Here is a 72,089-nt window from a genome sequence, read left to right as displayed (position 1 = left end):
TAAGCGAGTTTAATGGCAATCGGTTCTCCTTCATTGCCTTCTCGTTTTCCTCTCATTAGAGCGACGCATATATGTCACACCCGAAAAGGAGGTCAATGTTTTCCCTTATATGAAATGTGGGTTCAGCAAGGTCAAGTCCGTGTACATGACTCCAGCTCCCGGTGTTTTGAATAGTCACATGTGGCAGCGGTGACATAATCTCTTTCACCACCAACGCAGAAGTTGTATAGGAATGTTCACCGTCTGGGGACTCAATCGTGATATCAACAGCTAAATGTGACTTACCAACGTTAACAGAAGAAATACCTGTTACTGACACAAACACACACTTTCTTTTCAACCCTAACATTTGAACTGCATTGGAACTAATAAAAGTAACCTCACTACAACTATCCAATAATGCACGAAAAGGCTGACACTGGTTATCTTTTTTCTTTATGTTTGTAATTGCTGTTCGAAGCAACACTTCAGTGCTTCATTTCCAGTGATCGGACGCAAAATGTGACGTCACAATCTGCTGCGAAGCTGCCAAATTTCTTTGGGGGGAAGGAATCACTTCACGATGAAGGGATGTATGGTGTTTCTTATTGTAAGTACGGCACAAACTAGCGCTGCATTTCTTTACTCTATGAAAAGAACTAAGGCAATTGTAGCACACACACTACGTTTCACAAATTCCTCTCTCTCAGGCTCGGATAGACTATTATATTGATTACACTTATACAGCGTGTGGGACTCCTGGTTACATTTAGGGCAAAACACTGACACATGAAAAGAACTCTCAATTCTTTTGGCACTGGAATCACTAAAGGAGTATCCTTGTTGTTTGGAGGGTCTGGAAGACGCTGACAATGCTCTCGTATCGAGGAAGGCTCGTAGCTGCTCAAATGTCGGAAGTTGATCGGCTGACACACTAAGCTCCCACTGCTGCTGCGAAACACTGTCGAGCTTCTCATGGTAAAGAAAACCAAAATTGCATCCCAACGTTGAACTGGGGTGTAAGGGTACCTTCCACGTAGGCACCCAAAAGTCAACCTCACTTCCACATAGTGCACCCTGGACTAAAGACTAATGAGCAGGGCTAGGATTTTGATGAAATTGCATCTTTTTTTCTGGTGAATAAGAAACCCAAATCTTTTAATATTTATATGTTTCATGTCGTGCTGAAACTTTTAAGCACTATTTGTTGGGGCATTTTTTTAAATTTTTTGCCATTATGGGTTGTATAAGTCATTTTTTGGTCATTTTTTTTTATTTTCTTAGTTTTCCAGAGCACTTGTACGTTGCGAGTGCATGGGCAGCATTAACGTGAATAAATATCCTATTTTTTCATATCTTCCCTAGACAATTTAAAATATATGAAACCGCAGCTACCTTCCATCCGTCTCAGAAGAAAATAAACAACACGAATATAACGATTTCCTTACAATGAAATTCAATTGTTAGAAGTTCAAAACAGCTCGCAATTTTGCCCCAGGAGAAGAAAGTCGTTGCCCTGCCTAATCTTATCTTCTAATCTGCTCAGACCAATTGTTGTGTTCCTTGAAAGTGAATGGATGGAACGTGTGATCTGGCCATTGTCGAAGTTCCTGTTTATTGCGAGAATTTACTTTGGTGCAGTGTTCAGTAGAGCAGGTTTTCAAAGCATTGGACAAGATGCCAAAAACCAAGCAAAGTACACAGTACAAATTAAAACAGTTTGTGTCCCAGTATGGTGAAAATACGTTCAGTACGGACGGATCAGTATTATTCTGTCAGCTTTGTGGTGTAAGAGTTGCTGCGGAAAAGAAATTCACGGTGGAGCAACATGTCAACAGCGAGAAACACAAGGCAGCTCTGAAGCAAATTCAAGATCAGAAGAGGACAGTGCAATTGTTAATGGGTGAGTGTTCCTCCAAATCCTCTGTTATTTCTGAAGAACTGTGCGACGCCTTTATTTCTGCTGACATTCCTCTAAGTAAACTAAATAATCCTAAACTTCGGGCATTTTTGGAAAAACATACTGGGAAATCGATACCAGATTCTTCTACGCTAAGGAAAAATTATGTCAAGAAATGCTACAACCAAACAATGGATCAAATTCGGCAGAAAATTCATGGTAAAAAAAATATGGGTGTCAATTGACAAAAGTACCGACTCACTCGGACGGTACATTGCAAATGTAGTGATTGGTATGATGCAGGAATCCGAGTCTACTCAAGTGTTTCTAATAAATTGTGAATGTCTAGAAAAAGTGAATTATTCAACGATCAGCAAAGTTTTCAATAACGCGATGCAGTTATTGTGGCCTGACAGCATTCAATATGACAAGGTGTTGCTTTTCGTAACAGATGCGGCACCGTACATGGTTAAAGCAGGGAATTCTCTGAAAGGTCTGTACTCGAAAATGGTACATGTAACATGTCTTGCACATGCGTGTCACCGTATTGCTGAAGAACTGCGAAGTCACTTTCCTGATGTAGACCAACTGATTGCAAACATTAAGAAGATTTTCCTCAAGTCCCCATCATGCACCTGATGTGCCTTTGCCACCAGCTCCTATTCTTACTAGATGGAGTACATGGTTCGAGGCTTGTGGTTACTATTGTGAAAATTATAAAGTTGTGAAAGAAGTTGTAACCTCGTTCGACAGCAGTGAAGCATTGTGTATAAGACAAGCACAGGAACTCTTGGCTGATCCCGAAATGGAGGGAAAATTATGCTATATAAAGTCCAACTTCTTCTTCATACCTTCTGCCATAACTTCACTCGAGACATCTGGAGCTACATTGGTTGATCAAGTTAATGTCCTTAACAAAGTTCAGGATAATTTGGAAGCAGTTCCAGGTACTGTTGGAATACAAGTGAGAGAAAAGATGCAGAAAGCGCTAGAGAAAAATGCAGGATACACAATAATATGTTCTATTCGTGACGTATTGTGTGGGAAAACGTTTTCATTGCCAGACTCTGAAACCGAATTAGAACCAAGTGACATTGTATGTTTTAAATATACCCCTATTACCACTGTTGATGTTGAAAGGAGCTTTTCTATGTATAAAAGTGTGCTAGCTGACAATTGTCATTCATTTCTTTTTGAAAATTTACAGAAAATATTCGTTACACACTGCAACTCAAAACTGAACAGTAACCTCTCATAATTTGTCAAAAGTTGCATACTAGAGTTGCTTTAATTTGAAGTGCAAATAAAATTTTACTTTGGAATTTTTAACGGTTTTTAGGTCATTTTTAAAGTCATTTTTTGGCAATTTTTAGGTCATAAATGCATCTTTTTAAGGGCATTTTTTACGAATTTTTAGGTCATCAAAATCCTAGCCCTACTAATGAGGCTCTGGCGACTGGCACTATGGCCAGTATAATTTTGTGTGTGTTATCCTGTTTTTTGTCTTTGTGTGTGCTGAGTGCCCGTTTACAGCCTCAGCTTTTAACAGAAGTCAGAACATTTTAAGATTTTTAATGCAACGTTAGTTGTTATATGTAATGGTAAGGGGCTGGAGTTGTTATATGTAATGGTAAGGGGCTGGCCCCCGTATAATGTGACGGGAGCAAAATAGCCTAAGTGCTGATGCTCCCACAATTTTAAATTCAAATTCAATGTTGAACTGGAACTTCTAGAACTCTGAGTACACGAATACACTCGGTTGTTACATCCGCAAGTTTCTGTAAGGCTACAGCCGATTCTGTCTGGATGCAAGCTTGCGACACGAGTCGCTTGATCGTGTCATTCACAAGAACATGCCTTTGCTAATATCTATTGTTCAAACTTTCCCACGCCTTTTTGTAATCGTAATAGATTGCAGCAACAATGCAGGTTCAACACATATTGAAGCTTCTGTGCAGGGGACAAAGAGCCATTATTGTGCACAGATGCCACAAACAAATCACGAAACGACAGCGACTGCTGTAAGTTTTCCGCGAACTAAGGCACGTCCAATTTGGGTAGCCTTACGTCACTACAAACAAATACAGTTTCTGAGTGTCCTCTATTAATTGCACGGTTTTCTTGATGTACACGATGACGCAATCTTGTTTTCAACATGCGTAAATTCGCGTTTCAGAACACGTTTGCACAAAAGTATCTGCTCCATAGTTCACAACACTAATTCTAGTCCAGACACAAACGTCAGAACACACCCGGCATGCGAGAGAATGCACAAAAAGCTGCTGGTTAAGTCAATCAGTGCACGTTGCACTTACTGCGCAAATCCGGGTTTTGAGGACCATGAAGCGGTGTTACACCATTAAGACACTTGGCGTAACGTTTCCAAGTCCAGGAGTGTGTTGATCTTCTGTTGGGTGAAAGAATGAAGTCTCTCATACCTCATGAACACAAACATGTATTATAATAACGGATATTATACACAAATACACAGGTTATACGACGACGAAGTACCACCACTTGTGGTACTCACACACACACGAAGACACTTGATTTCAGTCACTCCTATTGGGGTGTAAGGGGTGACCTTCCACGTAGCACACCCAAATGTCAACCTCACTTCCACGTTAGTACACCCTGGACTGAAGACTAACGAGGCTCTGGCGACTGGCCCCGTGACCAGTATAATTTTGTTTGTATTGCCCTGTTCTTTGTCCTTATGTGTGCTGAGTGCCCCTTTGCAGCCTCAGCTTTTAACGAAAGTCTGAAGATTTTAATGTTTTATGATTTTAGTTCTGCAACGTTAGAGTTGTGATTTGTAACGATAAGGGGCTGGACCCCGTATACTGTGGCGTGTGCAAAATAGCCTTAGTGCTGACGCACCCAAAAATTTTAAATTCAAATTCAAACTGTGAGGCTGTTCCCAAGTTCATCCAGTGAAAAGTGCAAAATAGCAGTTACAGAATGAAGAACGTCATTCATAATTCACAAAAACGTGCGCTATCTGCAGTCATTTCCGACAAACATGCTGAAATTTGCCGACTGTCTCACGCGTGCGAACAACAAAGAAATAGACTGGAAACCACGCTACCACCCGCTAGGTGGGAACATGCAAAGGATAACATCAAATACATGCTGCAAATCTTGGGAAACCAAAAAACGATGTCTGTCTCCAACAAACTTCACCACCTGGGAGGAACATGGCCGAGTGAGAATACGATCAACCCGGATGGCGGACATGGAAAAAAGATCATAAATCTGTCGAATCTCTCGATCCCAAACAAATTTAAAGAACTCCTTGCCTACGGTGATAAGTTTAACGTACAAAACAGTAAGCCCCCACCCTCGACCTCACATGTGCGGCAGAAAAAGCACTTTGTTTTGCCCCCAAAGCCCAAGATTCAGAAAACATCAGAACGTCAGCAGCCGGAAACCTAATCTAGTGCACCAAGAAATCTCTTCTGTCCTCTCAGAGCTTGGCAAATGGCTGAACACCAATGGTTGCGTTTGGTGGAGTGATTCGGTGCTCCAAACGGCACCCTCAGTACTGAAGGCTCAGCGATCGGGCGCCATTGTTTTGATCGCCTGAGAAATATGCTCACTGTAGTGAACATGGCAGATCAGAGGGATGCTGAATTCATGATTACTTACAAACATGGAGATAAATCGTATACGATCAGAGCTAATGCTGAAATTGACAGCAGTATACTGCTTATTTAAAAATAAAAGGTTTGCACTTTTTTTTTTTATCAAAAGTTGCCGTAACTCGCTTGCTGCTGAACACGTGTTCTGTACGAGGGTGCAGAATTTCCGGGAAATGATTAAAAAAAAATTAAAAGAAACATGAAGCAAAAAGGGCTAATATAAGTAATTTTGTAACTAATGTATATGTGGGAGAGGCATAGTGACAGTATGCATCCACTAAAATCATTATTAGTGGTTTAAATTTGGTCAAAATCATACCACATAAAATCAGTAATTATTCGCTTATAATGCAGCTCCACATGCTAAAAACAACTAGAAATGGACAACCCACAAAAAAATTTCATGTTACTCACAGGTTTACAGAGGGTCACCATCACCCCCCTCCCAAAAAAAGTTTACATTTGGTTGCTGAGGTACATTACTAGGTTTGCTTGTATCAATTTCTAATATGCATTCCTGTTATGTCAAGTATGCAAAAATATGATGTCAGAATAATGTTTTTAATACACTTGGTGTTTTTCTAGACATAAGAAATGGCCAGTGGTCAAAAGTAGCGAGCTACTTGTAGCGTCGCTACTGTAGCTAGCTACAAAATTTGTAGCTGTAGCTGTAGCGACGCTACATTTTTAAAATTGTAGTTGTAGCTGTAGCGAAGCTACAAAATTCCTGTAGTTGTAGCGAGAATTTCGCTACAGCTACATTTTTTCTCAGCATTTTCAGGTGAATTTTGAATGTGGCAACAGCATCAGAAAAAATCGACAATAACCCTTCATTTTGCAGGAGGTTCATAGAGACAGTCTATTACATGGACATACAGATTATCTAGATTGTAGATTATAGATATCTGCGTAATTTATTTAATTAGTATCTGAATAATTCAGATATCCAGATAACTGACATATATGAATATATTCTTGCTAACAGCTACGTGTTTTTAGCTGCATCGCTATTTTGGGGAGAAACATGCCTCGTTTGCTGCACCACTGGAAAAAAGTGCCTCGAATGTTATTAATTGCTGTGTAACACACAACTTGCAGTGCAAAAACAAGCGATGGATTTTCCAGAGCACTGACAAGGGAATAGTGCCAGCAATAAATGGCTCAGCACGTTAACAGCATTGATCATCGTCAGTATATAGGATCTCACCAGCAAGAAATTATTGTTACAAGAATGATAGAATTTCTGGAATTACAATTATTTTCGCGATAGTATTTGTCCACAAATTTTGAAATTACAATACGTTTAGAACACCCAGGTTTACACGACAGTTTCCTCTATAATTATCATATTGCAAAAAGTATGTACGAGTTATTGACTTTCCTGCAGAAAGGACAATTTTCTTTAGTTAATATACATAGTTTTCAAATTGATGTATTTCTCCTATTTTTGCGTCACTTTTCTGTAACTTTTGCTAATCATGACATCATCATCATCCTTCGCTGTTTCCTGCCTCTGGCTGGGTCGGCATAGAAGTCAAGCCTCTCCATCTTTTCCTGGTCTTCCACCACTCCTCTTTTTCCACGTGTTCCAATCTTGTCCTCTTCTCCTAACACTCTCCACTATCTGCTCTTTCCACCGACATCTTGGTCTCGCCCTTGGCCTTATTCGCACTCCTTGTTCATTGTAAGCTCTTACTGGCAGTCTTTATGCACCCATCCTCTTTCAAACCATCTCATCTGTGCCTGATCTATCATGTCCTGAAGCTTCACCACACCCACTGTCTGTCGGATCTCCTCATTCCTTATTCTATCCCTTCTAGTCTTCCCCAATATACTCCTTAAAAAAATCATCTCCACTGCCTGCATCTTTCTTTGTCTCTCTGTGTCATTGTCCAAGTCTCTGCTCCGTGCGTAATTATTGGCATATAGTATGTGTTATATATTACCTTCTTGCATTTCATAGGTACATCCCTGTTCCATATTAATCTTCGAACGCATTGATATAGTCCACCACCCATTTGTCCTCTTCTGTTTACCTCCTCATCTATTCTTCCACTTCTCTCAATCATGACAATGAGGATGAATGGTTTATTTAATTATTCTCTTCTCTATAGTCGCTTTCTGCCACTTTCGGCTAATTGTGAGAACGAGGAAGAATGATGAATGATCAGCAGTGTGGGGGATTGAGGAGCAGGAGGATCTCATCCTCCCAACTTGGCGTCTTTCCTAGTTTTTGTTTTGAGTCCATTTTATGCATAGATAAGCTGATTGAGACTGGATCCTAACCACTATGTGCCTCCACTGGGTATTGAACCTGGGGCCCTTTTGTAGTAAAGGGTTCCAGGTACTTTTCATTCAAAATGCTGACTTGATATTAGTCTATAAAAAATGAAATATTTATTCTCAAGAAAAATATGTTGATGTGAACATAAATACGTAATCCTATCAAATTTCATTTGTGTATAGTTGTAATAATTAATTTGGGTAACACCCTAATTGCAATATTCATATATCAAATTTGAATTGATATGCCACTTGCATAGGTATGGTATTCTCAAAAACTATAGTAAAAATAAGTAACTGAAGTAACACTGCTATCAAAATTATCGAATGACTGGAATCATGATAATAAATAACAGAATCTATTTACCAGTAGTAGGGGATTTTTTTAATACCCATATGGTTGTTTTCATTTTTTTATGCAGAAGTAGCGCAAAAAGTAGCGAAGTAGCGAGTAGCAAACGGGAGTAGCGTAGCGAGCTACTTTTTGGAAAATGTAGCTGTAGCTGTAGCGAAGCTACATTTTGGAAGAGTAGCTGTAGTTGTAGCGAAGCTACTTTTAAAATGTAGCGTTCTGATCACTGGAAATGGCTGCAGTGGCATGTTTAACAAGGTAGCACTTTTAAGAGTTTCGGTATTTAATTTTGTGTATGTAGTAAATCATATTCTACATTATGTAAAAATGTCAACATAATTATGTACGTACTTCTCTTTATAGATACTAATTTTGCAAAGGAGCAGCACAAATTCAGGGACTGGGACAATTCCAGTAGAAGAAGAGAGTGAGTTGTTTTCTTTCATATTAGCTTTTTTTAATTTTTTTTATGTAGGTCCGTACATTAGCATACATTTTATGATGAAATATACTCTACACATCAGATGTAACATTTTGCAAGAAATACTGTCTTCACATTCATTGACTTTTTACTGTGCTAATCTGTTAAAGTTACCACTCATTGGCTGCTAAAAATATATGTTTTGTTGATTTGCTTTCAGCGGCTGTTTCTAGTTTTAATTTTTCATGTTTTTACGAGGGGAAAGCTCTTTCATATATACATATAAAAAATATTGGTAATGCAATGGAAATATACGTTTGTTGAAGCTGATTCACAAGTATATATTCAGTTTTATCTAGTTGGAATTGTTCCTGTAAATCCGTATCAGGAAACAGGCTATTATAATATTTATCGTGTTGCAAATTAGTCAATAAAGAAATTAAATGTGTCACGTGGACTATTAGGTAGGGATAAACAGAAGCTCACTGAACTTAAAAATTGCATTCAAGATGTAAATATTGGGTTGAAGAATATTAGTCCACCTTGAATTATGCACCTCTTCATAACTTGCGTTTCATCTTCTTATGTTATTGCTATGATATATTGTTTTGAATACTCAATTGATCAAGATACCTTACAGTGATTCTAGAAAGGGATGGGGGAAGGTAACTTGAAAGGTAAAATTTTTCATTTACTAAACTTTCAGATAGATTTGATTTTGATTTGAATTTAAAATTTTAGGTGCGTCAGCACTAAGGCTATTTTGCACCCGTCACATTACACGGGGTCCAGCCCCTTATCGTTACAAATAACAACTCTATCGTTGCAGAACTAAAATCATAAAATATTAAAATCTTCTGACTTTCGTTAAAAGCTGAGGCTGTAAAGGAGCACTCAGCACAAATAAGGACAAAACACAGGACAACACAAACAAAATTATACTGGCCATGGGGCCAGTCGCCAGAGCCTCGTTAGTCTGCAGTTCAGGGTGTACTATGTGGAAGTTAGGTTGACTATTGGGTGCATTGCATGGAAGGAGCACCCCTTACACCCCACTTTCAGATAGAGTACTGAAAGACCATTTTGTACTGAAACTGGAAAATAACAAAACAACACAATACATGGTGGCACAGAAAACACAAGTCACATCCATTGTTCATAATTTTCAGAAACTTCAACTGGCAGGAAAATGTCAATATTGGAGGCAGGTTATTAGCAGGGAAGCCTGCAGAAAAGAGATTGCTGTAGAATGGAAAGTAGGGGGATTGTGATGGCCATGTGATTAAAAATTTGGTTTTAATTTTATCGATTGTAATTAAAAATTATGCAATTTCATGTCTTCTAATTTGCGATAAGTGTGTGGTGGCTGGAGGTGTTAGAAGGTATTGTTTAATGAGGAAACAGCTGTGAACAGAATCAATGCTGGGAATACAGTTTTCGGAATAAAGATCCAGATAGGGAAGAAAGAAGATGGGGGGGGGGAAATGCTAATGAATTATTGGTTTTGTATGCCAATGAACCTGTGCAGAAGAATATGGAGATGCATGGCTCTTTTTGTAGCATCTGTACTAACGTGCTCATTAAAGATGAAGAGGTTTTCTCAGGGTATCGACCAGGTGATTTCTCAGATAGGCTTCCGAGCTTATTAGTGCTCATTAAAGTTTACTTTCTCTTTGATGATGAGATTGCTTTCAAGAGATTAAAAATAATGCACTTTGTTCCTCTCTTGGGGAATAGTGAGGGAGTAGCATTTCGGGTGATTTAAGTCTTTGATTCCACTGACGACACCACACAAGCAGTTAACGTTTTACTTTTCATGGTCTATAATTGTTACTTTTTCTTCCAGGTTCACAAAAAGGAAAATCTGGAGAGTTGGACTCAAGTCAGTGTAAGTCCATTATGTATAACTAGTGCATGGAATTTGCCATAATTCTCCTGTTAGCACAATTGAGTGTTGCGTGATTAAAAGACTGTTGTCGATGTACTTATGTCTTCTGCCACGCAGCTTGCCACTTGATGTCTCTTACATATCCTATGTCTAAATGCATGCCTAGGTTACTGACCCTATAAAGAGTGGTTTGGGCAGCCTTCCATAGTGTCGTCTGTAGTAGTGACACAAACAGCACACAGTGAGGCTTGACATACTCTGATATTCAAATCATGACTTTTTGTTTTTTTTAGTAATTATATGTTGTTTTATTTGATTTTTAGATTTGACAATTTGCAAAGCAAGGAGTGGATGACTGTCTGGGGCCTCATGCCCCATGGTGTTGGGGACAAAAAAATAACATATATAATGATGTTTCATGTGTGTCTTGGTTCCTGAAGAATATCTTTAAAAATGTACTATTACCACTACTTTGGTTACAGAAAATTCTAGCTGTGTATTACAAGAATATACCTCTGCCAAGTGTAAATTTCTCCGTTGCATATTATTAAATATAATTTTCATCCGTAATTTATAATTATTATTATTTGCAAGTAATTTGCTGACGTATCCTTGGATTCACATTAAGATTTCAAATTTAAAGAAAGGATGGGGCCTTGCACTCTAATCTCACCCAGCACCTTGCAATATGTTCCTACACCTTTGGCTTTGCATACATTAAAACAAGAATATATTTACTTTTGTACATTTATAATACAATGCTTATTCAATGGATAAAGATAATTGTCCAATGCAGAGAAACAGGTAGTTGTAATTGATTTTTCTGTAGATTTAGATTATTTGCTTTTGCAGCACCAGAAAACTTTGTGTGGACGAGAAATTGCATTCTGCTGCTCCTGGACGAGTATGGGAAGCGATCGGAGCTGTTTAGGGATCCAAAACAGAAGAAGAAGTTATTGTGGCGTGGTGTGGCCCAGGCTATGGTGGGTCATGGCTACACCATAACATGGGAGGCAGCGGAACATGAAACGGACATTTGTATCTGCGCTGGACAACTCAAAGGAGTGGGAGGGAAAGGGTGTCATGGGAGTATTTCGACACCTTCATGGACACCCTGGCATCCAATCTCCCAATGCCCTCTGATTTTGTCCAGCCAGATGCCATTGTGCTATCCCCTTCCACTTCGTGGAATCTTCCTGAGGCCACACCCATCACCATGAACACACCTAAAAGGAGAAGAACCAATGCCCACAGAAAAAGGCAGCAGGAGGTGGAGAAAGAGAAGCTGTTGGAACTCCGGAGGTTGGTGAATGTTGTGAAGACCAACAATGAAATCCAGCAGGAACGGAATAAACTGCTGGAGAGATTTGTAGATGCACTTGAAAATAAATAAACCTGTTTGTTTTGCAATACTATGGTCAAAACTTTCACCTCTTGAGATTGCAAATGCACTATCTCCAAGAAGCCAGTCTTTTATGGAAGAATTTCAATAAATAAAATGGAATACCAGGTGTAGAAGTATGAAACCGGAATTGGCCGATAGATGGTGCTAGCCGGCAGTGGAGGGTGCAGAAGATCGCGTAAGCAGCGCCAGCTGTTGCCCGCCACTCCCGAGGACATTATATCGGAACACAGTAACCCGAGTGCCAGACAGAGGAAGGTGTTGCACACCCGGAACATGTCGAGTTTTGTGCCTACGAACTACGATTTGCGGACAGCATTGGTGTTCTGTTATCATTTGAAGAAAACCGCCGCAGAATCGCATCAAATGCTCGTCGAAGCTTATGGCGAACATGCTCTCGGGAAAACACAGTGTTTCGAGTGGTTCAAGAAATTCAAAGTGGCGATTTTGACTTGCAAAACGAGGAACGTGGGAAACCTCCGAAAAAGTTCGAAGACAACGAATTGCAAGCCTTATTGGATGAAGATGATACCCAAACGCAGCAGGAGCTCGCAGAACAATTGAATGTGACGCAGAAAGCCGTTTCTCTTCGGTTGAAAGCTATGGGAAAGGTGTAGAAAGCGGGCAAATGGATTCCGCATGAACTGAATGAAAGACAGCAAGGATCCCGCAAAACCACTTGTCAAATGCTGCTCGCCAGATACAAAAGTAAGTCGTTTCTCCATCGCATAGTGACCGGCGATGATAAATGGATATATTTGGAGAATCCTACCCATTGTAAATCGTGGGTGAATCCAGGCTAACCATCGACATCCACTGCAAGACCAAATTGCTTTGGAAAAAAGACACTGCTCTGTGTTTGGTGGGATCAGCGGGGCGTCATCTATTATGAGCTGCTAAAACCCGGTGAAACCGTTAACGCAGATCGCTACCAACAGCAAATGATCAATTTACATTGAGCATTACGTGACAAACGGCCGGAATATGAATCAAGGCAACACAAGGTCATCCTGCTCCATGACAACACCTCACCACACACAGCAAAACGGGTCCGGGAAACGATCGAGGCGTTCAAATGGGAGATACTAGGGCATGCAGCATATTCTCCCGACTTGGCTCCTTCAGATTATCATCTATTTGCCTCACTGGGACACGCTCTTGCAGAACAGCGCTTCATTTCATATGAAGATGTACGAACATGGCTCGTGGACTGGTTCGCTTCAAAAGAAGAACGTTTTTTTTTGGCGTGGCATTCATAACCTGCCGGAAAGGTGGGAGAAATGTGTAACTAGCAATGGAGCTTACTTTGCAACTGAGAACAATATTTTATTCAAACACCAGCTGTTTACTTCTTGCAAACAAATTCCGGTTTCATACTTCTACACCTGGTATGTTTTTGTCACCAGTGCTATAGGATTATTTCCTGTTGGCTGAGGGGTGTAAGGGGTGATCTTCCACGTAGTACACCCAAATGTCAACCTCACTTCCACGTTAGTACACCCTGGACTGAAGACTAACGAGGCTCTGGCGACTGGCCCTATGGCCAGTATAATTTTGTTTGTATTGTCCTGTTCTTTTGTCCTTATGTGTGCTGAGTGTTCTTTGCAGCCTCAGCTTTTAACGAAAGTCAGAACATTTTAATATTTTATGATTTTAATTAAGCAACGTTAGAGTTGTTATGTGTAAAGGTAAGGGGCTGGACCCCGTATAGTTTGATGGGTGCAAAATAGCCTTAGTGCTGACGCACCCAAAATTTTAAAATCAAATCAAATCCTGTTGGCTGATGACATCTTGAAGTCCCTTTTGAAAAACAATAACATGGTAATTAAGTTATGAATTTTCAGGTTAACAATTGCATCCATCACTAATTCTGTGGACTGGAGATATGGCATTTGCATTATCAATGAACAATATGCTATTTATGGCATTTTATATGAATGTTCTTCCAATTGGCAACAACAATTAACAACAATTATCATATATAGTGGAACCCCGACTTACAGTTGATCTTGATGGTCCCAACATACCAAAATGTTATAAAATTTTCCCCGCATGTTTTTCAGCTTGGTCTCCTGAAAAATGTATAATCGACGTTCCACAGATTCATATTTCCTACATGTAAAGTATAACTTGAAGTAACAAATTTTTCATGCGATAAAATCCATTTATTCATGCTGCACCAAAACCATCTAACATTTACAATGGGAAGATGAAAGATAAGTGGCAGGTGTCCATACTAGAGTACTCGTTAGTCTATATTGGACTGCTTTCCTTCGGTCAGGCTTGATCGAATCCCCCATGCTCTAGTGTGATTTGCTCAAATCTGTGAAATTCATGTTGGTAGTTTCAGCCCGTAATTATCTATTCATTTTCATATATTGTTATGTATTGGTAAGATAGACTGAATAGCATTTTAACATAGAGATGATGACTACGTTACTGTCGATTCCAGAATCCATCTAGCATCATCCATGCAAACTATTATACAATCTAGCAAAAAATCTCAATGCAGCACTCTACTCCATACCTTTCATCCCAAGTTAGGAATTCCACCCATTTATTTAGATTTTGAACTTCCATTGAAATTTAATAATACATAACCTGATATTTTAACTAAAATTTTTAACATCCACTGCTTTGTATTCAATTCCTCTTAAATATATATTGTCTTCCTGACAGAGGATCTTCCTATACTATAAGTAGTTAAGTTCCGCAGATGGTATTAATGAGGACTGGGCGTAGAGGTTAAAGTAGGTAAATGTACCTCCTCCGGTATCAAACCTGGAATTCCTCCATTGCAAAGCAAACACATCACTACTAGGTCATTGGGGAGTTCCTTATTTCACCACTAAATACCATATTTACTCATGTACAATGTGCACTTTTTTTCAAAACTTTTGGCCCCAAAAACTGTGGTGCATATTTTGCATGGAATAATTTGGACAACTATCATGAAATCATACAGCGTCATTCCATGATTTTGTGACACTTGGCAACAGTATTTCATTCAAGATGTTGACACTAATGTTAAACAAAAATACGTTAGAGCATTCAAATTGGTCTACTTACGCAAGTGAGTATGTATTCTTACGTGGACGACGTTTCGGAAGCTTTACTGCTTCCTTCCTCAGGTTGTCGTTTTCAGCTCGGAATATCAAGCCATGTCAGAGAAGTGTCATGTAAGGATACTGGGTAAAAGGTTCGGGTTAAAAACGCTTCATAGTTCTTGACCTATACAGAATTAAAACCACTTTGCTAAAAACCCCTTAAAACTCACAATAAAACATGTAAAACCACCGCTACGGTAAACTGGAGTGGCCGTTGAGAGCCTAAACTCAATGTCAAGGTGAAGCGAGCGGGCAGATGGCACCGTGCAGCGGAGTGGTACTTCCCCTCCCACGATAGATCCCTCCCCTCTCTTTTTCTTCCCCTCGTCACCAATCCAAGGAAAATTCCCGTTCCACTTCGGCTGCTTTCCTTACTTCCGATGTGACATGGAAGCCCATCGGGGCCCTTTTATTATTCAAATTGTCCCACTTTTTAAAAAAGCTAATCCATACGTCATCTAAATTGCCCTCGTCCCGGTTCAGTTTATTTCTGTGTCCCGCGCATATCAATGCCGTTTCGTACACGTTCCTATCCAATTTACTATTACTTTTTTTGATAACCTCTCTTTTTATTATTCTATGCCCACTGTTTATTATATGCTCTGCAAGCCCCGTTTTCGGATCGCTTTCTTTGATGTTCTTATCATGTTCGCCCCATCTAATACGCATGCTCCGGCCGGTTTGTCCAATATATTCCATCCCGCAATTGCATTCAATTCTATACACCCCTTTTTGTTCATCAGGGTTATCTCGAATTTTTACCCCCCTCTTATAATCCGTGAAATGCTTTTCAATATTTCTAGGTGCTCTCGTCCCGCATTTCACACCATACTTTTTCACTGTTTTTTCAATTTTCTCAGTGAGCCCTTTACAGTACGGTATCCCAACATAGTTAACTTTACTATCCAACCCTCCCTCCTCTTTTTCCTCCTTTTCTAATCTGCTATCAGAATCGGGGTTCCCCTTCGAAATATTCTTCCTTGCTCTCCTAGCTAACACGTTCATTTCATATTCGGAAAATCCATTCTTCATTCCTACCTCTATTATCCACGATATTTCTTTTTCTTTTTCTACGGCATTATTGCATAACCTCTCAGCCCTTATGAAAAAGTTTAAATAAACATTCGATTTGACCCTACTTGAATGTTCCGATGCCTTATTAATATAAAGACTGCCTGCCAGGGGTTTGTGAAACACCCCTGTCTTTATCCCCTTTTCAGTTTTAGTAATACTTAGGTCCAGGTAGTTGATATTACCTTCCACCGAATTCTCCCTAGTGAAGCTTATTCTGTCCTCTTGTTTTCCTAACTCCACAAAAAGGGTGTTAAGATCTTTTTCTTTTCCAACTACAAGGATATCGTCCACATACCTACAGTAATATTTTATGTCTACTCCCACCCTTTCCATAACCGCTTTTTCTAAGTAATGCAAGAAAATGTTTGCCGCAAAACCCGATATCGGGTTGCCCATCGCTAACCCTTCTTTCTGTCGAAAAATCTTATCGTTTACGCGGAAATAATTGTACCCGGTTACAAGAAAAAACCACCTGACATATTCCCATGCTACCAATATATCCACGCCATGGTCTAGTAGCCATCTTTGAAGGCAGTCACCGGCTTTCTCTCTCGGTACACTAGGGTACAAATTTGTTACATCAAAACTGCTAATTTGGTCATCCCTCCCGATTTCTAAATTTTCAATTGACTTTTTTACCTCAAAAGGAGTTTTTAACGCTATACTGGGTGTTAACATTAATCTTCTTCATTCTTTTAATTAATTCCTTTGCCAACCCATAACCTGGGTGTTCATAGGTGGGGATTATTGGTCTAAGTGGGATCAGTGCCTTGTGCGTTTTTGGAATGCCGAATGCTGTGGGGATATTCCCCTCCTTCACTTCTTTAATGAGCTTCTTCTTTTCCCCGCTGCCTAAGGTTATGCTGGTTTCTATCCCACGTCTAATCTCATTTCTAATTTTACTAATTGGGTTCCCATTAACCATTTCGAAATCATTATTTAGAAAGCATTCTTCTAACTTACTTTGATATATGCCTTTTTCTATTACTACCATCTTATTTTCTTTGTCAGATCGAATGAGATACACATTATTATCTTTGGCCCATTTTTTCACAGTGTTTAAATCATCCCTAATTCTCCGGTCATTTTTCTCTTTTTGCGTTCTATTCCCACCCCTGGAAACACACCCTCTCTTAATTTGACTCAACATGTATTCATCAATAATCTCACTTACACCCTGCCTGACTTTGGACTTATCTTCTTTCTCGTCTAACTTCCCGATAATTTTCTCTGTGGCGATAACAACCTCCTCTTTCACAAACCGTTCGTTCTTTACAGCGAATTTATGCCCCCTGCTCAACATATCACCCAAAGCTTTTGGGGGGTTTAATTTTGTCAGATTTAAAAAGTTTTCGCCCATACTATCGATATTACCCTCACATATTTTAGTTTTATTAGTCTGCTTACCGATGCCTAATTTTACAGTTTTTCTCCTTATGGTTTCTAAATCTTTAATTTTTGCATTTTCGATGGTTCTAAAATGCCGCTATTCGATGCGCCTCCATGTCAAATCGTCGAGTTTTTTCCCTATCTCCAAATGTAAATTATAACATTCATAGTTCAGTCTATCCACCTGCCCGTAAGCCTCCCTTATGCATTTCCCTAACATTTTATGTTGCAATTCTACTTTTTGCGACCGACAGTTATTGCTTAAAGGTTGATATCCCCATTTTAAAAATCCTGGCAAAACCCCCATCCTCTTACATTGTTTAAAAAAGCCTATCCTAATCAAGGTTTTATTAAGTCTTATCCTCAACTTCTCGAATGCACGCACTTTTCTCCCCGTATCGGAGGTCAATAACATATTGGTTACGTGCGTGTTACTCACTATCTATAAACAAAAATACGTTAGAGCATTCAAATTGGTCTACTTACGCAAGTGAGTATGACATTGAGTTTAGGCTCTCAACGGCCACTCCAGTTTACCGTAGCGGTGGTTTTACATGTTTTATTGTGAGTTTTAAGGGGTTTTTAGCAAAGTGGTTTTAATTCTGTATAGGTCAAGCACTATGAAGCGTTTTTAACCCGAACCTTTTACCCAGTATCCTTACATGACACTTCTCTGACATGGCTTGATATTCCGAGCTGAAAACGACAACCTGAGGAAGGAAGCAGTAAAGCTTCCGAAACGTCGTCCACGTAAGAATACATACTCACTTGCGTAAGTAGACCAATTTGAATGCTCTAACGTATTTTTGTTTATAGATAGTGAGTAACACGCACGTAACCAATATGTTATTGACACTAATGTGCAATGAGGTTGAATAAGCTCATCACAAAATGCAGAAACGTTCTGATAATTATGGTACTTAGGATGAAATAAAAGATATGGGGAAAAATTATAATTAAAATGTATTACTGGCCTAATAATATGATATACAGGGTGACATATGAAAATAGTGGGGGTGATATGCATGTGAGGAAAATGTGGTCCAAACAAACCATGATCCTTGTCGGGGGGGAAAGTTAATGGCGTACAAATGAGCCCCCGCACAGGGCCCCCCTGGGGGCAGGGGGCATGTTGTGTTTTTCAAATAGGAACCCCCGAATTTGGTTTCATTTTGGGATTCGCAGAGTCAAAATAAATAATAATTATGCTTGACATGGGTGCAACAACATGCGAAATAAAAAAGATATGGCCATGTGTATGTTTGGAAACACGTAAATGTCGTGCATGGAAAAACGGTAACAGGCCCCCACGAAAATACGAAGAATGGCGTGTGCAGAGGAAAATTTCATTGCTGTCGATGGTGTCATTGAAGAGTGGAAGAAGTACCAAAAGAAGAGTGCGGAGGGGCTAGGGGGAGGGGGCAGCATGCAACGAACAAAGTGGAAATACATCTGCTGGATTAATGCAGATGGCATGGAGATGAGGGAAACACAAAAACGTATTCAGGGATGCCAGAAAAGTGTAGGAGATGGGAAGGATGGAATGCAAATACTATTACCCTCGAACCTGTGGGGTGCTTGTTTCAAGGGAGTTTCCTTGCCTCTCACCTGTGGGGTGCTTGTTTCACGTGAGTCCCCTTGCCTCTCACCTGTGGGGTGCTTGTTTCACGTGAGTCCCCTTGCCTCTCACCTGTGGGGGTGGGGTGGTGTGTGGGCATACATGCCTTACCCAAGCAAATGCTCGAAATGGTGACCATGAACGTCGATGCATTTATTTATTCTTGCATGAAATGACTGTTCACAACGCAAAAGTGTGGCAGCATCAATTTGTGTGCAAGCATTTTGTATTTGTTGCATCATGTCATTGCGCGTTGTGGGTAGTTTGATACACCATTCCTTTAAGGAAACCCCACAAAAATAAATCTGGCGCAGTAAGGTCTGGTGATCTAGCCGGCCAATTGACAGGACCACGTCGTCCGATCCAGCGATGATGGAACTTGCGCGTTAATACTTCCCGAGCTATGGCAGCATAATGCGCCGGACAACCATCATGCTGATACCACATGGCCTGTCGCTGTGCAAGGCTTAGATCCTCCAGCAATATCGGTAGTTCGTCCTGCAAGAAATTGCGATACTTTCGCCCATTCAATGTACCGTCAATGAAAAACGGACCAATGAGTTTGTCACCCATGATGCCACACCATACGTTCACTGACCACGGGCGTTGATGTTCAACTTCACGCAACCAGTGTGGGTTGTCGGCACTCCAGTAGTGCATGTTGTGCCGGTTAACCTGGCCATGGTTTGTGAATGTTGCTTCGTCGGAGAACAGAACGTCCCGAAAGAATGCCGGATTTCGATGTATTTGTCCACGTGCCCATTCACAAAACACCATCTGTGCACGGAAATCATCACCATGAAGTTCCTGGTGCAGGGACACATGGTACGGGTGAAACTTGTGCCTCTTGAGTATGTTCCAAACACTGACATGGGACATCCCACTCTGGCAAGCTATGTTACGCGTGCTGGAATGGGGATCACACGCCACTGCAGCTAATACAGCAATTTCATTATTTTCCCCAGTGACAGTTCTTCGACGCCATCTTTGTTGCGGACACACGCTTCCTACTGTTGCAAATTGCTTGACAACCCTGGCGAACGTCGACCGCGAACGCACTCTGTTCGGATAGCGTCTCACATATTCGGTGACAGCATTGTCCACATTCCGTCAACATTCACCATACATGAATATCATTTCAATTCTGTCTTCCACAGATACACGCTCCATTGTCCTAGGTATACCTGCACTTTTACCCTGCACTCACTTCGAACACGTCAACTAACCTTCTGAAGCGCACACGCCCAATAACCACCTATTTCCCCAAGCAAACATGGGCACATAGAGCTGACTTCAGCGCAAGGTCAAATGGCCTAGTTTGTACCTTACGTGTGTCTGGCGTCTGATAACACAGCTGATCCGACAACGTCGGTGGCGATAACATACTCTTCGCGTGAGTTCTGGAAACACAATTTACATCCCCTACCCCTTCACTTTTCTGGCAAAGGCACAGTTCGTTATTTTGTTTCCATCATATCCTTGGCATCTGCATTAATCAAGCAGATGTATTTCCACTTTGTTCGTTGCATGCTGCCCCCTGCCCCTATCCCGTCCACACTCTTCTTTTGGTACTTCTTCCACTCTTCAATGACACCATCGACAGCAATGAAATTTTCCTCTGCACACGCCATTCTTCGTATTTTCGTGGGGGCCTGTTACCGTTTTTCCAAACATACACATGGCCATATCTTTTTTATTTCGCATGTTGTTGCACCCATGTCAAGCATAATTATTATTTATTTTGACTCCGCGAATCCCAAAATGAAACCAAATTCGGGGGTTCCTATTTGAAAAACACAACGTGCCCCCTGCCCCCCAGGGGGGCCCTGTGCGGGGGCTCATTTGTACGCCATTAACTTCCCCCCCCCCCCAACCGACAAGGATCATGGTTTGTTTGGACCAAATTTTCCTCACATGCATATCACTCCCGCTATTTTGACATGTCAAGTTAAAATTAACACCCTGTATATATGGTGTAAATGTCTTAATGGAAGAAAACTTGTGCTGCTAACTGCTAGTTTGAGGGTCCTGAATGTGCCTTGTATAAATGTTACGTGAATTTGAATTTAAAATTTTAGGTGCGTCATCACTTAGGCTATTTTGCACCCATCACATTATACAGGGCCAGCCCCTTATCATTACTAATGACAACTCTAACGTTGCGTAACTAAAAATCTTAAAATCTTCTGTTAAAAGGTGAGGCTCTAAACGGGCACTCAGCACACACAAGGACAAAAAACAGGACAACACACACAAAATTATACTGGCCATGGGCCAGTCGCCAGAGCCTCGTTAGTCTACAGTCCAGGGTGTACTATGTGGAAGTGAGGTTGACTTTCGGGCCCCTACGTGGAAGGTACCCCTTACACCCCACGTTAATCATGGAAAAAGAATATATTTCAATTTTTTTTTTAGAAAAAGTAAAGTAGGAATGAGCAAAAACATGTATAAAAGTTTAAAGGCCATTTCTGACGATTTTTCACTTTGTGATGTAATGTTCTGGACACCAAGAAAAGTAGTGCCGTTCAGGCAGAATTTGAGCATGCACTTCACTTCACATGGGATGCAACAGGTGACTCATTGAATAGGTGTGATGTCATTCACTGTTGATCGGCATTACAACAGCTTTATGACCTGCTACTATTTCTTGAACCTGGATTGTACTGCACAATAAATAAGAGATATAATTGTTTGTCACTTTTCCCCATCAAAACCCAGGATGAGCAGTATACATTCGTAAATACGGTACATTTAAGATGTCATATTAGAGAAAATAAAATATCACCCAACTGAGGAGCCCACTACAGCAGTCAGCTCACAAAATGATCCCCAAACAGGAAGGGACAGGGTTCTATGGTAAAGGGAAGGACCCTTCCATTTGCAGACTTTAAGGGTAGCAGAGTCTTCCACTGCGATCAGTTTTCTTTTGGAAGTGTGTAGGAGTTTATTATACACAGCACAAAATGCATGTTTCTGACTCGGGGTGCATTCCCCTAACCCTAATAGTGGGGTCTCCTGTCACTTCACTTCCGTCTGGATCTTCTCCTGAGTAGTCAGCTGTACCTATGGTAAGATATATATAAAATAATAAGTAGACCTCGGATTTTTTTGTTATAAAAAGTGTGCTTTTAGGTTCCTAAAATAGGCTCTAAAAATCCTAAAATAGGTTCGAGAAACCCTGAAATAGATTCTAAAAATCTTAAGTTAGGCTCGAAAAATCCTGAAGTAGGTTAAAAAACGTAAAACAGTTCAAAATTCCTGAAAAAATGCTGATAAGGTGTATTATGACAATGGGACCTCTATATCCTGAAATATGCACTATCTTGCATAACGTTATGTGTGTTGCCTATCCTTGGTGCTATTAAAACCAACTCTTTGCCATATAGTTAGGCAACAATCTTTTTTCATGTTATCCATAGACAAACTCTGCAATTTTTTCTGAGGATCATCTTATATGCTGAAAATAATCTTTCAACAAAAACATAGTCAGTGGTGCAAACTTTAATGCTGACATGTTAGTTTGCAAGGCGTGAATGCCACAAAGCACCGCAGTGATGCAAAAGTGAGCAAAACCACTTTGGATTGTACAGGTAACAGTGGCACCAGATATTTTGCTTTGTTTAAAGCTTGGAAAAATCACCATGGACTTGGAGGAAGGGAAATCGACAGAGAGTACGTTTCAAACACGTTCGTCATTGAACTTTTTCATGACCAAACAAAGCAAATGCTTCTGTGCGACATAAAAATCCTTTAAAAAAACTTTAAAAAAGGCTTCATTTAGGTGCATAAACCCCCAAATAGGTTCTGACAAGCAAAATAGGTTTTCTTTGGGCACTATAAAATTTCATCAGTTGTTGCATTTTTTAACGAAATGCTGACATATCTTATTATTTCTTACATGCCTATAAAGGAAAAAACAGGTTAAAAACCTAAAATCCGACGTCTAAAAATAAGGTAACGTACTGATTGGCAACTACTAAATTGTAGTCTTATTGAGAATACTGAACTGGACAATGATAAGAAACCTACATTTCAAAAGCTTTCCTAGAGCTACATAGGCATGCCCAGACCCTCGGATTAGGGAGGCAAAACCCTTGATGAAAGTTCAGTCGGGAAAGAAAAACCTAATTTTATCTCACTGTTTTAGTTTCATTGCATTGATTGGGGCGTGTGTGTGTGTATATATATAATGCAGCAACACAGAGGCACCATAACAAATAAATAAATTGTCTCTGAAATGTGCCGCACTTCTTTTCCTCCAAACAATTGTGTTCATGCATTTAAGACAAACTGTTTAGCAGCAAGAGTCTGAAGTACTTAATGGTTATAACTTCTCTCTCAGGTACATTATAGAAAACAACAAAATTGTGAGCAAACTAGAAAGAAAATATTATTAGATCCAAAGTTTTGCAAACTGTAAACAATATTGATTTAATATGGCATAAAAATCTTCCTGTGGTGCATGGAATTCTCTTTTACAATTTTCTTCATTTATATCGTTTGGCGCCCAGGGTCAAAACTCCCGCCACCCTGTAGCTACAGCTCTGAACTTGAGCAGACTGTAAAAAAGCAGTAACTGCGAGCGAAGCGATCAAGAAAATTTTACGAAATATAATTTTCATTTGTATAAAATTTGATTTCAAGAAGGGGGCAATTTCTCTTTGTGCCACCCTGCGGGTGCTCATGGCCATCTAGAAGAAATAATACAAGAAAGACGTGAAAACTAATTGCATGTTGAGTATCCTTTTGTCCTGCTACTCGTACATTCTACTAGTCACGCTTTCTTTTACCTCAATGTTTGCCCCGTCCCCCTGTGGTTGCGCCACTGCACCTTCTTCCCCCGTAGTTGTTTTGAACTTTAATTGCCTTGAAAATACTTTATTTTGTTTAAGAGTATAAAGTATAATATTGTTTAATAACAGCGATAAGATTCCTCTACACTAAATCTCTAGGTAATGTAAAGCCATGGGCGTCTGGAAGGCGGAGCAAGGATGGCCACACCTCACCCTTAGGAATCGAATGTCAAGCTAAAAGTATATATTTCACACGTATAATTTGATTTCAGTTATAGTAATTTACATCAATGCGATAATATCAAATTCAAGTGTTGTTTTTTGATGGGGCAACACTATTATCTGGGTAATATACCCCATGGAAGGAATATCTGGCTTGACCCTCCATTGAAAAATCTGTGGATGTGCACGCATATGTAGAGCTACTATTGTGTACTTGCTAATTCTGCATAAAAAAATGAACCATACGGATATTCAAAAGCAGCCCACAATACTTGTACATACTAGATAACAGACTTTGAGTTTATTATCATGATACCAGTCATTCGACATATTTTGGTAACGGGTTTTTGAATTTGAATTTAAAATTTTGGGAGCGTCAGCACTTAGGCTATTTTGCTCCCGTCACATTATATGAAGGCCAGCCCCTTATCATTACAAATAACAACTCTAACGTTGCATAACTAAAAATCTTCCGACTTCTGTTAAAAGCTGAGGCTGTAAATGGGCACTCAGCACACACAAGGACAAAAAAAAAAACAGGACAACACACACAAAATTATACTGGCCACAGTGCCAGTTGCCAGAGCCTCGTTAGTCTTTAGTCCAGGGTGCACTATGTGGAACTGAGGTTGACTTTTGGGTGCACTACGTGGAAGCAGCACCCCTTACACCCCGAATCTTCACTTGATAAGTAATTTATTTTAATTTCTGTGAATTATCAAATGATGAAAGAATAAATTATGTAAAACAAGGAAAGCAATTGACCTTCGAATATTCTGTAGCTGAAGGGCAATTAACAGATAAAGGATAAATCATGTATTTTTTTGTGTCACAATACAAAATACAAGTAAATCCAAAATCTAAAATCAACTAACAATATTTAAAATACTTAATCTTAATTATGTAAAATAGGGTCATTCCATGTCAACCGATGGTCTGAACCTTGACATAGCCTATCAGAAATTCATCATTTTTGGTACAGTAGTAGTTCCAGCAAAGTTAACGAAAAACTGCCCAATTTCAGATTTTTTGGGATCATACTTTTTGACTTAGTGACTTGCAAAAAAGAAAAAAATTCCTAAATTTGACGAAATTTTGAAATCTTTAAACAGCAGTAGATCACACACTATTTGAGCTAGAGAACTCAAATTAGTTTTAATGGACTTTAATTTGAAATGCAACATGCCTGTGCTATTTCAGTTTTGTAATTTGTATAAAACTTGAAGAAAAAGTAATTGGAAATCTCAAAAACATGCCTTTTAATCTTTTTATAAAAAAATATATGTTTTGAAGACCTCAATTGACTATTTGTGTGCAAAATTTCATGAAGGAGCGGCAATGGGTTCCTATGGAAATTAATTATTTTGTAACCTAACCTAACCTCATTGTAACATTAGATTTTTCTATCTAATAGCCTTGAAATATAAGATTTTTCTATTATTGTGGTAAGTGTTTACTGTCTCCTATGCCATTTTCTGTTTTCCACCCTTCCGACACACTTTCTCATTCTATTCCTGTGTGCGTGTTCCACACACAAACACACAGTGCTATTTTTTCTGGGAAGAAAGGTTCCAGTACTCATTGTATTGATTATATGAACTACCCTAAATATTTTGATATGCTTCAAATGATGGTTCATCTATGTAGTTCCACACATGCATATGTTAATTTATGTAAAATAAAATATTATTGGTTTCATTCTCAACTACAAAAAGATGCAAGTACAGCTCTATTGTGTTCTTCCAGAATGGAGCATTATATATTTTTTTCTGTGTGTGTGTGTGATAGTTTCCTAGCAATTAGGTTGCTACCCAAATTAACGTTTACAAATACTATATATAAATGTAGTCAGCGTTCAGCCTCTGTAGTCAGCACAGCATGCTACGATGACAGAGGTCCCAGGTTTTTGGTGTTCTTTGTGAATATGTCTGCATCAATTTCATTATATCACCACTGATTCTCCTCTTCACAATTAGCCAAAAGGTTTCCGAAATGCAAGGTAAAATAAACCAAATCAATCAATGTATATACATGTAATTCAGTGGGATTATTTGTGTTGTTCTCCGGCATTTCTTTTAGGAATAATACTTTGGCTTTTTTAATGAATTCTCAATAACATAAGACAGTACACGAGCTACATAAAATATGTTTCTGCGTTGCAACTATTACCGTGACTGTATCAAAGAGGAACGAGAAGCAATTCCTGTACATGTACCATGAAATTGTTGCTCCTAGCACTGCTTTCAAGAGCACAACTAGCGAGGGTGAGGTTGGCAATGGGCCGCTCGACTTGGGACTCTCTTCCAGCATTGCCAAAATAACGTTGGCAACAACTAGGAACCGGTGCTTGAATCCCCATTCTCTATTGTTGACAACAATTGTAACTAAACAAGAATTTCAGGTGTTTTACAATAGGAAAACCAAATAGTTGGGACTTGTAAAATAAAATAAACATATTCAGATGACAGAAAATGCGTGATTGGAGAACATAAAATTGCGCAAATATTGATAATATGTTTTGAAATATGGAACAATATGTTAAAATAACTAAAATATGTATATGAGCCAAAACCTAATGTGTGTAGAAATATGGAAAATAAAAACAATTTTTTTCAAATCTACATGTCTTATTCTTATTATATCTTAGAATTGAAATGACATAGTATATCATTTCTTAACTATGTATGAAGAACAAGGTTGGCATTTTTTTTAAAAAAGAAACAAAATCATAATTTTTGTTTCAAACATGTTTTAACAGTGTTCTAATCAAGAACAAAAAAAACATGTTTTAAACATAATGCAAATTGGTTTGCTTTTTGATAATAATGATTAATAAGGAATCTGTATATCCAGATGTAAAGTAAACACTTTATTAACTTCTCAAAATATATATTTACGTTACTCTTAAATCTTGCCCGTTCAAGAAGGTTCAACTAATCCACTAAATAATTTAAATTTGTATACAGCATATCAGAAATTCAGACAACTCTCTTTTATGTTTTTACAAATGCCTGGTTCATGATCACTGTGGCTCTAAATCTACACTATTTACATTATATACATTACATTATAAAAATACTAATCTGGAACATGGGAAATCTTATAAAATTCTTATTATTACTCACTTCTTGATACCAAAAGGGTGTGTAAGGTCCAAAACCAAAATTCCAGACTAAACCATTAGAGAATTTATGTAATTTACATAACATTTGGCATGACCAATTTGGATTTGCAAGAGGTACAGCACATGATATTTTTGGTGAAGTGACCAATGTGTATGAAATGATTGACATGTACATTGTTTGGCCCAATGAAGTAAAGCGTGATGAAATAACAAGGGTTATTTTGAATTTTATTTGTGAGTGAATTTGTATATTTTCGGAAATTAAATTCTTATGTTGAAAGAAAACAAACAATACACATGGTAACTCTCTTGACTCTCAGTATCATTATGAATATTTTGCACAGTGCCAGCCTCAGAATCACAATATTTGTTACTTACAAACCAAGGCTACATAGAAAAATAGAAGGGTACACATTCTGATGTTGAACATCAACAGAAAGGCTAATGATGGACACTTACTGTAGCAGATTTTTACATGAAAATAGTTCAAAACATGCCCATGCATAAAGTATTTAATATACAATTTCTAATGTAAATACCGGTAATACTCAGTATATCAATTTGAAGTTTACAAAGAAGTGAATAAAATTTTAAATTGCTTGCTTGTCCATTTTTTTTCCATTGTTTTTTTAAAAAAAACATTGGTGCACTATTACAAAAATGTTGAATTTTCAAGAACTTTAAATTTCCCAACAGTTTGTCTACAATTTTGTAGAAACAAAATTCCCCGAGTTTTCCAGACCAGGTAATTGTAACGTGTGTAAGAATATAACTGTATTTAAGATAAACCTTAACCTTAGAATCCCACTTACGCAAGTTTTTAGAATGTTCACTTTACAGGTTCCAACTAATAACGAAAGGGGGAAATTTAACAGAAACTGACTGTTGGATATGAGCATCAAGGGCAAGCTTTTATATAATACTTGCAACATATTGACTACTGGTAAATACAGAATCCATCATAACAATTATAGCATAAATAACATGGAATCATAGTAAAATTTAGTAACATATGTTTTAACCCTTGTTTAATCCTAAAATTTCCACAAAAAATAGTATATGTCACTAGCCATTTACCGTAGTAATTTCTACGATAACTATCGACAATATTAAGTGTATCAAACTGAAGTATAGTTTGTCCACAACAAATTTAAAACTTCTTGGTTGGCTTTTACTTAATTCAAAAACCTATTTCTAGTGCATTACTACACAAAAATGTTGATTTTTCCATCAACATGGTAAATTTCTATGACCTTTTCAGAGAAAGTAAATTCCCTGGCTTTCCCAGATTGATAGACACCCTGTTACAAGTACTAAAACACCCACCCTGGCTGAGGACATTGAGCAAAGCAGCCATACTAGGTCCCAAGAATGTATTTTGGGGCAATCAAGGACAGAAATATGTCACTTTCATTCTACAATTGCCGTAACAAGGTGACAATGTAGTTTCGTTTATTTTCCCCTTTTTCTCGAAAATCATCATGACCATTATCAGCAACATCATCATCATTACCACCACCATCTGCCCCCAATCCCTCTCTTTCCACAATGATGTTATGCAATACACAACATGTTGCAATAATTCTGTTTCCAGACATTGGATCTGCAACATCAAGATATTTTAACCTTCGGAATTTGCATTTGAGAAGTCCAAAAGCTCTTTCTATTACTGATCTGATGGAACTTAGTTTTATGTTATAATTAATTTTTTCGGGTGTGAGATGGCCATTATTTTTGAATGGTGGCAAAAGATACTAGCTTAATGGATAAGCAGCGTCACCAATCAAATGTTGGTTTGGTGGAAGCAGGTTATTCCTTAACCTCTCATGCAACGGGCTGTTCCTCAACACCCGTGCATCGTGAACTCTTCCTGGCATCCCAACAAAGATATTTGTGAATTTCCTGTTATGGTCACACGCACCTTGAAGTATGACAGAATTGCTCAGCTCCTGGAATACCAGATTTTTCCTCAAACACCTGAATGCAAAGAGAGAATTTTAAAAATAAGGCCAGGCGTAAGGGATAATAGCAGGAGCAACATGCAAAGAAGAATATAATGACCTTTGAAATCAAAATCTTTAATCTCCAAGATAACCATTCATATCAAATGTTTAGCATAACCATTCATTATGATAATGTTACTTTGTACACAGAGCAAATGTCTAGTTACAATGAATGATGAGACTGGGGCATGACCATGTTAAAATTAAAAAAAATAAGTCAACTTCTTACTACATACTTATATTTTTCAATTCCACCTTGCTGATGTCTAGAATTTGACCTGCATAAAAAAAAACATACAGCACGTGAGTATCGTCTGGCGAGTTTTTCCTACTTAACATTTTTTTACATTAGTCCTTCTAGTGGTGTTTAACAGCAAAATGTATACTCTTCTAAAGTTAAATTTTCTAGGTAGAAGAAAAATCATATTTATACTAAGAGGTTGCATCACAGTTGCCACCTGTATTATATTGAGTTTCTTTTCAAGTTGAGAACATAACTTCCGAAAATATAGAAATTCAAGCACAAATAAAATGCAAAATAACTATTATTACAGAACTTACCCTCGTTATTTCATCAAGCTTTACTTCATTGGGCCAAACGATGTACATGTCGATCATTTGAGACAATGCAGTTATCACTTCACAAAAAATGTCATGGGCTGCACTTTTTGCAAATCCAAATCTGTCGCCTGCGGATAAGAAGCTTTCTGACTTTGCCAACATCCAGGTTGTGAAAACAACTTTCTTGGGTAACGGAATAAGGTGCCTCTCATGGTTAAGCTGTCTTCCAACAGCATTTGTCACTTCCTGAAAATTACAATTTACATTCTCAGAATCTTCACCAATTTTAGTAAATACCTTGATATATTTTTCTTTTGTACAGTAAATTTGTTTTGAAAATTCAGTTAAACCTAAATTGGAGTTTCATGTCAGGCCATTATCTCCCTACCTCCTTCATTTCTCCCAGCTTTATATCTGTCTTGGGGTAGACTGCTAACCCTAGAGCTACTTGAAAGAATGTTCACTTTTGAGAAAAAACTTATTAGAATTGAGAACCACAGAGCACATACGAAAGTATGATTTCCGTATTTCAACATGAGAACATAATTCTTAAAAATCTATTGAATGTGAAAATAGATGTTGCTTCAAAGGAATAGTACACGTCCAAAGTTTTCTATCATTAGAGCGGTAACGGTTCTGATTGTTTTATGATTTTTTCCAAATTCTAGCAGAAAGACTAATTATTGTAGAATTTGGAAATCATTGTCATACTAAACTGAACCTTCCTTAAAGTAATGAACACTGTTTGGATTCGAAAAAAAAATATCTCTGGGGGGGTGGGACAACTTATCTCCATTGACAAGCGACAGTAAGTATTGTAGACTAGTGGGAACGAATGTAGAAGTAAATCGGAACTTTAGTACAATTCATTTAGGGACTTTATTTTAATTATAAAATAACCAAACCTGGCCTGCCTAATATTTGCACAATAAATCACATTGTATGTTACTCTATTACCTGTTTCTACTTATTTTATGTTATTAAATGTTTGATAAAGATTTCTAAACTTCAGCGGGAAAAAGGATTTTCCCTTAGGTCTTAGATTTTTCTCTCAATGAAAGTTGGCAATAATTATCAACTTTTATGTACCCAGGATTACTACATAGCACTTCTTACATCAAATCGTGAATTTTAATCAAATTTCAAGTTTAAAACATCTTAATTTTGCTAGAATGTGTTCGTAAATTGTATGGAATACGTGTGTGTACCCACATAATTTCAAAAAAACTTAATAAATCCAAACTTGTCGATGTTTTTATGCTCATTGCAATCCTACCATAAGTACATTGGTGTTCTATCACAGCCAAAATTACTTCGAGACATCTTTACTACTTTAAAATACTTGAACTTTAGAAGTGTACACCTAATTATACAATGTTAGAAAGTTAAAATTTAAGTTTGATGTTCTCTGAAAAATAGATATTTACTCAAATAAGAGTTTTTTTTATGCAAATTGCATTATTTCTTTATACTGATACATAGTCTAGTACCGTTATACAGAGTGTCCGAAAAGTCACGCAACCCGGTGTTTACAACCGTATAACGGAATAGCGAAACGGAATGAGAAGAAACGCTTTCTGCCAAAAGAATGCCCTGTATATTGGGAAAATTTAGAGAGACAAACATATGTAAGAACATGCATGTTTTAATAACAAATAAGCAAAGTGTTGCCAAAGGCGGAAAAAAAAATATTTGCGAATCGTATGTATTGATGCACAGAACTCACTGAGGTAAATTATTGCAACATTTCACAATACCAACGAACAATTTGGATGGCCATCTATTGAATTTGACAGAAAAAGAACTTTGACGAAGTTTCAAAAACATTGCAGAAGGGAATAAATGGGCTGTTCCAAAAATCGATGTTTTCACAATATTACGAGGGACACTGGCAACACTGTTACTGTCACGTGTCACTAACAGACGTGTTTCACCTCAGGCTATCACACTAAGGCACTTTTAACGACAAAGGAGAAAGTTGGTTATTCTCGAACATATGCAATAAATTACGTACACCTTGCAACCCTGAAATGTGGGTATCCCTAAATGCTTCTCACACAAGAATATGACGATGTTCGGATATATTCTTCAACAATAAACACTCTTTCCTGTGTAGAATATGGCATTTTAAAAACACACACACGTCAGCATAAATAGACACAATCTGGAATGCCGTTCGCGGCAAACAGCAACCACCTAAGGCACAGAAAACATAGCAATTGATACACGTTCTTCTGTACCCACATTTCATGGTTGCAAGGTGTACGTAATTTATTGCATATATTCGAGAATAACCAACTTTCTCCTTTGTCGTTAAAAGTGCCTTAGTGTGATAATAGCCTGAGGTGAAACACGTCTGTTAGTGACACGTGACAGCAACAGTGTTGCCAGTGTCCCTCGTAATATTGTGAAAACATCGATTTTTGGAACAGCCCATTTATTCCCTTCTGCAATGTTTTTGAAACTTCGTCAAAGTTCTTTTTCTGTCAAATTCAATAGATGGCCATCCAAATTGTTCGTTGGTATTGTGAAATGTTGCAATAATTTACCTCAGTGAGTTCTGTGCATCAATACATACGATTCGCAAATATTTTTTTCCCGCCTTTGGCAACACTTTGCTTATTTGTTATTAAAACATGCATGTTCTTACATATGTTTGTCTCTCTAAATTTTCCCAATATACAGGGCATTCTTTTGGCAGAAAGCGTTTCTTCTCATTCCGTTTCGCTATTCCGTTATACGGTCGTAAACACCGGGTTGCGTGACTTTTTGGACACTCTGTAGTATGCCTTTCTTGACTCAGCAATGGGCCTGTAGGTTGGTAATGAAACACTGGAAAACAGCAGTGGTGTGTTGTCAACATACAGCTTCATTTCAGTGTTTGATTTTATTTTATTTTATTATAAAATTTTGGGTGCGTCAGCACTAAGGCTATTTTGCACCCGTCACACTATACGGGGTCCAGCCCCTTACCATTACATATAACAACTCTAACGTTGCTTAAATAAAATCATAAAATATTAAAATGTTCTGACTTTTGTTAAAAGCCGAGGCTGCAAAGAACACTCAGCACAAATAAGGACAAAAGAACAGGACAACGCAAACAAAATTATACGCCAGAGCCTCGTTAGTCTTTAGTCCAGGGTGCACTAACGTGGAAGTGAGGTTGACATTTGGGTGAACTATGTGGAAGGTCACCCCTTACACCCCTATTTCCGTGTTTGTTCATGTGCAATTTCGTGAGTTGAGTGGTGACCAACAAAATACTGAAATGACAAAAAATTAATTGTGGAGATGGTCTTTCACAAAGTATGAGAGGTCGCTTGCAGAAAATCTGATGAATTAATAAATTGAAATTTTTGGGTGTGTTGGCACTTAAGGCCATCTTGCACCCTTCAATATATTCGAGGAAATATCCACTTATCTAAAATTCTTGCTTTGAGATTAAAACAAGAGGTGTAGAAAACTCCTTGGGAAAAAATTAAGTTTAAGGTTGTAAAAAGATCTGCACAAGAAAAAAAAACAGATAAAAGCTCCCTCACAGATGGTAAAAGAGACCAGTTCTTCGAAAAAACCTAAAAACATTTGATGAACATCCCAACAGGGATGACAAACAGCTCGAAAGGTTAAAAGTCTGCCGGAGGTAAGTAAGATCGGCACATTCTACAACAATACGCCAAATACTTAAAACAACATAAATACAATACAACGGAGAATCCAGCCCTTGCAGAAAATGACCTTGCATTAGACGGCTGTGTCCAATACGCATTCTCATTAGAAAAACTTCTTCTCGGCAAGAGGAATGGGACGAGGAACGCCAAGCACGTATGGTGGGCTTAATAGCGTGAAGCTTGTTTCCTGTTTCCGCATCCCACTTGCCCTGCCAAGTGTCAAAAAGGCAACAACAAAGCAAATTCTGAAAGTTGCTAGCTGGCACAAGGTGGACGAGAACATAGCCATCTGCATCAGATGGCGGCAGCATCAGCTGCTTCGTTCCCCTGAATGCCCACGTGGCTAGGGACTGAAGAGAAGCATACATCGGCATTGGCAGATAAAGACACAAGCTGTCTGAAGATGCGGTGCACTGCTGGATGCCGGGAATTCGGCGAATCCAGAGTCTGTAAGAAGCTGGTCGAATCACAGCACACAAGGACTTTCTTCACACCATTGACGTCTACAAAGTCCAGTGCTTTTAGAATGGCCTACAGCTCTGCTGTATAGATGGAACAGGCAGGATGTAGTGAGTAACTGGAACTTTGAGAGTGTAGGAGAAAGGCGCAATCAAGTGACTGGACCATCTTGAACCCATCCATATAAAAAAAAAACATTAAAATTAGGATGCGTTGCACGAAGCTCTAAAAACAGTTGCTGGTATATGACCATTTGTGTTTCTGCCTTTGGATGGGCAGTCAGAGAATAATTGATAGAAGGTGCAGGAAACTCCAGGCTGGAGAGACAGAATGAGTGGAGAGATGCCTGGAAGATCACTGTCAACACCAAGTGCTGACAGGATCTCGTCTGCATGAACACCAAACAGTCTAGTAACACTAGGGTGGAGCCGATACCTTGCCAGCCTATTCTTGTCTGAGATGGTGGGAAATGAAGGATGTGAAGGCACGAGCGAAGATGGAGGAAGTAGTTCACTACCAGCCGTTGTCTTCGCAGAGACAGCTGATTTCTCAGAGGAAAAGCTGAAACCAGTTTGGAAAATTTGATGAAGAAGTCAATAATAGAAAACAAGGAACCCAATGATATATCTTCCATAATTAACAGTGAAAAGCGGGGCAATATAAGGGGGGGTTAATAATTAAATGGTGCGGTTATAAAAATTAATAATAAATCTATTTATTACCTTACACGTGTAAAACCTACACTGTAAGCAGTGGCAACTGTCCAAGTTTTTGATGCGCTACCTGCTGTTTGCTTGTCATGCTTGCTCAGGGTGGCTACAAACAAGCAGAAATGAAATTCCCTGACTTTTCCAGGTTTTCCAGGACAAAATTTACATTTTTCCCTGACAATTACAAACTAAACTAAATCGCTGTTTTTGCAAATGGAAATAATAAACTCATACAGATCCACGTATGGTTTTGTTAAGTACCAATATTATAGTCTATGAAATTGACTTAATTTCTCTATTCTCTATGATTTGAATTCAAACTGCAAAATAGTGAATTTCGAAAATTATTACAATTCACAAGCTAGGAAACTATTACGGAATTTTGTCATATGCAGTAAGTTTAAAATAAAATACTTGATTATTTTTAAAGTTACGACTAAATGAGATAAGAGTGAAAAGTGATTGATTAAGAAATACAATTTGTAATTTATCAGTCTCCTTATACATTCTCGGTATTATATGTTGATATTTCCACTGAGGTTTGGAACCTTCTGCTTGCAAGAACCATGAGTGTGGACTCATTTTTCAATGCAAAAAGCTACTTCTCTCTTCTCTGTAAAGCAAACAACTTAACTCTTGCATATAAGTGAAACCATTGAATCGAACAAAATAAAGTGTCATATTTCCTTACATTATCAATGGGATTTCTGCTTCAGTACAGTATATCCAAGAGGTTATACCATTAATGCAGACGAAAAGAGTATGTATTAGAAATTTAACGCAAGGAATTTATAGAATTGCATTGTATAGGTTCCTCATTTAGCTAACCACACATTAAAACAGGAACACTCTAATAATAAAAGCTTCTGAAAGTTCATATACGAGGGGCATCCTGTAAAAAGCTCCAATGGTGCCTATATACAGCACTAGTGGTCAGAGATAGACACACACACATGCACGCAGGAAGAAGTGGCATGTAGCTGTAATCTGGTACAGTTGCAATGCAGCCGTTTTAGGACAGTTCTAGGTTAAAGATTGCAGCTCTCATACAGTCTCCCACCGATTGTGATGTAGCCTACATTGCACACTCAGAATTTGGCACAGAGCCACCAGCAATCGTATGAGGTGAGCAGACCGGACGCCGTGAGTGATAGTATGGTCAGACGATGGTGCAGACAATTCACGGAAGGCCAATCGAATGTGCACAACCCCATAAAGCTGAGTACACACGGGCCCTTTGCATCACTTCAGGTGAGAGATCTTGGACACTCCCTGTACAGCACTGGCCTTGAATGTACCGACTTTCATCTCTTGTTTAACTGAAGAGGTTTCTGGCAGGGCAAGGATTTGACAACTACACTGCGATAGAGATACTTCCAGTCTTTCCTGTCAGACACATATACCATGGGCATACAAAATTTAGTGTCTTGCTACGACAAATGCCAGAACAACGGTGGTTATTATGCCGAAAATTAGGTTAGAACTCACTGTTACTAATGCAATAAATTACAACTGATATTCATGTTCTTTTTATGGCTAATCGGTAGGGACCTTGATATTTAGTTATTTCTTTACAAATTGGTGTATTTTCTTACTTTTTTACTATACGGTGTTATTTTCCCCAAAATTCACATTTGCATTTTAGCGCATTTTCTGGCAAATATCTGAAATTATACCTTCATGGTGTTTTTAAACTACTCTTTCAAAATTGTAAGTCACATGGCTTATAGCTCTTCGCGAGAGTTTGATATCTTGAAAGTTATTTTGGAAAAGTTATTTTCCATACCCCTTTTTTTTTAAATTTTATGGCAAGGATTTTAGATAATGGAATTTTCCCCATACATACTGAAGGGTGCATAATGACCATAAGTGGCGACGCACCCAAAAAATGTAAATCAATCAATCTCACGTGACAGATACAGATATATTATGGCACCAAAAATTGGCATTATGTTTTTTTTTACTTGTTAGTGTTACGTTCCCCAAAATTCACGTTTTTGTTTTAGAACATTTATCTGCCAAATATACCGACACTTAATACTCCATTGTGCTTTTAAACTATTATTTTAAATTGTAGGTCACATGGTCTACGTCTTTTCGTGACAGTTTGATATGTTGGAACAAATTTTTGAGGAAGTAAAAGTAAAGTGCTCCCCTGCACATTTCCATGAAGGTGTATAGGAGTGTGCAGTTAGGGCCCCACACTTTCTTGATCATGGCTGAAGGTGGGGGTGATGTGATCAGCACTGGCTACCTTTATCCCTCAAAGTTTCCTAAAGGTACCAGCTTCATATGATGCTGGGTGGGTGACGGAGCAGTTTGATTAGGTTTAAAACATCCCGGTTCTCCCCTGCAGGGGATCAACCCCGGGTCTCTTGCATAGTAGTCAGACACCCTAACGACTGAGTTCCATTATTACTCGCTCGACAAATGCCAATGGTGCGCACTTAGCTTGGTAATTCAAAACACATCTCGTGCGACAAATACGAAGATGTGGCTCCCGTTTGATGGTAGATACGCACTCGATCTCCTGTTAGAGCCCTGCCACTTTGCTCTGTGATGCAAATGGTTTTGATAGAAGTTGAAAAATCATGGGAATACATGATTTAATGTGGCTGTCGGAATTATTCCATGTACGTATAACTCTAGTTTACTCTTGAGTAAAATGTTGGAAAACTTGCATGTTCTATGTACACAAACATGTCCTAGAAAAGACAAGAATGTTGGATTTCATTGAATTTTTCGTTGTTCTAGGACATTTCTTTTTAAAAAAAATTGCTAAAAACGCCAACAATTCGCATTTTGTCAAATTTTCATTATTTTGATATTTCGAATGGGCGAAAAATGTGTCCAGACATCACTGCACATTCCTAAACATAACTTCGCAGCAATTACCATTTTTCACGGTTTTGGCGTTTCCGAAAAATCAATGTCCCTACTAATCGGAAATTACTTTCTGGCTACCCCTCGTATAAATCAGTAGATGGAAAGTGAAAATTTAGCAGGGCTGGCAGAGAAGTCAATTCTTGAAGAAAGTGATTTGCTTTTATGATTGAATGATTCGAGTAAATGTGATATTAAAATATTTACGTATTTATTATTAGTATTTTATTTCATAATATTGGACATTGACCTTACTCAGTGAGAGATTTAAGACCATCTCTCACGAGTTTAAACAGACAGGACAGAGAGTGGCGTTATTTCATTGCAATGCTAGTGTTGCAGTAAATTTGAGGTTGGGAGCATGCATTTGCCAATTTTTATAACGTTCACCAATGCAGATTTATGTTTCACTTTTTCGTGATAGTATTCAATATATATCCTGTTTGGTTGGATTCTTCTTGATATTTAAGAATAGTGCAATGCCATTGTAAACGTATGTTAACTTGTGAGAAACCAGTAATACGTCAGGATGATGAAAGAAAACCTTTGTAAGCACCGCTACGAGTACATTAAATAAGGTGAAGTGAGCCAGAAGAGTAATAAAATTCCAGCAGCATATTTGCAGTCTAAAGCTCTTCTTGTTTATGCATTCGATTTTTGTTGGATGTTGCAGTCCATGCAATTTCTGTCGCATGTTGTAGTGAAATACTTTGTCGGGTGGCGCTATTCGACAAAAATCGTATGTATCAACAACTATCGGACGGCGCCACCCGCTCTTATCCCCTCCATCTGTTGACAAGTCCCCTTACTACTCCCATACGGACAAGAAAAAATGATAATTCAATGCATTTTCCACGTAATATTTAGAGGCTTAACCTTTACTCCCCCGATGATACCACAAGGTATCATCAGAGTAAGGTCATACTGGTCCGATGATACCATATGGTATCATGGTGCTGATTACGAAATGAATGTGCTTTTTGGACCTTCATACTCTTATGTTTGGGTGGAAACTCTGATACAGGTCTGGAGCAAGCCTGGGAAATTCATATTGATGACCAACCTCCCTCCTCTCCGCAACATATCCATGCCACATTTCCGAGCAGAGTTTCACATTTTAGCTCATTATTCAACTTGTATGGCACCCAGGAACATGAAACATGTTTCAATCTCTTTGGAAACGTCCATTCTTTGAAGAGAATACTAAGGTTTGCGCCTTCTCCCCAAAATAGCGGGAGAAGAGGGGGCAAACTCCAGATTTTTATGTTTCTTTTCATTGAAATTTGGTGGTCGCGCCCCCAACCCCCCCTTCCTCAGTTCGGCGTTCTGAATTGTACACGGTTCAATGCTCTGATCTTTTAGCTGCAAAACAAAACTTCCCATAGTGCCCGAGTTATACCCAAAAATGCAAGTTACCTATTTTCGTAAAAAAATTTATTAAAAATCACATTTTGGCTTATTATTCAACTTGTATGGTACCCAAGAACATGAAACATGTTTCATTCTCTTGAGAAATGTCCATTTTTTAAAAAGAATACTGAAGTTCGCGCCTTCTCCCTATAATATCGGAAGAAGAGGGGGCAAACTCCAGATTTTTGTTTTTTCCATTGAAATTCGGGGGACGTGTCCCCCCATGCCCTCCTCCCGCGGTCCGGTGTTCTGAATTGTACACGGTTGCATGCGCTGATGTTTTAGCTGAAAAACAAAACTTATCCGAAGTAGATTGCTCGCATAGTACCCGAGTTATTACAATTTTCCTCCAAAGAGTGTTTGAATTTAAAATTCCCGCCGAGAAGCCCGGACGAGAGAAATTTCTCTCTCTCCTCTTGCCATCACTGGTTTCTGGCGCCGTGGTTGTGTTGCGCATAAAAAGGGCCTAAAAGTTGAGGCCGAAACTTACGAACGAGATTTCCTGTTCCCGTTCAAAGTTCCATAACGACATCTTTAAATTAATTTTTAAAAAAAATTAAAAATTAAAAAAAATAATTAAAAAAAGTCAATGAAGACGAAATTCCCTGACAATTCCCTGACTTTTTTTGACGCCTCAAATTCCCTGACTTTTCCCGGTTTTCCAGGATTTCCAGGTCTGTCGCCACCATGTTGCTGCGGGGCCGCATCGTCAATTCCGAGTCAGTTAGTTTCCGCAGCGAGCGTTAGTTGCAAGATGGCGCAGCAACAGGAAAAGGCTTTCTGTGTGCTCCGTTTTGAGGTGTCCAGATCTGTGGTAACAGTGCAACATGAGTTTCGTGCACGGTTTAGGAAAGACCCACCACACAAGAATAACATAAATCGGTGGTACCGACAGTTCGTGGAAACTGGATGCTTGTGTAAAGGGAAGAGTTCTGGTCGACCTCGTGTGTCCGATGAAAACGTTGAAAGAGTGCACCAGGCATTTCAGCAAAGTCCTCGGAAGTCAGTTAATAAAGCAAGCAGGGAATTGGACTTGCCAAAGAATACGGTGTGGAAGGTGTTGCGTAAGCGACTATGTTTTAAACCGTACAAACTGAGAATAGTGCAAGCCCTTAAACCAACAGACAAAGTTAAAAGGCGTTATTTTCTGTGAAGAGATGCAGTTGAAAATGGAAGAAGATGGTTTTGTAGAAAGTCTCATCTTCAGTGATGAGGCCACTTTCCATGTAAGTGGCAAGGTGAACAAACACAATGGCCGTATCTGGGGAAGCAAGAAACCACATACCCAGATAGAGCATCAGCGTGACTCTCCAAAAGTGAACGTTTTCTGTGCGGTTTCCCGGGAGCAAGTGCACGGCCCATTTTTCTTCAAAGAAGCAACAGTCACTGGTGAATCATTTCTAGACATGTTGGAAACCTGATTGTTACCCCAGCTTAACACCAATTACGATGATTACATTTTGCAACTTGATGGTGCTCCGCCCCATTTTCACAGGAATGTGAGATAGGTTCTTAATCGTGTTCTTCACCATCGCTGGATTGGACGTGCTGCAAAAGAAGACACCAACCTTCTACCCTGACCACAACATTCGCCAGATTTAACACCATGCGATTTCTTTCTTTGGGGGTTTGTTAAAGACAAAGTTTATGAACCGCCAATGCCCGTGTCCCTGGAGGAAGTTTGTGAACGGATAACTAATGCACTGCAAACCATCACGGTGGACGATCTAAGCGAGTATGGAATGAATTTGATTACCGCGTTGATGTGTGTCGTGTGACCAATAGTGCACATATTGAAGGATTGTGAATAATGGATCAGAAACTTGGACAGTTGCCACTGCTTACAGTGTAGGTTTTAACTGTGTAAGGTAATAAATAGATTTATTATTAATTTTTATAACCGCACCATTCATTTATAAACATGCTGTATGCTGTCTCTTTAATGAAGATAGGAGCATCGACTGTTGGGTAAGGAAAACATGTGTAGTGTTTCTTATTCTTTTATGCAGTTAAAAGCTTATCTGTGTTACTAAGAAATAAAGTGTGTTAAAATTAAAGATAATTTGTAATGATTGATTGATTGAACTTAAAATTTTCGGTGCATCAGCACCGAGGTTATTTTGCACTCATGACATTACATGGGGTTAACCACTTTGCATAACTAAATAGAACTTGAATTTGAATTTAAAAGTTTGGGTGTGTCAGCAAATGTTATACGGGGAGCAGCCCTTTAAAATGACAAATAACTGTAACATAGCATAACTACATCTTAAAATATTCTTGAGTCTCTAGTCTGCAAAATGTAGTCCATGTGGAAGTGAGGTTGACAATTGGGGGTACTACTATTGCTGCTGAGGAACCTATAGCTGTCCCCAGTCACAGGCTTCCTGCTGCAGAAGAGGAAGCACTCTTTTATTCCTAAAGTATCAAACAAGCATCTGATTTAGGCAGGCCCACAGAAACAAGACGCTGAAAGTCGGCATTCAGAGGGAAATGAACACACAACTAATCCAGGTCTTAACAAAAAGGATGAATCAATTAAAACCACATCCTTTGAATTATTTATAAGAAAAAAAACTATCTGCAACTATAAAAGAAGTGGCTCTATGCACAGCACCTGTGGAAACCATCTAAGAAGTGGGAAGATGAGGAGACATCTGAGGAAGAATTAGACCCTAAGCTTCTGAATGATGATGAGGATGATGATGTCGACTTTGATTTCTCATCATGGCAAGCAGAACAGTCATCTCATGAAGATCAAGAAGATAGTGAAACACATTCTATTATGCCAGAACGATACTATGACATCAGCTGGTGTGTGGGACGAGTTACTGAAGTGCAAGAAGACAGCTGCATAATCAAGTTCCTCAAAGAATCTTTGGGTATCTCGTGTGTCCCTACATCTTTAAACGGAAACTGACCATTTACTTTAAGCCGCTTAGAACTAGTTCGAATCAAAACACTGTATGCAGAGAAGAGAAGAGACATTTAGAGTCACAAATATGATTTTCTTCTTCTTTGTAGCTAATCAGTGGTGACTTTTAACCACTGTTATTTTTTAAAAAAAGAGATTTACTTATTACCTCCTGTTTCTTACTCCCTCACTCTCCCCTGGGTTAAAAGCTGAGGCTGTAAAGGGGCACTCGGCACACACGAGGATAGAAAACAGGACAACGCACAGAATTATACTGACCATAGGGCCAGTCGCCAGAGCCTCGTTAGTCTGCAAAAAGCAGTCCAAGGTGCACTATGTGGAAGTGAGGTTGACAGTTGGGTGTACTATGTGGAAGGTCACCCCTTACACCCCTTTCCTTGAATCTGTCCAGCTTTGCATTTCCTTATCTACACTTATTGCCTGGTATTATTCTTGCCACCAGTAAACACATTGTTGACAGGTATGCTGTTAACCTTGCTCTATCCTGCATTCTTCTTAGCCATTCAATCACATATTGGATCCTCATCAATCAATGTAAACCTTCATATTTTTAGTATGAAAGTCCTACAAAACTAGAATGAAAAATCATCTTTTAATTAAGTATTGTGCATTATTTTGTAATTTAACATTGGTTTAGGAGCATAGATAATTCATATACCAGTGGCCTTAAGTGAAATTGGGTGGAAAGCCCACATCATGAACAAAATGTCACATCACCTGAATTAACAGAACAAAATTGTATTAGTTCACGTCCTGAGTCCACAAAGGCTGTGATTCCATACACCGCACTAATTTAATTTCCCTGGTTGGCATTTGTACTACAAAAACATCCTTTACACTGCATGCATAGCAAAACATCAAGAGGGGCATATATTACAAAAAAAAAATTAGTTTGTTTTATTTGTCGTATGAATTTGCTACGTATATAAATTGATTGTGAGGTAGTAATCTCAGACATCTTTATTACATATATGTTTATTCTCACCTACCGATGTGTGGGGAAGGAGTGTTAAATATTTGACTTTTTATTGATTGATCTGATTTATTTTACATCCCTCCACTGCCACTTTCGGCTCATGACAAAAGTTGGGGATCAATGGTCATAAGATGACATAGAATTGTAAATAAGAATAGACTACACACAACACGAGGCCATCAGAGGATTATACTGGGCAAGAGACCAAATTCCTGAGCCCTTCTAGTCTGCAAAATGCAGTCAGGGTGTACTACGTAGAAGGGAGATTGATATCAGGGTGTTGATGGGAAAGTGATCGATCCCTAATACTTTTCAACCACCTTTTCTTTTGGTGCTTTATGGTAGGTTAGGCAGTTTGATTCATGGCTCTTTCTGTGAAAAAATTCAGGGTAGAAGTTGCATATTAGTAGGCTAGGCTCTTCGTCTAAAATTCATCATTGTATCATTGCCATGAATACAAATGAAGCGATTTCAGTCCAGAAAAAGTGAAGTGGTCAAAAGTAGCCAAATAGTAATAATGTACAGGGTGAGTCAAAATTATGTTACCACACAAATGGGATAAATATTTATTTATTAAGCATACACCAAACATGTATGATATCGAACTTTTGTCATCAATTCTTCTCTCGTTTATGCTTGTGTATGTTTATTGTGCATTAGCTGTTATTGTTTATCTCAAACACACCATGTTTGTCTTGTTTCTATACAGGAGGTTCAACAATGGCTGACAGATTAACATTGGAGCAAAGATTATTTGTAGCAAGCTTGATGGAAGTGTTTGGTGTGCCGGCTGTAGTTCATCGAGTTTTTTGGCAGTGATTGGCACGTAACCCACCGAGCCGTTTAACAGTTCGCCGCATTTACCAGAAGTTTGTGGAAACTAGATCGGTAGCGAACAACTATCCAGGAAATGCAGGATGCCCAAGATCAAGAAGATGTGAATTGAATGTTGCTCTTGTGCAAGAAGCCCTAGTGCAGAGTGCTTTGAAGTCAACCAGACGTTGCAGTTGTGAAACAGCGATTCCCCAAAAAACAGTGTGGCGTATCTTGAAACACGACCTTGGGATGCAACCATACCACATCCAAGTCGTCCAAGCTTTTAACAATGGTACAAAAACGTGTTAGAATGGAATCCTGTCAGGTTTTAGCTGAAATGAAGAATATCCAGGTAGACATTTGGAATGTAATGGCATTCAGCGATGAATTCACTTTTCACACAAGTGGACTTGTCAACCGAAGTAACACAATTTTCTGGGGCACTGAAAACCCTCGAGTCACTAGGGAGCATGTGAATGTTTGTGCACTGTGACCGCCGCTGAAGTAATTGGGCCATATATTTTTGATACCTCAACAGTAACTTCAGATGTTTACTTACCGATGTTGCAGCAGTACGCCATTGATGAACTACCACTTCAAATCCGACATGCAGGGTATTTCCAACAAGATGATGCACCACTGCATTATGCCTGTACCGTTCGTGCCTATCTCGACCACACATTTCCCGGTAGATGGATTAGTAGTATTGGACCACTGCGCTGGCCTCCACAATCCACAGACTTGACACCCTGTGATTTCTGGTTATGGGGTATGGTCAAGGAGCGTGTGTATAGCAGGAACATTCGCGACATCAATGGCCTAAAGGATCGAATACGGAACGTGTAGGGTTACCAGATCGCTGTAAGAGAAATGTAGGACATTAAGTCAAAATGTAGGACACAAAACATTCTCAATAAATTATACATATTTCTATAGAACACTTTTCTGTTTTAAAAAAAATGAATTCTTAAAAGAATTTTTTGAATGCAAAATTTCAAAACTTGCAATCACATTAATCAATGCACATCTTACTACATGATTTAAGTGGTACTTCTCAGAGGAGACAATTTTTATCAAAATTTCAGGTTTAGTCAAAATATTTATGTTAGAGTGGACAGTCAAACTCTTTAAAATTATAAGGACCAGTACCAAACATTTTACAGACTTTATGAAAATATAATTTCTCTAGTGAGTCTGTTGTGTTGATGGTAATGAAAGTAATCTCTCAACATTTGAATTATGACCGGTAATGGCAAACAAATATTCAGCAATTACCGTAATTTAAAATGGTTCCAGAAGTTTCATCTTGGCTAGTTTTTAGTTCAATAACAGGGTGTCTACCAAAATAACACATCCAGAATTCTTGACTTTTTCTGGACTTTTCTAGACATTTATTTTTTTCATTTTTCCTAACGTTTATTTATTCGACCCCTACTTAGGTAAAGTTGGAAATTAGTAATCAAGAAAATAAATATTCATTTAATGAAAACCCTACGTACTGAAGCTGAATTTAAGAAGAGAATTAGATCTGCTTTCTTGTATTTATGCATTCTGAACTGTATAATCTTATGTGGGGCTTGTGTCGGTTGTCCCTATATGTTTGCGACTGTCCCTTCATCCATCTTATCTTACAATCATTCATCCTCATCTACTCGATTAGCCAAAGGGACAGACAAAAGTGAAGTAAAATAAACTAAATCAACCAATCAGTCATTGCGACAGCAAAAATTCTTGACCACAAGAATAATTTATTGCCTTTTTATTGACTTCTTGATCTACTTGTTGATTTCTTTACTTTTTATTGACTTCCATGACTTTCTTGACTGGCAGACACCCATGCCCAGGCCAGGATTCGAACCCGGGACCCCTGGCATCATAGCACGATGTGCTAACCACTCCGCCACAGGGGCCGGCTACAATCAAATTGTATTGAACATCGAATAAGAATGGGCAACACCTTGTTCCATCAGTATAAAGGTAAGAAATTCTGCTCAGGCATTGAACAGTAACGTTATCAGAAAGTGGTCCCAAATCATTGTTCATGAAGTGCTTCCGTTTTCCTGTTTGTTTAGCAGGAAAAAATGTGTGTTGATATCAATATGGTAGACGTCCACTTGGATTCATTTCTTTCGTTTACTTTACTTCACTTTTGTGTCACTTTTGGCTAACTGCGAAGATGGGGATGATTGATGATATGATGAATGGAGATTCAACCCATGGGTGGGATTCGAACCTGGGAACCCTGGCATCGTAGCACAATGTGTTTACCACTCTGCCACAGGAAGCGGCACGTTCGCTTGAAACACATCAATGTGGTTCCCCTCAGTCTAGCCTGTTTCTATCACGACCTATTGTACCCAGTCTAACCTGTTTCTATCACGACCTATTGTACCCAGTCTAACTACTTTACTTTTTATAGGGTGTTTTAAGGAATTTTGAATCAACCTGGTCTAGGCCCTTATATGTGACTTTGTCAACATGAGATCAAGAATTACACACACACATACATTGTGTGTGTGTGTGTGTAAAGGTAGGTTGGTAGAGGGGGTTTTTGGTAATATTTTGCAAGGGGGGGGGGGGGCAAAATTTCTAGATCCTTCACCCTTTAAGCTATAGTTTCACAATAAATGTTTTGAAATATAATGCATGTTTGGGGAGGGAGAGCGCTGGGGACCAAATTGGGGGTCACTAATGTTTTGACCATGGAAAGTGCTATTTTCAGAGCAGCCAGATATTTTGGACGATGTATAAGGTATTCCATTTGGACAAAATCAGCCAGACATTTAAATATGACAAACTTATAATTCTTCATGGATAATACTTGGAGGAGTTATTTATGCTTGAAACACCCAGAAAAATAATGGAAAAACCAACTGTGATAATCTGTGAACAAACTGTATTGAAGTAGATTTAAAACATTGTGTTGCATAGTATTTTTGGATTATTTAATGGTCTATGTCACCTTGTAAGGAAATTAAATAAATGAATTAAAAAATGTGTTTGTAGCTCTAGCATAATTAATTCCAACATTGGCACAACACTGCATTCACAAAATAATTTGTTTCATAAACTGAAGTTCGGAATGGACTATTCACTAATACTAAAAATGCGCTGCATCTTGAAAAACATATACCTTAACATGCTTAAATGTTAGTATCTTTGCAGAGGAAAGAAAGTAACAAACCTGATTCATAAAATTAAAAGTCTCACTGTAAAAAAGTTAGTTCTTGCTTCTTTTTCTGGGAAGAATGGTTCCGGCACTATTGAAGTTGATTTGTATTACTTGTTAATTTACACATTCACACTGTTGTCTGCCATCCTGCATACTGGTCTTTGGACTCGCATGTGCAATGAGCTACCCGTGGATCGTTCTAGGGGTTGAAGGCTAATTCCGACCAGGCACCTTCAAAAAATGTCAGTTTCGTAGCACTTGAGCGACAAATTTTGGTAACAGTTTGATATAGGGAAAACACATTTCTTCAAAGTTACAGGAGAAACTACTTGCGGAAATGAGTTTGTGGCATTTTCAAAGTTAGTTGGAGGCATTTTCTTTCATCGTTGAACCTACTTGACAGGAAATCATGTATTTTTGAAGAGAAATATATCTCAGACGCACAATTGCCATTCTTCCTTTACGTGGACCAGAAGTTCTGTACGTTTGATGACATAATCCCCTGTCAGTATTTCCAACCATGCCTTTGTTTTGCAAGAAGTGAAGGTGTTTTTTTTAAGCTCTATCACACTGTTTTACAAACAAAATTTTAACTATGCTTGCCTAACCTAACCTTGTTCGTGGGGCTATCCGTCAGTGGTTTTTGGGGCTATTCAGGTATTTTTCGGTTACGAAGGTTGGAAACACTGCATACCCACTGATGATCTACGATGCATCAAGCTGTGCCCACCATATTGTGCCTTACGAAAGCAAAAAACGGAAGAACAAATACTCGTAATGTGACAAATTGAAATTATTTTCATGAGAAAAGCAAAATCCCACCTTAAAAAATGTTTGGCAATGCATGATAGGTAAGTACCAATGTCAAACAAGACGAAATGAACGAGTGAAGGGTGCTTTCCCCATACCAAACTGGTACCCAACAACAACTCACAGATTACTGAACAACTGAACACTCCCTAATTTCGAACATCACTTGTTCATATGAGCAAACATGGTTTCCAATTGTTGTGATGTATCGAAAATCATCGTGGTAAATCACGTCATTTTACAACTTCTGCACGTTAATTTATAATTTTTACACGTGACCACCAAATCTTTACTGCAGATACGTCAGCAGGAGTAGTTAAGGTTCTGTGAGGTTAGGCATAGTTAAAATTTCAATGTTCTGGCAAAACAATGGCGAGTTTGGGGGCTGACCGAGGGTTACGTCATTGAACGCATGGAACATTTGGTCCACGTAGTCGAATGTAATGGAGGCAAGAGCTTTTGTGAATCGGAGACACATTAATGTCGAAAAATACATGATTTACCGGCCGAATAAGTTGAACGAAGGGAGAAAACACTTCCACGAGCTTTCAAAAGTCTACAAAAACTCAGTTCCGGGTTAATCCACATGAAGTCATACAACATGGTTGCTTGACCATTTTTAAAAAAAGTTTATTTTTTGTGTGGCGTGAGCCTCATATGTTGACAGTTCAGAACTACTGTTATTTTATTTTTACTATCACTTATTTAAAGATGGTGGGCATTCTTTTATCATGGTGCACGTCATTTTCTCCATTCGTCAGCATCAGCGGCAACTTTTTTTTTTATCTCAGCTCTGGTAAGTCCTACGACAATGAGACAAAATCTGTGATGTTGTATGACTTCATATGTATTGACCCTTCCGTAAGTAGTTTCGGTACTAATCTGATATTCACCGGACAGATTTCTTCATTTTTACAGAAGAAACTACTTACGGTAATAAGTTCCTGTAGCATTGTCTAAAATCTGGAAGGTGTTTCATAGCGAAAATTCAACCATTGACGCATAGCCCCACGAACCATTTCCGGTAAGGTTGGGTCACGTATAGGTTACAATAGTTAAAAATTGGTTTTGAAAAAAATATGCGTAGGCCCACACACCATTCACGCATAGCTCCATGAACCATTGACACATAGCCCCACAAACCATTTGCGGAAACGTACGTTCTTCAGTTACAAAAACACTTTTTTTTAAAAAAAAAATTGCAATTACTTCGATCAAAAAACGTGAATACACGTTAAAGAATGTTCCACAAAGCAGATAGGTAAGTACCAGGAACGGCGACAGGGGTGGGCAAGCACCCACCCAAAAATTCCTATGCCCACCCGATTGCCCACCTAATCAAATTCAATAAATATAGTTTGGTCCTCACTCCATGCATATTACTTGTGAATATTGTCGATACGAGAAAGTTCACAAGCTTCATCCCATAACAAGCTTTGATGTCATTTGGCGAAACTTTTGTCTAGTAAGTAAGATTACGAAAATTTGAGCAAATATCCTTCTGAATGAAATCAATTTAAGCTTTTCTTTCTCCTTTCTTAATTTTGTCATTGGAAAGCTAAAGGTACTATCAGAACTCTTTTTTAAAATGTGGTCTAATGAACACTGCTATGATTAGAAGCAATCAACAGGCGTAGTAAGTTTTATGGGATACTCACAATTATAAGGTTTATGATCAAGAGTTAATCAGAATTTAGGAGGATTTAGAGAGTTGCAGCTCCCAGCCTTCAATGGAGAAAAATTGCTTCGAAAGCAGCCATATACGAAAGAAAAATATATTTGGAATATGGAAAAATATTAAAAAATATAACTAACCATCTGACATGACTTGGGATAAAGATTATACACTAACTGAAACTGTGCATAAATGGAAGTGAGTTCTTGATGTTGTCAGCACTAGCCCTCCACATAAATCTCGGCCTTGGTATGATCAAAGTAATAAACAATAAGAAATAAAACATCTTCTTCGCTTTCCTTTCTCCAGATAAGCACAAAATTATATCAACCTTTTTAATTGGGTCCGCACTGCAATACCAGGAAAGAAGACATGCGGAATTTTATGTTTGATTGATAAATTTTTTAAAAAAATATTTCGCTTTTCTTCACTTTTGGCTAATCGCAATGATGATACGATGAAAGTGATGAATGGACACTCGCAAAAACACCAATGGTCATACCGGGATTCCAACCTGGGACCCCTGTATCATAGCGTACTGCGAGAACCACGCTGCGGGTAATTTGATGTGCCACTAGTTTTTATTCTATCACATTTTTGCATAGCTGTCATCTTCAAATAATGCAGTGTATCTAAAATAACAGTTTTTAAATTGTTCTAATTAATAACGAGTATTCACAATCACTACCATACCGAGGTAACCAAATTTTAATGTAACAATTTTGTAGGTTTGGAAAAAATTTATAGAATTACTGAACTGATATAATTAGTGGCTAGCACTATTTACAAGTTATCTTCCAATTATCTGTTTTGCAGTTCTTATGATTAACTTGCATGAATTTCAAAGAAGAGGAAGAAAGAGGTGTAAAGAAAGCTTGACTCGAGGGTCTCGCAGACATAATGAGGCAACCATATTAAAAAATTGCAAATAATCCAGTAGTGATTTTTTTTAAGTTCACATGCTCAAATAGGGTAATTGTCACTAGATCTCCATTTTAAACTGTAGTCCTAGCGAGGACTTCCTCCTCCTTCCTGACGCCCATGGATTGGCCTGAGATTTAAACTATTTCTTTCACGTACGGACAAAAATACTTGAGACTTGTATAAAGCAACGTCGTTATTCATTTATTATCTGTTTTGATAAAAAAATGAAGCCTTGTGGAGTTGAAACTTCTACGTCAACTTTCGAAGTGATATGAACTGTTGATACTCTATCTGTGGAAAGTAATCAAGACTGATTTGACTCATTGTTATATTTCAAGTCGAGTTTCTGCTAATTTTGTGACCAATGGTGACGGTGAGGTTAAATGGTAATTAGACGACATCATGAAGAGACGAACACAAACAAGCACGGAGACACAAAACACCAAAAGGAATATCTTGACTCAGGCCCGTAGCTAGAATTGATCTTCAGGGGGGGGGGCTCATGGGTTATCAGGGGGGGCTTGGTAAACCAAGTCTATTTTCAAAAGTTTAACAGTGTTAAATGAAGGTAAATTATGTGTGTGTGGGAGGGGGAGGGAAGTCATTAAGTTACATAAAGTTTATAAATATCACACAAATACTACATTTTTATATATATTTTAAAATATCGCTTAAGTGTTAATTGGCTGCTACTGAAATCATCCCTTACTACACACTCCATACTCGTTTGATGATACAGATATTTATATCACACAAGGGAAAATGGACAATATTCAATCATACTGCCTTAGCGTACATTCCACTCCCCAGCCGAAACAATAAAACTCCCCTTCGTTCCCAAAACTTGGGAGATATTGACCTTTGACAGATGAGGAGGTAATTTGCATAATGACGTCAAATCACAGATTTCTGTATAAATAGGAGGTCGCAACAGGGGCAACGAAGTGTGGTGAATCGGGACTTGTTTATTCTGTTTCGCCACATTATTCGGCCCACCCTGTATAGAGGAATTAGACCGATGCGTGAGATTGTCAGTTTGCGGAGAAACTTAGTTTGTTTTTCAAAGAGACTCGCATGGGGGCGACGAGACTGCCACCTAGACAGGTTCTCGGGGCAGACGTTTTCTTTGTTGGGTGAACCAGTGTTCTCCCGGGGCTGATTCCGATAACAGCAACTCCAGCAACGGTGTTCCACGGCGTGATAGCTGGCTGAGTCAAAGTGGCGTGACTCAGCTCTTATCTTCCGGTACACCTGTGAGCCTTGACTAGAACGTGGAAACCTTGCGGATATGGAGTTAAGTATTATTACAAGAATGGTTTAGTTTATCGCGTTACCTTAATAGACAATATTTTTTTTTTTTTTGAATCTTTCATCTCCCTTTTTTTTTTACTTAAAAGTTTTTTGGGGAAACTTCATTTTTTGCGATAATAATTTCCTATCGCCGGGGTCTAATTCCTCCAAACTATATATGTAGTCAAAAGAAGGAATGTAAGAGATAGTGGGAACCCAAAGTAAAATGAATCGTTGACGTGGATCGTCATTGTAAAAAAATGTTTTTGTGAAAATCTGTCAAGAAGGGGGGGGGGGGTAATTGGTAACTGTTTCTTCTGGTAAGAAAACTACTTGTTTAATGAGAACACGTTGTTAATATTGTTGAATGAAATCAAATACTCTGTCTGCACTTGTTAAGCAAATAAAAAGCATTTTGAGAAAATACTTAATCTTACTATTCATGTAATTATGCAAAGCGCAGGGTGCTCCTTAAGATAAGTTCACCTCTTCCAGTATAATTTCTTGCTTAGCAGATTTATTATAATTTTTTTTTTTTTTGGCAAGGGGCACAAAAAAGGGGAGTTGTATTTTTTATTGCTCATATACACATCAGTTCGTCGGGAGTGGGACTAGACGAGCCCTCTATAAAACTCCGGACCAGCTGGTGGTATATGCGAGATCTTGGAGCGACGCACTATTTAATACCTAAAAAAAAGTAAAACTGGGATTAGTAGTTTTGAATTGTGCCCATTTTGATTGTCAGATCCTTTTGGTTTTTCTCCCTACAGCACCGCAGCCACCCGTGCTTGAGAAACGTAATATACATATATATATTGTAAGTATTTTCTTTTGTGGAGGGTGTGTTATTTATTTCTATTACAGGGAGATAGCCAGAAAAAAAAGCACGTACTTCCAAATAAATAATAAAAAAAAAATGGGTTGTGACGGATTGTTCCAAACAACATCGAAATCGAGCAAGACGTCACAGAAGGTACAAATAAAGATGCTCTCCTATGGAAGAACTTTCTAAAGCCTAAAGAATCTTCTAAATACTTGCCGCTACTTAGACGACTTCTTATAAATAAGATGAATGAATGTAATAGCTGCTGTTCATGCTCCCTGAATTTATCCTTACCAAAGTTGTGAGCAAAATAATATCTGCTGTCTACATTTTCACTTTTCACTGCAAACAAATTACATAACAAACTTTTACTAATGTTAAGGGGGCTGACCTCAGTGCCAGAGGAGGGGGGGGGGGGGCTGACGGTAGTTCCAGGGGGGGCTCGTAGCCGTGCCTGGCTACAGGCCTGTCTTGACTGCAGTTATAGGCACCAGAGACTCATTTGCCTACAAGAATACAGTTTCCAGGGCGTACTATTCAGGAGTGAAGTTTACATTTGAGTGTGTTCGAAAAGGTCTCACTTACAGTACAAATAATCTGTGAAAAAGATACGGATTACTGGATACGATGATTATCTTTGATGAATTCCTTGCTTTCTACGCAAGGTAAGAGGGAGATCTCGAGTGAAAGAGAGAGAGAAAGACAGAGAGGGGAATATATGTTGGGTCGGGTACCCTATTCTACACCCTTGAATTTTGAATTATTTTTTTTCATTATGAACATTATTTGATCCTATTTGTGAATAAAAAAAATTGGAGCGCGGAAAGAAGTATTTACGACTGTACAGCCGTTTAAAGTTGAAATTTTGTCGTTTGAAATGGTTCGCAATTATTTCCAATTTCTAGATCGTGATACTAACACGACACCAAATTTTAACTATCGATCTCAACCTAACTGAACTAACCTATCCACGCGCCAATGGTTCGTGGGGCTAGCACCAATGGTTTGTGGGGCTAGCACCAATGGTTCGTGGGGCTAGCGCCAATGGTTCGTAGGGCTAGCGCCAATGGTTCGTGGGCCTAGCGCCAATGGTTCGTGGGGCTAGCGCCAATGGTTCGTGGGGCTAGCGCCAATGGTTCGTGGGGCTAGCGCCAATGGTTCGTGAGGCTAGCGCCAATGGTTCGTGGGCCTAGCGCCAATAGTTCGTGGGCCTAGCACCAATGGTTCGTGGCCCTAGTGCCAATGGTTCGTGGGGCAGCAGACCATCTCCCTGTAAGTCAAGTACAATGTCCCATATGTCTCGTCGAACAAAGTCCTCTATGTCCTTCATCCGTTGAACGTGTGTAAATCTCATATTTAGTCCTTTTGTCTTAATTCAATGTCACACAAATCAATTCCAATGTCCAAAGTCGCACAAAACAATTGCAATGTCTTAAATATCCAATCCGACAATAAATTACGTAAATAATATATTGAAATCGCAAATTATCCCATTGCACAAGTCATTCATAACAAGAAAAAATTGCAAATTATCCCATTGCACAAGTCAAAGATAAGAAGAAAAAGAAAATGTTCAGACGTGCGCCTGTGACATGAATCCAAGATGCGCCATGATCAAATCCCTGCAAAACCGTTTCGACGTTACATAAGGAATCTAAATATTGAAAAACGTAAGTTTTCTAGCACGTAGATCTAACAAAATTACTTTCCGCGCTATTTAGAAACATCGTTTCTTATGAAGAACTAATTTTCGTAACGAGAATATTTGAAATGTGCGAAAAATCGAGGGTGTAGAAAAGGGTACCCGAGCCTATATGTTAGTCAAACTCACATAATGCATTACGTTTGTACTGCCCACCCTAATTTATCAATATACAGCTTCTGCCCACGGTCGAAAAATTCTGGCGCCGCCCCTGGTAAGTACAAATGTCAAAAATTGACAAAACAAAGAAGTTATAGGTGTCCGGGGAATATCAGATTTTTACCATAGTTTCTCCTGTAAATTTCAAGAAATGTGTTTTCCCTATACCATAGGCCTACTGTTACCAACGAAATTATGCCTTTTTTTGGTATTGTAAAATCACAACGTTCTACACATTATTTTGAAAGTTCCACACGAGAGCGGCAAATTTTAACTGCAGGTTCGTGATGAGGAGCCCTAAATTAGTGAGTATGCGAAATATTTAAAGACATTGGGGTAAGAATTGACAATATAGAGAGAGTCTCAAATTTTGTTAATTTTCGGTATACTAACTAATTTTGGCCTCCTAATCACGAATCTGTTGTAAAAAAAACGGGGGGAGTCACGTCTGGAAAATGTACATTTTGATGAAACATTGTTCGTTATCCCTAAATACCATTGATGTTAGCCCCAAAAACCATTCACAGGAGGTTAGGTATGTTAGGTTAGGTTATATAAGCACTCATTTCACCCCTAAATTCATCGAAAAAAATAGGGGTCATACTAGAATTGAGCATCATAAATCATTTTCGGTAACAGTTTCATGCATCGGAGACACATTTAAATCGGATATTTTGTCTTTCTTGTGGTTTGTACTTACCAATTATGTATTGCGGAACATAGTGGAAGGTGCCAATATGCTTTTTGCACGAAAACAAACACTTTTTCTGCTAAAATAAACCATTTTCCTTAATGCTACGGAAAGCACGTCACGGTGCGATATCGCTTGCTTTGCGAATTGTAATGCTTCTTTTGTTTTCGAATATCAATGTTTCCAACTCTATTGTGCATGAAAGTTGTAAAAAACCGGGGATCAAAAACCATGCACGGGTAGCCCCACAAACCATTGACGTTAGCCCCAAAAACCATCCACGGGTAGCCCCACAAACCATTGACGTTAGCCCCAAAAACCATCCACGGGTAGCCCCACAAACGGTAATCCTGCACAATTGGGTTGTATTAATACGCATGCGCGAGATCCATGCATTTCGCGAGGCGGAAGATGTACAACGTTGCCAGATCTCTTTGCAGCGTCTTCGCTGCCATTAGGGGTGTGTAGGGGGCAGCACGCATATTAATGAGCAATTGCACATTCCAATATCTACCGGTATCGTGGGTATTTCTTGTTGCAGATTTTTGCGAGGTGGAAGATCTCCAACGTTGCCAGTTCTCTTCTTTTTGGCATCTTCGCTGTCATTAGGGGTGTGAGGGGAAGATTTTTTTGGGTCGGGACGGGAATTTTTTAAATCCCGATATTCCCTGCATTCGGGATGTGAAAAATTAGTCATTTCCGGACTAAGTCGGGAAATTTTCCGGAAAGGAAGGGATAGAAATTTCCCGAACAATTTCCGATAATTTTCACACACTTCATTTTAAAACGACCATTTGGCATTTCTCGACTGCTTATAATAACGAAAAGTCGGGAAATATTTTCCCGAATTCGGGATCGGAACGGGAAATTTTTTCCCCGATATCCGGGTCCCAACTTTTCAGGATCCCGTACACAGCATTTACATCATTTGAGGAATGTGCGGGATTCCGAAAAGTCGGGACTGGGATCGCGAATAAAATATCTCTACAATGTCACTATTCGAATTACGTTAATTCTTTCCAGATATCTCAGGGGAGGCAAGTGCCCCCCCCCCTGCGGTCACCCATGCATAATGTGGACTTTAATCAATCAACCATGCATGCTAACGGGTAGATATTAGAATGTGCAATTGCTAATTAATGACGCATTAGCTTGGTGAATGCGAAACGAAAATATGCTGGCAGCACCCCTGTTCAATCCCTACGCTTTTGATGGCCAATTGTTCTCCCATTTAAATACATAGGGAATTTGATGCAGAGCGTGATTCTATTACATTCATCTTAACTTTAGAAATTATGTCAGATCATGATAGACGATTAATCAGTGCTGTGACACTAAGAATTTTAATGAGACAATTGTCAACAGAACAGACATCGGAACTCAAAAAAAGCCTTACATTTTTCACAATTTAAGGCCGTACTAAAGGCAATTTTGTGGTAATTTTTCGCTTACAGATGGCAGCACCGTTTGCCATGGCTACCGAGAGCCATGTTGCCAGATCTCCGCGTAAATATAACCAAGGTAGATACATACAGGTTGGTCGATTAGGGTACTCGATGTGAGATGACGCCATATTGGTTAGAGGTGAGTTAGTGGATTAAAAAATAGTAGTAAATCAGGGAAATTGATAATCATGATATTTTAGTTATATGTTCTTCTTACAGAAATATGCAATATCATTAGTGGAAGGTAGTAATAGTCGAAATATTAAAATAAAATCCGTTGTTTTATATTAAGTATTTGTTTTAATATTTAGAACGCAGAGAAGAAAATGCAATAATAAGTGTAGTTAAATATTAATATAAAATCCGTTGTTTTATGTTCAGTATTTATTTTAATATTCAGAACGCAGAGAAGAAAATACAATAATAAGTGTAGTTAATTCAAACACGAAACGGACCAAGTAAGGACAGTAATTGAAATAACTGAAAACATTTTGTGAACGCGTTTGAAGAGAATGCTGCGTTGACTCAGACACGTATCCAAGGGGGCGTTCAGGCGGCTAGAGCCCCCCCCCCGAAAGTTTTCGGTTTACACTAGATAAAATGAGGCTTTTTGGTTTCTTGTGTGTGTGACGAAAATTTAAGGAGAGAAATAATTATCGAGGCAAGGTAAATTTTTCTACAACCCTGTAATTGATAATAGCACGTGTCCAAGGTGGGGATAAGGTGGGTCGACCCCCTCCCCAAGAAATGTTTCAGTTTACACTAGATAAAATTAGGTTTTTGGTTTCTTTAAAATGCGACAATTTAAGGAGAGATATAATTATCGGGGCAAGATAGAGAATGTTCCATAGCCATTTTATTGATAATAGCACGTATCCAAGGTGGAGATCAGGGGGTCGAGCCCCCGCAGGAAATCTATCAGTTTACACTGGATAAATTAGTTTTTTTGGCTTCTTGAATAATGTGACGATAATTTAAGGAGAGTAATTATCGAGGCAAGACGGAGAATGTTCTATAACCCTTTCATTGACAATATTGCACGCAAACGTTTCTTGCGCTTTCATTGTTGCCGTCGCAGCGAGAGCGATCATTGTGTAAAGATTTGTCATCATTTGGAAGCTGCACAACAAAGCGTGCCACGAGTAGGACTATTCTTTGTATTACTTATTCTTTGGAAAGCGGGAAAGGAAACGTTCTTAAGTAAGAGGTGGAGTCGAACTACTGGTAATATTAATGAAACGTTTTATCTGCGGAACATTCTAGAATATAATGAAGACATAAATACCTGGCTTCAATTTCTCGGTTGATCAGTACAACAGAATCTGTTAGTAATTCGAAAATGAAGAGAACTAGTGACACAATTTCCCGTAAACTACCGAAGTCTACTTCTAGTTCGTGTCCAAAGTTGAAGATATGGACGTCTGTGTAGTGTTGCCCACGGGACGAGACGGGACAGGCTTTTAAAAATTCGAGACGAGACGAGATGGATCATGTGTCCCGAGAACAAACGAATATTTTCGAGACGAGACAGCATTTCACAGCATTTCCACGAGACGAGACAGGCCAAAGTCTCGTCTCGTGGGCAACACTACGTCTGTGGAACTCTAGGAGACTCAGTGTAGTGCTAGTTCGGGGCATGAGCCGAAGAATTGAATTGAATTGATGTTTTAAGTCCACTTTATGCACAGTAAGGCTAATTGGGACTGGACCTACAGTTTAAAGTGGGATCCGAACCACTACGTGCCTCCACCGGGTATCGAACCCGGGACCATGAGCCGAAGAGATCGAAGGTCTAAAGTGAATATTTCAGGAGTACCGGATGTTGGGGCGGTTTATTAAGACATAAATAAGTTGCACAGATCAACTGTAATTTTATTTGTGCCCCAAAAGGACTTTTATTTAAGCCAACTGGGTTCGACACACACTCAAACACTTAACCACTACAAAGGGACAGCCGAAAATTATATGAATGTCGAGAAGAGAAAGCAGGAAGATGTTGCATATGTAGATATTTTAGCGGAATTTTCAGGCTCTGTCAGGACCCGAACCAGGGTCTCTGGCATTGGCGTAGCTACGAGGTGTGCCGGGTGTGCTTAGGCACACCCTAAAGGGCTGCTTTATCAAAGAGAATTAGAGACAGATATTTCAATAAGAGAGAAAATAAGCGGCAGTTTGTAAGGAGTTGAAAATGTCATTACTTGGTACAAACGTGTGCATTATCGCTGATGAAACTAGTGTCTATAGATTTTCGATTTTTTTATGTCATTGGAGAAAGAAGATATTTACTGCATTCTACTCTGTACTGCAGCGCCATTATTCTATACCTGTCACAAGCTGCACGTGTGAGAGAGAGCTTTCTCCAAGCTTACCCAAGTTAAAACTAAATTAAGAGCAACTCAGAAGCAGGATAGATTGGAAGCCCTGTTCTTGCTATTTGTGGAACAGGAAAAAGCTGTCTTTTATATTGATGTAAATGATGTTATTGAGGAGTTTGAGAACATTGTACCTTTTGACAGACGTCTCTTGTTATAGATGACGTGTATTTTAATGTATTTGTTTGTAACATTTATGAACATTTTGTGTGTGTGTAATTTCTATGCAATTTGATTTTTCTATTACATATATTCAGAAATTTTCAACACTGTCATTTAGTGAATTTATATTCCTTTACAAACATCAGTGCAGTTAAAGAGCAAATGATTGTGTTGCAAAATATGTTATTAGAAAGGTACAAGAACTCATTTTTTTTTTCTTTGTGCACACCCAAATATAAAGTTCTAGCTACGCCTATGGTCTCTGGCATGTCGTGCCGTTGCGCTCTACTGGCATACCTAGGATTTTCGAAAAGGGGGGGGGGGGGTACGTATACTTTTTTCGGTAGTCAGTCCTCATCTTGCCATATTTGTCTGCCTTTGACGTTCATTTTTTTTTAGAAATACTGGGCCAAAGGAGGGTTATGACCCCCGTCACGCCACTGGAGATAAATGAGTGAGCATTTTATCATATTGAAGTCGAAACATTAGATGTGTTGGGAACGGAAGGGTTTTCACTGTGCATTAGCCTAATTGTTTCTCGATGCAGCTGTGTTCGAGAAGACTTCCTTTGTTTCGTGCCGATATATTATGACAAGACTGTGGAAGCTGTGTGACGGACAATTTTGAACACTTGCAAGTGCTTAGGCCTGAATATGAACAATTTGGTGGGTTTCAGCTGTTATAAGAGCTGAATACATGGGAAGACAAGACACATTAGTGGTGTTCAGGCTCGAATCAGGGAGAACTATTCGAGAACTATGTGCGTCCAGTTCGCAGCCCACAGTTTGAATCTCACATCGTCAAGTGGATTGTGTGAAGAGACTTGCTTTCGTTCGCTTGCTCCAGCGAAGTTCTTTTCTTGTGTATGTTGCGACCGTTCAAAATATTCTTGGGTAGAACGCAACGCAACGCACCGTGCTTTCATTGTTAAAATGCCATTTGCAATTCCGCACCCTGTATTAGTAAAATGAAATTAAAGATAAAACAAGTTTTCAATTTTTTTAATTATAAACATTGTTGGAAAATGCTTAAAAGTATTAATGTTAATTTTTCCACAAGGCCGTAAATTTCAGTTTCTTAATGTATTATTCTTGCAGAATTCCAATTGATACAAAAAAGTGTTCCATTTTCTCAGGATGATGATAAGACCAAATAATCTTTGCTTATTGTCAATTTTGAATATTCGTCTGATGAAGACCCTGTTAGAGGGTGGAAACGTTGCATTTTTATGTATATTTTTTATACTATAAAAGCTTTCCTTCAACATTTTAATGACATGGAAACAAGGCTTAACAGTGTTACAATGGAAATTAAAGCTCAAATTACTATACTTTAAGCAAATTATTTTTTTGAAAACCTTGAATTGATGATTTAAGTTCTTTTTATGCACAGATAGGCTAATCAGGACTGGACCTACAGTTTAAAGTGGGATCCGATGTTTCCTTCTTCCAACATTTACTGGGATTCGTTATTCTCTAGTAACTTGGTTTAACTTTCACAATTTCGAAGCACTCGCATTGATCATATCGTTAGAAAGCACGGAGTGAAATCTCGGCAACAGTGTTGGCTAAAATCTGCACCACGAACTAAATTGCGACGAAACGCCACTTCAAAAATTTTGATGATAAGCACTACTCTCTGAAGGTACGAAATGTTTGCATTTTTTCACATAGAATTTCAGATGCTTGGGGGAAGAAAATGTGATCTCTGTTTCACCACGAAATCTTCCATACTAGTCATACAATAAAAAATGCACCGGTATTGACAAAACTACCACTTCAGCGCCATCTGTACGCAGAAGTTTGAACATGACGGAGACTTTTCTGTTATTTTCTTATATACCTTCAATTTTTACAAAAATATAAGGCTCATATTTTTTAGTGAATAAAACAATCTTTTATATCGGAAAATTTCTTCCTTACCGAATCTATATTAGTTGTACGATTATATTTTGAAATTTGGGCCTATGCTTTAACATGGCTTTAGAACCCCCTTAAGTGCTTTATTCTTGTGAATCTGGTAAATAATAATACATAATACTTCCACGCGACTGTATTCTTATTTTTATAGTTGTTATTTCGTAACTAACTTTTTTTAACGTGATATCATACTTTTCCCTCATGACTAGTAAATATGGTTTTCTATTTTATACATGCACATTTATAGAGAAAAGTTATTGCCAAGAATATTGTATATTCTGTTTCATGTCTCGCAATCTCTACCGCTTTCTTATTTACAGGAACTATAATTTTAAAATTGTTGAAACCAAAGAAATATAGGACGAAAATAGGAGGGGAAAGAATTAATATTATAATATCGGATAGGGTACAGTGTCATAGTGTATAATAATAAAAAATATCATGCGCTTACGCACTTAATACATTTTCGTTTCAATTTTGAGAAGTATATATCAGATTCCTACTTCCGCTGTTGAATTAGTATTCGCAACCAGAAAAAGAAAACATTAGGCGTAGTGTAAAAAGTCTAACTTTTTTTATTTTCGACCCATGGCTGCTAGGCAAGGCCCAATTACATCAAAGACCTATGCATATTCTGCAGAGAGAGAGAGAGAGAGGGGTAGGTGGTGGAGGAGGGTTATACCATAGAAAATGGTTATACCAGGCTTGATGACATTGGGAAAGACGCGCGGCTTCTTGAGCCCATTGTGCATTGGGAACTCCAACATGGGTGTCCCATCTGGTGCGGTTTTTGTCAAAGGGGAGGTAACTGAAAACTGGTTACAACTAAATACCAATGTTGCCACCCACACATAGGAACAAGTTTTCCGTTTTATGGTAGTGTTTATTGCAACTCGGATAAAAAGGGAGTCCACATAACGAATGCAGCTAAAGGTTATGGTTACAAAAGCTCTTAGTAAAATGTCGATTGATTGATTTGGTTTATTTTACTTCGCATTTCTGCCACTTTTGGCTAATCGCGAAGACGAGAATGAATGATGATATGATGAAATTGATAAAGAGATAACCGTGCCCAGGCCGAGATTCGATCCCGAGACGGCCGGACCCTGGGGTCGAGTTTTTAGCACATCGCGCTGCGACGCCAAGGGTCCCGGGTTCGAATCCCGCTCGGGCTTGGTTGTTTGTGAATGTCCATTCATCAATTTCATCATTTCATCACTCATCCCCATCGAATTTGCCAAGAAGCACAAAACGCGAAGTAAAATAAACTAAATCAATCAATCAATCAATCTGTGCTAACTACTCAGCCACGGAGGTCGGCTTAGTAAACTGCTGTTGCAGACTTATACCTATGCTTGTACGTCGCAGTCTCTTAACTTAGAAATAATAGTTCATGTTTTTATTTAAGCCATTTCTGAGCGTAACTGATACTACAATTGTTCTTATGTACCTTTATACTCAATCAATACTGTGGCGGTAGAAATTCTCTTTCCCGATTTTATACCAGATAATCCTCGAATGCAAAAGGCGATTTAATTAACATTTACATTGTCTGGAGTGACTGGGAAAAAAGTTGAAGAAAAAACCTGCGACTTGTCTGATACTGGTTTCCGGGTTCGAATCCCGGACTGGCATGGGTGCTCTTTGTGAGTGTCCCTTCATCAATTTCACATCTTTATGATTAGACAAATGTGGCAGATGCGAAGTAAAATAAACCAAATCAATCAATCAATCTGTGTAATACTGGTTGGTTACCTTCCTTGATTGAAAGTAAAATTTTAATTCAAGGATATTTCGGGGGTTCAGGCATGATAGCCCTTCTCCATTACCATCAATGCGAGTATACTTTGAATGTGTTGTTAAAAAAAAACTGTGGGCGTTCTTACATCCTCTAACTTTGTCTAATTTTAAATAAAAGCAAGCTAAGGTGTTATCAGGTAGAGTAATTCAAAAATATATCCCCGAATGCGTAATGGCTGAAGCTCTAGTCTTAGTTAACACAAAAATCACGAAATGTTTCCATAAACTTTTAAACGCCAAGTACATAAATCCATGCACAGTCACAACCATTTATTTTAGAATATTTCTGAGAGATGAACAGAAAACAGAGGTCGGATTTTTTCCAGTACTGTCACTTGCACCCCCTCTGTTTTGGCACTCGATCATCGCCACTGGTTGGGGGAAACTACCTTTACCTTAGGTGAATTAAGGGGGTGGGGTTATCGTACCACTTGAAGTACAAATTCATAATAAAATTTGTAGTAACATAACAGTATTATTTTTTGACATCTAAAATTAATAATTAACGTTCAATAATGATAGTGGGAAGCTTTTCCCACTCAACCCCCCCCCACCAGAACGTTGATAATACGCTATTATTAGTTCTTCTGATTTTTAAGCAGATCTCCTGATTTTTCAGGGGACGATCTCCCGATTTTTGAAAATATGACCTGGCAACGCTGAGAACAACAAGCAAGCAACAAGCGAGACGTGCACCTTCGGTTTGAAGAGTTTGCTGTGAGCAAGATTTCTGCACACCAAAGTTACAGGCGACAAGCGACACGAGTCGTTTGGAAGCGAATTTTCAGTAGTCAATGAAACCTTTCGAACAGAAGACACACGAAAAGCTGCACGTGTCTCTTGTAGCCTCGGTCCGTTGTTCACGGATGCGGGGTGAATGTTTTCCTTCCGACTGAAGAAGATTGTGTCGCTTGTCGCTTAGGTGTGAATTATACGTGTCACTTGTCGCTTCGGTGTGAATTTCCACAAGATAGCTTTCAGGTTGAAGCGACAGGCGACAAGCGACACAGGGTTTTCACACCAAAGCAACAAGCGACAAGCTCCTTTAGGGAGATTTCAGACCGGAGCGATAAGCGACACGCGACACATGTTGCTTTGGAACGAGACAATCAACAGCAACGTTTCACAGCGTAGGAGCATGGCAGGCAGCACAAATCTGCATTCGATTGGTGAAATCCTGAAGCGACACGTGTTACGGGTCGCGTGTCGCTTCGATGTGAAATCTCCCTTAGTCTATAAGCAAGCTTTCGCTGTGAATTCACTACCAACAGACAGAGGCGACACAATGCAAGCTATTAAAAAACTGCCCAGTCCGAACGCCACGCAAGCGACAAAGCAACGCTTGCCGGTCTAGTCGCTTCCGTTCGGAAGGTTGCATTTATTACTGTGGGTTCATTTCCAAGCGACACTTGTTGCTGTCGCATGTCGCTTATTACTCCTATGACTTCAGGCAAATTTTATGTTCGTTACGTCAAAGCAGAGTATCTAATTGCACTAGATTTTTAGAGCCGCGGTGGTGTAGTTGTTAGGGCGTCTGACTGCCGGCGGGAGACCCGGGTTCGAACCCCGGAGTGGGTGAATAAAGGTCGGAATTATTCCGCATTGTCCCCGCATAAAGTAGCTCCGGGGCTCAACAGCCTCATATCAATGGGTGCATGTGGGCAATCCTGGAGGGCAAAAGCGGCCGGAGTGTGATGGTGATCACTTCGCCTCCAAAATGACCTTTCCCCCACATCCCGTAAATATGCCTTCATGGCACTGTGTTATATGCACTTGGAACTTTACCTTTACCTAGGTTTTTAGTGCGAAATCTTTGAAGTTTGCAACCACCACTCGAGGCTGCTGTGGATTTTGAGAAGAGGGTCACAAATGAAAGAAGGGTCTGTTTGGGCGAGAAATTTTATGACGATTGTCGCCAGTATGGTTGGAACAGGGCCGTGGAAAACAATGGCAGTGACTACCTCCGGATCGTTTTGCGCAAGGATGAATGGAAGAGAGCTCTTGGGGTAGCAGATAGTTGCCAGATTTAAGGTATTCTGAGGAAATTTCAGTAGGAAGATACAGAGACACGAGGCTAAAGTCTGGGCAAATTCGTTCCGGACAACGTGCGACGAATTAGGATTTTTCGAGGGGGAATTTTACAGATCTCTATTCCTGTAATAGAAGCTGTTTTGGGTTTCCAAGGAAAATGCTTTATTCCGAATAAATAAATATTTGCAATTGATTAGTTGTTTTGTTTATATTTTTTCGAGACTTTTCAGGAGACGTCTCGTCCCGTCTAGTATCTCGTCTCGAAAACGAGACGAGACAGGTAGTCAGTCTCGTCCCGTCTCGAATTTTAAAAAGCCGTCCCGTCTCGTGGGCAACACTACAGAAATAAATGCATTTTTTAAAAAACCGAAGCGACACGACAAACTACACGTGTCGCTTGTTGCTCGCGTGTCACTTGGATACAGTCGCTTTTCCAACATCATGCGTAGTGTCGCTTCGTTGTGTTGTTTGCTCAACTGCGGTAAATATTTTGCTTTGGGAAGAATTTACACCGAAGCGACAGGCGGCACGTGTCGCTTGGGTACGAACCAATCAACAGCAACGTTTCACACTGTAAAGGCGTGACAGGTCGCACAAAGCCTGCCTTCGATTGGTGAAATCCTTAAGCTACACATGCCGCGTGTCGCTTCGGTGTAAAATCTCCCTAAAAGCAAGTATTCACCGCGCATGCGCTAGAAACAGACCCAGGTGAGACGATATATGTTATTGGGAAAACGGACCAGTCTGAGTGACACATGGAAGCTTGCCGTGTCGTTTCCGATCGAAAAGTTGCATTGATTTCTGAGGGTTTGCTTCCAAGCGGCATGTGTTTGTCCCTTCGGTATGAATAGATACAATTTCATATCGAAACAACAAGTGATAAGTACCGCTTTGAGGATTTCACCAATGCAAGCTTCTGCGGCGTATCTTGCCGCTGAGGCAGGCTGGTGTAAACGTTGCCAGGATCGTCCCCACGTCGCGTCTACATTCGATCTTAAAACACCATTATTAGAGGCGACAAGCGTCACAGGCCACTTCGGTCTGAATAAAAAAAAATGACCATGCATGTGCCACAAACAGACCAAGGCGACCCGATGGACTGTTGTTAAGAAAATGGCCCAGTTCGAGCGACACGTGCAGTTTGGCGTGTCACTTCAGTCCGGAAGGTCTCATTTATCTATGATATTTGGTTTCCAAGCGACACGTGTCTCTTTTTTCATGTCTGAAGTCTCTTTGTTGGTTACGAATTTACAATCCACATAGTTCGGAACATGTATAAACATTCGCAATAGTTATCTTTAGGAAACTTGCGAACGATTTTTGCTATTCCAATATGTGGTAATTTTTTAATTTATAATTTTATACATACCGTTAATAATAATATTACTAAAAACATCACAACAGAAATGCGTGTATAATAAAGGTAAATATGTTTTGTAAGCATGTTTATCTGGGAAACGTAATCTTCTTGGACCTCTAAATTCCTTTTAAAAAAAAAGTTCTTGCAACGTCTGTTGTTGCATCCGAAAGCTCCGCAGAGAGGCATAGCTTCTTATTTATTGTTTACTCTCAGTATCATTGAAATGTGCAGATATTAAGCCGCGTCCACATAGGCGTAACAGAATACCGTTCCGTAACCGCATAACGCATCAAGGTTGATACGGGGCAAGGCAATGCACGCGCCGATGTTATGGCATGAATGTTTTTCAATCCGCACCGGAGTCCGTAACTGCAACATTCTCGAGTTTCACCAGTTGAGTGTGTACGAACATGGAAGTCGCTGCAGCGTACATTTACATGCATTACGCATTGAAAAGGAAAGGAAAACAGATATGTTGGTGGGGGACACAATTATACAAACGTAGAACTAAATATGGAGGTTCAAGGTTTTTGCCCCCCCCCCCAATCAGGGGTCAGCGCACGCCTATGTTCGGCATCCTCGGCCGACTCCCGCAGCCCCCTAGCTATGTATCTGAACTTGACGAGACTGAGAAAAGCAGGTATTGCGAGCGAAGCGAGCAAGAAAATTTTACGAAATGTATTCTTATTTGCATAAAATTTGAAATCGAAGGGGACAATTGTTCCTCTGTGCCTCCCCCTGTAGGTGCCTTTGACCATCAATAATTGCCCCCTTCCTATTTGCCCTTATAAGGGCGCACATAATATCACGGGGCGCCAAGGCATTGTCTCTTTAAAAACATTTTTTTCATTAGATCATTTGGAGTTCATGGCCGCCGCCCTCTAGCTACGGATCTGAACTTGACGAAACTGAGAAACGACATTGGGAGCTATGCGAGCAAGAAAAATGTTACGAAATTTATCTTTACTTGCATAAAATTTGAAAACGAGGGGGGGGGGGGTAATTGCTCACCTGTGCCCCCTGCAGGTGTCTTTGACCGTCAATGTTTGCCCCCTAGAATTGACTTCCGTCGAAGGTTGGGGGAGGAGCAATGCCCCCTGTGGTCGCGCCACTGTTCTTGGGTGTCTCTCTTCGACTGTCACGGAATGAGTGTTACACGTCTCTGTTCTATGCACGTCCAGACTTGCTGCAACTTAAACGAACTCAGTGGCGCAGGAACGATGGGGGGGGGGTTACATTGTATCCCCCTAAATTTTTCAAGGGGGTACTGTACCCCCTAAATCCGTAAATCTAATTGTACCCACTGTAAACCCTTATATAATTTGACAGACGCAAGGTGCTACTGTTAAAATAACCTATTTTCAATTAGCTCAATAAAAGAAGTTTAAATTGTTTATAACTTATAACCATTATCTTCCTTACCACAGAAATTCAAACCACTGTAAACTTATTTTACTACATTGTGCTTGCTATGATTTAGTTCATTGACCTGTGTTCTTGGAAACTTCTTTAAGGAGATGAAAATTGTTTAAAATGTGTGTGGAACAGTGGAATCAGGTAAAGTTTAGCCTACTCTCAGAAAATCACTCTGCAGGCGAATGCTCTTTTGCTTAAGGGGAGTACACTTTTCTCAAGAAACGGTCGCGTCTATTCGAAGATAAGATATAAATCTTAGTCAGAACTCAGAAGAATATATGACTGACCTCCTTTTCTTTTGAATTTTTCAAATGGAATTTTCCGAAATGAAATACACAAACGAGACTAGAGACGACTGACCAACTTGGGGGGGGGGGGGGTACAATCTACTCCTGTACCTCACTCATAATTTTCATAACTTTGTAAGAGGGTATTTGGAAAACTATACTTAAACCTATATACCTCGTATTAAGAGATTTGTTGAAAATACAGATGTTACTAAGACAAGAAAAATCTGTTTTTTTCTCAAATTTCAAGACGAGAATGAAATAAATCTCTGCTAAATCAAAGCAATACGGTACTTGATGTAAGAGACGATCTCGTTGGAAACTCTGGTTATCATGTTTGAAGAAATTGCTTAAAATAAATTTAAAATGGTATATCTTTTTCAGACATACCAAGTGTATATCAATATATTTTTGAAATTAGCTGTGTATTTTATTTATTGTAATTGCAAAGTAAATCCAGTAGTGACAATTGTAAGCCTGTGCTGCCCGTTTTAATCTATTCAGGATAAAATTCCATGTTTCGATGGTTCGCAGTGTCGAAACAAGATGTAAAGCAGAAAAACGTTATGAACTAAAGTTTTTGCTTTAATGAGATATTGTAGGTTGTGGGAGTGGTGACACAATGTACATGTTGGTTATACTAAACATTTCGTGGGACAGGACGAGACACCTCGCCTTGTATTTAAGGGGTCCCACACGCACACACACAGTGCTTTGGATTCCACTTTAAACTGTAGATCCAGTCCCGATTAGCCTATCTGAGCATGAAGTGAATCTAGAAAAAGTTTTAATAACTTCTGATCTGAAACCGAGACAAGAATAAGCACAAACAAGAACGACCTCGCCACACAGGAGACGAAATGAGGCTGTGACAATTCTCGACTCGTCTCATCGCGATATCATTCCCATGTACATTGAAATGCTTCCTACACATTAAAACGGTGCGATTTGTGATTTTATCAGATGGAGGAGGACTTATTTTTACCTATGTATTAGGTATACTGAGAATTAGACACTAATTGCTTAAAATCTAATTTGATATACAATGAAACACAAACACAACGCCATTTTAAGTTAAACCCTAAAGTCATACTGTAAGAAAATCAGATGAATGTACGAGAGAAATTGAATCACTGCAGGTTCTATGGTTTGACAGTTGGACTGTCAAAGGCACTGTGATGCTTAGACTTGATCCAACTTCTTGCAAATTTTTCTGCATGAAAACAATGCACTGGGGGTCTATTTATTGAAAGGAAAAGTAGATTTGAAACTTCTAAATGATTTCTCTAATCAGTTAAGTTAGGTTTATTGCATTGAACCCGCTTTCACATTCAGTTGATTTTGGATTCGATTCACAAGGTCTTTGAGTGAGATGGGAATATTTGATTGATTGATTTGGTTTATTTTACTTCGCATTTCTGCTACTTTTGGCTAATTACGAAGATGAGGATGAGTGATGATTATGATGAAATTGATGATGAGACACTCACAAATAACACCCATGTCCAGGCCGGGATTCAAACCCGGAACCTCTGTCATTGTAGCGCGCACTGCTAACCACTCCGCCACGGAGGACGAAGAATTGGCATGTCACCCTAAAACATACGCATGTACGTACATTCTACATTTAATACCACTACATGTGAAAAGAAACCTTGGCTGGCTCTTCATATTGTCCACCAAAGATTGAAATGAAATAAACTTTCGAGCGAATGGTTTTCCTTGCTTGCTCTGAGATCTGAAGGATTTCGGTTTTGTATGTGTAATAATAGTACTTTCAGTGCTTGAACAGCCTCATTAGGTACAGCTAATTATATTACAAATAAATGCTTTGCCATGAATTTTTTAATGATATTTTTATATGTAGACACGGGACATTAAAATGATCTGAACTGAAGTGGAACTTTATAAGTATGATATATTCAATAATATGGTTTCTATATCCAGTAAGTGGGAGATGATTATTCCTGATTGGAATGGCTCAAGATAGGGGTGGGGGCAGGAATCTTCCTCACACCCTTTAAATCGCAACCTGCATTAAAATGAATAGACGTATCTTTATTTTCACATTTCGAACTCCTGATTTTCCGTTCCATTAAATTCAAAATGAGCCCAGAACAAGGTTCAGAGCTTTATATGTTTCGGAATTATTATCTGATCTTAAATTATCATAAATTCTAAGAAAAACAAAGAAATAAAAATTATTTGTTCAAATTTAGCATTAAATAACAGGAAATTCGTGCGTGCTGTTCTAAAATGGAATATTCCCCATGCCTTAACATTATACAGGAATGGAAACCTGTGAAGTAATATATATATATATATATATATATATATATATATATATAGGGGAGTAGGGGAGGCTGAATTTTGTACCCCCCAAATGAAAAACGTTCCTGCGCCACTGATACGAGCTGAACCCTTTGTTGCGACGTGGAAAAACCGACAAGTCATGGAATGGAGCGAACCCCGACTCTTAACATAATTGTTTCGGGCTCAGGTTGCGCGTGCAAGATTCGCAATACCGTCCAAATCCCTACTTCCACCAATGCTTCAGCTGTGTAACTGTGACACATCCCAAGATGACGAAATTTACCTCACCCCCTTCCCCTCGAGCAGAAAACATGCTTAGGCTCTCTCTATTCCTTCTATACTCTTAAGTTTGCAGGGCTGGAAATCGCACGTCGACGTTCTGTTTCACGTTCTGGACTAAGCGGTTCTTTCTAGTTTGCTAGTTTGCTAGTCATTGATTGTTGTTGCCGTTTCGGTTCGTTACTTAACATTTCGAGCAGTGTACGTTCGGCGCGATATTTAGTGTAAATTAAGTAAATTTTATAAGTTTCATTCAGTTCAGTTTGTGTGTATTAAAATGGCTGGCAGAAGAGGCGTTCCTGCACCGACTTCCATAGTAAATCCTTTAGAGATATTGGGGAATGACGTGATCAGGAACGAAATGGTTACCTGGGATGATCTGGCTTTCCGAACATCTTTGGAAACCATCATCTGGCTGACAAAAAGACGTCTGTTGCACAATTCGTATTTGTGCCAGAACTGCCAAATACAGATGTCATTTATTCAGCGAGCTGAGCGAGCTGATGGTTATCGCTGGATGTGTAAGCAGTGTCGCAGTGCTGCTAGTATCAGGAATGACTCTTTTTTTAGTCGAAGTAACCTGACACTAAAGCAGATCATTAAAATAATGTACGGATGGTCCAGAGACTACCCCCAGCGTGACTGCGTATGAGGCTCGGCTTGGAGTTCATTCCGAACACACTATTGTGGACTGGTGTTCTTTTTGCCGAGATATTTGCGAACAATATTTGACAGACAATCCCACAGTGATTGGTGGGCTGAATGAAGATGGTGAGTCAAAAGTGGTGGAGATCGACGAAAGCAAGTTCTTTCACAGAAAGTACCATAGAGGTCAATGGCGAGAGGGGCACTGGGTCTTCGGAGGTGTTGAAAGAGGTACCGGAAAATGTTTTATGGTTGAGGTTCCGGACAGGACAGCAGAAACCTTATCCAACATAATTGAAAGGTGAGTAGGGTTCAACTTTTGAAATAATGCCTTTGTCTGAAGTTTCTAATAACCTACATGGTGTGTTTTCCTTATGCATGTGCATCTAATTGGAGCATATATTTTTGCTTAGGACACAATTTTTTTATTACAAAATTCCAGTAATATTGTACAATAGGGGCGTAAGAATGCGCATGTGCGAGATACACGCGTTTCGCGAGGCGGAAGACCTACAACGTTGACAGTTCTCTTTTTTAGAGTCTATTATCTAAATACGTTTGCAGGGCTCATGACCTAATGTAACCTAACCTAACTTCCGCCTCGCAACACGCGTGTATCTTGCGCATGTGCATTCTTACGGCCCTATTTTACAGTGGCTCTCAAAAGTTTTAGGACAACGACATTTTATAATAGGCAACCCAACTTACAAAGGCGTTGGTGGGTTGCGTGTAGAGTTAGGCTTAATTTCAGGGTTGCCACATGAAGAAAAGATATGTATGAAATACGCAAAAGGAATAAAACCAAGTATTATGTGCATAAAAATATTTAAAATATCAGTATTATATTGCAAGTGACAAAATACTTTCTGAAATAACGAGAATCGATGAGTCTACACGAATGGAAATAGAGGAGACAGGAAGCGAAAGGAGAAGAGGAAAATTAGAGGAGGGAAGTAATGAGAGCATAGGGGAGTGGAGAAGAGTGGGATGGAGAAAAAAGACGAGAAGAGGAGGGGAGACGATATGAGATAGAAACAGGGGTGAGAAGAAGGAGAGAAGAACATAAGAGATCAAAATTTTCAAATAACTCTGTACTTCTAGAATTACTTTATTGTATTTGAAAGTTAACTGTGAATTTCTTTCTTTGTAATAGTATTAATGTGCCTGTGGATATTTTATTTATAATTTTATAACGGC

At 39.0% G+C, this 72,089-nt stretch overlaps 2 protein-coding genes across 3 annotated transcripts; both read right to left on the bottom strand.

Moving 5' to 3' along the window:
* Positions 1–19,297: 19,297 nt before the first annotated feature.
* On the bottom strand, positions 19,298–19,933 carry LOC145982137 (uncharacterized). The gene has a single exon (XM_083115704.1). The coding sequence runs from the start codon at positions 19,931–19,933 to the stop codon at positions 19,298–19,300; it is 636 nt and encodes a 211-aa protein (XP_082971830.1).
* A 7,092-nt stretch (positions 19,934–27,025) lies between these two features.
* On the bottom strand, positions 27,026–55,192 carry LOC145982117 (uncharacterized). Of its 2 annotated transcripts, none has more exons than XM_083115683.1 (4): positions 54,873–55,192; positions 44,177–44,476; positions 29,758–30,003; positions 27,026–29,170 (listed from the first exon to the last, which is right to left on the bottom strand). In XM_083115683.1, exons 2-4 carry the CDS (start codon positions 44,297–44,299, stop codon positions 29,105–29,107), a joined length of 435 nt encoding a protein of 144 aa, XP_082971809.1. In that variant the 5' UTR covers positions 44,300–44,476; positions 54,873–55,192; the 3' UTR covers positions 27,026–29,104. The 2 variants fall into 2 exon arrangements, with proteins under 2 accessions (XP_082971809.1, XP_082971808.1); XM_083115682.1 differs by lacking the exon at positions 54,873–55,192 and adding an exon at positions 46,802–46,937.
* Between the last annotated feature and the right edge of the window lie 16,897 nt (positions 55,193–72,089).

Source organism: Lepisma saccharinum (assembly GCF_977018435.1).
Source record: "Lepisma saccharinum chromosome 12 unlocalized genomic scaffold, izLepSacc3.1 SUPER_12_unloc_1, whole genome shotgun sequence".
NCBI lineage: Eukaryota > Metazoa > Arthropoda > Insecta > Zygentoma > Lepismatidae > Lepisma > Lepisma saccharinum.
This window is presented reverse-complemented; position numbering and strand designations above follow the sequence as displayed.

Excerpts from the sequence above, each read along its gene's own strand:
- LOC145982117 (XM_083115683.1), bottom strand. The coding sequence starts at position 44,299 with ATGTGTGGTCGAGATAGGCACGAACGGTACAGGCATAATGCAGTGGTG. Across the intron at positions 30,004-44,176 it reads GGCGTACTGCTGCAACATCG|GAAGTGACAAATGCTGTTGG; the intron begins GTAAGTAAACAT and ends TGTAATTTTCAG. Across the intron at positions 29,171-29,757 it reads AGCTTGATGAAATAACGAGG|GTGTTTGAGGAAAAATCTGG; the intron begins GTAAGTTCTGTA and ends CTTTGCATTCAG.
- LOC145982137 (XM_083115704.1), bottom strand. The coding sequence starts at position 19,933 with ATGTCCCATGTCAGTGTTTGGAACATACTCAAGAGGCACAAGTTTCAC.